Source organism: Pyrus communis, chromosome 16 (genome assembly GCF_041283825.1).
Source record: "Pyrus communis isolate YQ-2024b chromosome 16, ASM4128382v1, whole genome shotgun sequence".
Taxonomy (NCBI): Eukaryota; Viridiplantae; Streptophyta; class Magnoliopsida; order Rosales; family Rosaceae; genus Pyrus; species Pyrus communis.
The window spans coordinates 23,982,124-24,054,212 of record NC_142580.1 but is presented as its reverse complement, the minus strand read 5'-3'; the positions used below and the strand labels follow the sequence as shown (position 1 = coordinate 24,054,212).

The 72,089-nt window shown below is 39.7% G+C and overlaps 2 protein-coding genes across 2 annotated transcripts; both read right to left on the bottom strand.

The window, feature by feature from the left end:
• Window positions 1–14,841: 14,841 nt before the first annotated feature.
• LOC137730628 (AP2-like ethylene-responsive transcription factor AIL5) lies at window positions 14,842–55,997 on the bottom strand. Its single transcript, XM_068469607.2, has 10 exons — window positions 55,624–55,997; window positions 55,093–55,501; window positions 54,859–54,941; window positions 54,461–54,469; window positions 53,713–53,801; window positions 53,517–53,590; window positions 53,317–53,367; window positions 52,982–53,058; window positions 52,620–52,875; window positions 14,842–15,697 (listed from the first exon to the last, which is right to left on the bottom strand). The coding sequence occupies exons 1-10, from the start codon at window positions 55,805–55,807 to the stop codon at window positions 15,202–15,204; spliced, it is 1,728 nt and encodes a 575-aa protein (XP_068325708.2). The 5' UTR covers window positions 55,808–55,997; the 3' UTR covers window positions 14,842–15,201.
• Window positions 50,698–52,313, bottom strand: LOC148690169 (uncharacterized). Its single transcript, XM_088687065.1, has 2 exons — window positions 51,188–52,313; window positions 50,698–50,862 (listed from the first exon to the last, which is right to left on the bottom strand). Exons 1-2 carry the CDS (start codon window positions 52,311–52,313, stop codon window positions 50,834–50,836), a joined length of 1,155 nt encoding a protein of 384 aa, XP_088543191.1. The 3' UTR covers window positions 50,698–50,833.
• Window positions 55,998–72,089: the final 16,092 nt, after the last annotated feature.

Sequence of the window (72,089 nt, the reverse complement as noted above, 5' to 3'; positions counted from 1 at the left end):
AGAGGCGTTCCTCGCAATCTTTATAGGAAGGAGCCTTGACCGAGTGATTGAAGAAGTCTTTGGGGAAGAAATCGCACATCATGATGGCAACGAACGATCTTTGTGTCATAATTTCATCATCCTCAACATTTTCATGTAGCTTTGAAGGTTGACGGTAGCTGCTTTGCCCCCTTTCCGATTGGTGAACTTGTGGACAAGACATATGTTTCTTGTGCATTTTCTTTGGAGTGACATAAGTCCATCCTTCAACTTCACTTGACTTGACTGACATGGTTTTGGAGCATGCCCCCAGCGGTTGAGGTGAAGATTTCGAGTTCAAAGAGCCAGAAGTGACGGTGGTATAGTTTGACTTCACCACATCATTAAGATCTAGCTCGATGATCCCTTTCTGAGCCAACTTCATGATGAGATCTTTTAGCAAGAAGCACTTTTCCGTCGGATGACCAATGAAGCGGTGGAATTTACAGTACCTTGGACTGTCAGTACGGTTCATATCTTCCGGCCGTTTGCACTCAGGTAGGTCGATCACCTTTTTGTCAAGCAAGTTTTTCAACATGGCAACCACGTCAGAGTCGGGGAATGGATAAGTCTTCTCCTCAAGCTCCTTCAAAGTGCGTCTACGTATCTCTTGATCACGAAAAGCTTCGGTTTGAATCGCCTTGCCTTGTGTATGGATTTTGACTGGAGTTGTGTTGACCGTCATTGCTTCCTTGGTGGGTTTCCACGCAGCCTTATCCACCTTTGGCCCCAAAACTTTGTCATTCTTGTAGTCGGCGATCTGTTCTTTCTTCCCATGACGGGTGATGCTTAACTCCATATCATGGGCGCGGGTGGCTAGCTCCTCAAATGTTCGTGGTTTGATGCCTTGAAGGATGTAGTGTAGTCCCCACTGCATACCTTGAACGCACATCTCAATGGCGGAGGTTTCAGAAAGCCGATCTTTGCAATCCAGGCTTAATGAACGCCATCTATTGATGTAGTCGATGACAGGTTCATCATTCCACTGTTTCGTACTAGTCAGCTCCAGCATGCTCACAGTGCGTCGAGTGCTGTAGAAACGGTTGAGAAATTCCCTTTCTAGCTGATCCCAACTGTTCATAGACTCGGGTTCGAGGTCGGTGTACCAGTCAAATGCGTTACCTTTCAGAGAGCGCACGAACTGTTTGACGAGGTAGTCTCCCTCCGTCCCAGCATTGTTGCAAGTTTCAATGAAATGGGCGACATGTTGCTTTGGGTTGCCTTTTCCATCGAACTGCATGAATTTTGGGGGCTGATAACCCATTGGCATCTTCAAAGCATCAATCTTCTTGGAGTAAGGCTTTGAGTACAGTACTGAGTCATGTGAGCTTCCTTCGTATTGTGTCTTGATGGTGCTTGCGATCATCTCTTGTAGCTGCTGGATAGAGAGAGATTCCATGAACGCCGTTGCTTGGTCTAGCTTCAGCTTCTCTTCGACTTTCTCCACTGCAGGCTCCTCTTCTTCGTCGACTTCTTTCTTTAATGGACCAACATTTGGGTCGACTTTCATGTCGAGCCGCGCATCTAGTTGGTTGATGAGTGCGGCGATCTGCAAATCCTTCTCTTCCACAGTCCGTGTAAGCTTTGTAATTGCTTCGCTCATTTAAGCCAGTTGTTCTTCAACAGAGGTGACGCCGATGGTCATGACTTGTGCAACCAATAGACATGACTTTCCTTCAGACATCCATAGTGCTGATGAAGAACCCCATTGGCCATTTTGGGATGTCATCTTGTGTGCCTCAATAGCATGCTTTGGTGCCCCTAGCAAGGTCAGGTGGATGACCGACTCGCGCCTTTGATGCTGCTCTTGCTTGCTTAGCAGTACCAACTTTGCAGCGGCATGTTGAGGAGTGGTTGTGGCACCAATGGATGCTCCATTTGTGGCGAAAGTGCTTATGCTTCTTCCCTTGGTGGTTGCAAGAACGGCTTGTCCTTTGCTTGATGCCATTGATTTTGGAGGTGTGCTTTGGTTGTTGTCAACTCCGTAACCATGCTCCTTCAACTTCTTTTGAGTTTTGGTGAGGTCACGATCTTTGTCATTGACGGTGTTTGAAACCTTCTTTCCAAGATTTGAAGAGGAAGCAAAGTCATGCCTAGCCTTTGACATGAGTTCGTAGGCATTTGGGTTAAAGCCTTCTTCGGTCTTCTTAGTTGGAAGAGAGCTTGGTTTCACTTTGACGCCATGCTGTGCCTCCAGACGGTTGATGAGTCCGGCGGTTTGCAAGTTTTTCTCCTCTGCAGTCTTTATCAGCCTTGCAATTGTTTCCTTCATCTGAACCAGCTGTTTTTCAATGGAGGTAGTGCCGATAGTCATGACTTGTTCTTTGTTTGAAGCCATGGACTGTGCTTGAATATCTTGAACGGAGACAGAGATGAGAGGTAGAGATTGTCCCATTGGGCGTGCCAAATTTGTAAACACGAAAAAAGATTCCTGAAACAAGAAACAAGAATACGCGTACAAAATATATTTGGTGTTTAATGATTTTGGGGTTACAATCTCTTTGTAATTTGATCCTCTGATTCTATCTTCGTAGGGTGTAGGTTTGTGGATGAGTTGTTGATCCAAAGGGCCGTCGGGGCTTGATCTAAGGATGAACAGTTGATGAACGGATCTTCGAGGGCTTTTGGGCTTGATCTTGAAGACTGGGTGTATGGATTTCTTCAAGGGGCTTTTGGGCTTGATCTTGAAGGTTGATGGATGAGCGGATCTTCAAGGGCTTTTGGGCTTAATCTTGAAGAACGATTGGATGTGTGGATTTGTTGAGGTTGTTGATCCAAAGGGCCGTTGGGGCTTGATCTTAGGATGAACGGATGATGAATGATGAACACTTCTCTTCAAGGGCCGTCGGGGCTTGATCTTGCAGAATGAACAGATGATGAACGATGAACACTTCTCTTCAAGGGTCGTCGGGGCTTGATTTTGAAGGAAGATTTGACGAAGAACGAAGATAGCTTTCTTCGGGATTTGCTTGAGAGCTTTAGAGTTTCAAGGCTTCAAGGTTTTGGTGTGATGTAAACTCCCTTCTTTCTTTTTTCCTTTCTCTCCTCCCCCCAAAATGAATGCCTTGGCTTCCTATTTATAGAATTCCAAAACTTGATTTTTGGATTTAAATAATCAGATGAAATAAATCATTTCTGCCAGGTATTGACACGTGTCCTATTTGATGACTTTTCCAATTTATTTCGATTTTTCGTTGAGTCACACGCTACATGTAAAATTTATGTGACACGTGAGCGTTGAAATTTTAATTATTGGTCAACATTCATTTCACCGAAATTTTGATGTCTACACCTGTATCCTTAGGATCCGTATTATCTGAGTGGCTACCAGAGTAGATATCAGCAGTACCCTGAAAAGTATATTCCATATCCTCCTTATCCAGTCGATGGATCGCAGTGGCATTCGAGAGTACAGCCTCAGCAGAGAGATGGTGCTTCTAACAACGCAGGGTCGTCGAGATAGATTGGTCAGACTGGATAGGGCCGTAGCTTACCTGGACTTAGTTGTCAGTCGAGTAGAGGTCGAGGTGGTCGGCAGCAGCCTCAGGGCCATATCTATAACCTCACCGTTCAGGATGCCCAGAACAACCCAGATTTAATCATGGGTACGTTAAATATCCTTGGTTACTTTGTGAGAGTGTTGATTGATTGTGGTGCTACTCATTCAGTTATTTCTCATACATTTGCTCAATTAACTCAACTTAATCCCACATCTCTCGGGTTTGAGTTAGAGTTTTTGATGCCTAGAGGAGAGACGTGTCAAGTGGACTGGATGTACCCAGGGTGCCCGGTGTTAGTGGAGGATGAGGTTATGCCAGCTAACCTCATTCCGTTGGATATTGTTGAGTTTGATGTCATTTTGGGCACTGATTGGCTACACTTTAATCGAGCCAATATTGATTGTTATGAGAAGAAAGTTACGTTTCATCGCCCGAGGCTACCTATGGTTACGTTTGTTGGCGAGCGTAGCGGCGTGAGAGACGCCATTATTTCGGCAGTGAGAGCCAAGAAGTTGCTACAAAAGAGTTATCAAGGATATCTGGCACATGTTGTACTGAACGATAACGTTTCTAGCTGTGTGGAGGACATTAGAACGGTTAGGCATTTTCCCGACGTGTTTCCAGATGATCTACCAGGATTGTCGACGGATCGTGATGTAGAGTTCGCTATCTACTTATTGCCAGGTGCAGACCCTATATCCATGACTCCCTATCGGATGGCTTCTGCTGAGTTGAGAGAGCTGAAAATTCAGTTGCAGGAGTTCCAGTCTTGTTCGTGCGAAAGAAAGATGGTACCTTAAGGCTGTGTATAGATTACCGGCAGCTAAACCGGGTGACGATTAAGAACTGTTATTTGTTGCCACGAATTGACAATTTGTTCAATCAGCTATGAGGAGCTTGCATGTTTTCAAAGTTCGATTTAAGGTCAGGCTACTATCAGCTGAAGATTAAGAGTGAGGATGTCCCTAAGATGGCGTTTAGAGCCCGTTATGGTCACTATGAGTTTTTAGTGATGCCATTCGGGTTAACTAACACACCTGCTGCTTTTATAGATTTGATGAACCGGGTGTTTAAGCAGTACTTGGATAGGTTTGTTATTGTTTTTATCGATGACATTTTGATTTATTCCAAATCCAAAGCAGATCATGTGAGACATCTTACTTTAGTGTTGAAGAAACTGAGAGAGCATCGGTTATACGCTAAATTCAGTAAATGTCAGTTTTGGTTAGATCAAGTAGCGTTCTTGGGACATGTTATCTCAGCTCAGGGTATTCAGGTGGATTCCCAGAAAATTGCAGCGGTGGAAAATTGGGAGCAGCCACGAACAGTTTTTGAGGTACGGAGTTTCCTTGGTTTAGCAGGCTATTATAAACGGTTTGTTCAGGATTTTTGCGTTATTGCGTTACCACTTACGAGGTTAACCAGAAAGAATGTCAGATTCAAGTGGGATGATAGTTTTAGCAGAGTTTTCAACACTTGAAGTACTGTCTCGCTCATGCACCGGTGTTAGCACTTCCAGATGATAGTGGTAACTTTGAGATCTACAGCGATGCGTCGTTGAATGGTTTGGGCTGCGTACTAATGCAACACGGCAGGGTTATCACTTATGCTTCGAGACAATTGAAGCCTCATAAGGTAAAATATCCTACTCACGATCTTGAGTTGGCGGCGATCATGTTTGCACTAAAGATTTGGAGACACTATCTTTATGGTGAGAGATGTAAGATCTTCATAGATCACAAGAGTCTCCAATACCTGTTTACTCAGCGAGATTTGAACCTTCGCCAATGGAGGTGGATAGAGCTGCTAAGTGATTACGACTGCACGATCGAGTATCACCCAGGACGTGCAAATGTGGTGGCTGATGCACTTAGTCGGAAATCTCAAGGCAGAATTGACGTTTTTCGCGCAAGCCGTGTTCCTCTACTTGTTGATTTAAGGTCGACCGTATACTCGAGGCACAAATGGATGATGATGAAACTCAAAAGCTGAGTCGGCTAAGAAATAAGGGGAAAAAGAGAGATCTTCGGATTTGAGAATTAGACGACATGCTTATGCTAGAAGGTAGAATGTTTGTATCGAACAACGCGGAGTTAAAGAGGGATATTTTGGATGAAGCACACGTATCGGCATATGTTATGCACCCGGGGAGCACTAAAATGTATCATACCATACAACCATTTTACTATTGGCCGAGTATGAAAAGAGAGATTGTTGAGTATGTTAGCAGATGTATTGTATGCCAGCAGGTTAAAGCCGAGAAAAAGAAGTCGTTTGGACGAATGCAGCCACTTCCCGTTCCACAGTGGAAATGGGAAAATATTACCATGGATTTCGTGTATAAGCTTCCTCGTACACGAAATGGTTATGATGGTGTTTGGGTAGTGGTTGATCGATTTACCAAGTCCGCACATTTTATTCCAGTTCAAGAGAAGTTTTCCCTGAAACGATTAGCTGAGCTTTTTGTGTCGAAGATCGTTAAATACCATGGTGTACTAGTCGACATCATCTCTGATCGAGATCTGAGATTTACTTCTAAATTCTGGATAGCATTTCAAGAAGCTCTTGGTTCGAGATTACTGTATAGTACGACATATCATCGTCAAACAGATGGGTAATCTGAGACGACCATTCAAACACTGGAGGATATGCTGAGATCCTTTGTTTTGCAGTTTGGCGATGCATGGCATAAACGTCTAGATCTGATGGAGTTTGCCTACAACAACAGCTACCATTCGAGTCTTGATATGTCACATTTCGAGGCATTGTATGGTAAATCCTGTAGTACGCCGTTGTTTTGGTCAAAGGTAGGCGAAAAAGTTTTGGAGGGCTCAGAGATAGTGGATGAGACTACCCAAAATACTCAAGTAATCAAGTCTAACCTGAAAGCGGACCAGGACTGTCAGAAGAGCTTAGCGGATAGACATGCCATTGATCGGACCTATAAAGTAGGTGATTGGGTATTCTTGAAGCTGTCCCCGTGGAAGGGTGTTGTACGATTTGGGAAAAAGGGGAAATTGAGTCCCAGGTATATCGGACCGTACGTGATCACTGAGCGGATCGGCGAAGTAGCTTATAGACTTGAGTTACCTTCAGCGTTGTCTCGGGTGCACGATGTATTTAACATTTCGATGCTTCGTCACCATGTCTCAAATCCATCCCATGTGCTACCTCCACAGCCGTTGGAAATTAATCATGATTTGACTTACGACGAGGAGCCGATGACTATTCTAGACTGGAAAGATAAGGTTTCGAGGAACAAGACAGTGCGTTTGGTGAAGATTTTATGGAGGACTTACTCAATGGAGGAGGCTACTTGGGAGACGGAGGATCGAATGAGAGATTTGTATCCCCGCTTGTTTTTTTTATTACTAGTGGTTTGTTTTGTTGTGTAATTTTGGGGACGAAATATTCTTAAGGTGGGTAGGTTATGACAGCCCGTCCCGAATTATTTGTAACGTTAATGTGAAAAGATGATTTTGCCCCTGGACGTTAATTGGTGTTGTAAAGTGTTGTTTGTTTTGTTTTGCTTGGGGGCTGCCATCTGGACCACACACTCACACACACCCATCATTTTCCCTCGTGACTCTCTCTCCTTTCTCTCTCGGACTTTCTTCCATTTCCTTTGCAAGTGTATGGACAACTTTGAAGCCAACATTCCATGCACGGATCAAAAGTTTGAAGGTTGGTTTTGGACTCCTTGCAAGCCCAGGAACTCATCCATACCATTTTTATAACGTGAAACCTTCGAAAACTCGTGAACTCGAGAACCCAGTTTTGGTGCACTGTTCATGCACTCGTGATCGCGGAGGTTTCATCGCGTTTTGAGGTTGTAGGAAGCTTTAGGACATCTTCACGAAGCTTGGGGAATAATTTTGAAGTGTTTTCGACGTCGGGAAGCTCGAGTTCATCGAGTTGCAGGTTTGGTCGAATTATCGAGGTTCCTCCGGCGAGATTCCGTTGGATGTAAGTTCCAAAAGTGGTAAGGTTTTGTTCTACTCTATAAGCTTCATTTTGGTACAAATTTCATGGAATTTGGTTGAGAAATGAAGAAGATATTAAGGTTTGAAGTTTTTCCAGAAACCGGCGAAATTTCGAGTTGCAGACGGCGGCGACCGGCGAGGCTCACCAGAGAAAGAAGCGAATATTCCATCAAAGTTAACAGAATATTCTGTTAGGGTTTTAACGGAATATTCCCTAACAGCTTTAGGGTTTCCACACGCGTGCCAGGCACGTGCCCGTGCGTGGCCAGCGCGTGGCGGCATGTGAGAGGTCGGAAAATTATTTTAAAAATATGGGGATGTTCGTAAGGTTGAGTAGAGCCTGTTGGTATATTCAAACACCCCATTTGAGCAATTTATGAGAAGTTATTACCTAAGGTTGGTTATGTGCATTAATTTGACGTTTATATAGTTGTTTTGCATATAAGTGAGGACTATCCGGAGCACGAGCGCAGCCACGTGAGGCTCGGGGCTTACGATCCTTCTACGTATCAGTGAGTGGGCTTTTGTTTTCAGTATATATATATATATATATATATATATTGATTGGTATCTTTCCAGAAATTACGTTCTAATGGTTTATAATTGAAATGCCATGTCGAATATCGTCGTTATTATTATTGTGATTGTGTTGGTTATGCTTTGGTGCCACGGACGCTCACGTAAGTCAGGTGAGTATGTTGTTAGTGATAGATGTGGTGTTGATGAGATTGAGTTATAGCTTATATTCCTGCACCTCAGTGTTTGTGCTTCTCCAGAGTAGGGCCTAGCCTTCACGTGATCGTTCACCTCCTGCATCGTACGCTCACCTTGGATCCAAGGCAAATGCCAGCCTATCGTACAGACCATTTTTGGTGGTTTCGACTCATTGGTGACTTGCGATACATCACACAACCTTCACGTGATCGTAGCATTAAGCGTAATTAGATACACCAGCCTATCGTACAGACCACTTTAGGTGGCTTCGACTCATGTGCAGGATAGTGGTTAAGGAGCTATAGTTTCAGCCATACAGGTCATTTTAGGTGACTCCGGCTGACATACTGATATTACTAGCATATTATGATTTGTTTTATCTCACCTGCTTGATGCTTATACTATTTGTTTGGGTATTCTGACACGGCATATTCTGGCATGGCATATTTGAGCTTTATCGTTTTAGCATGATTTGATATACGAGTACGTATAATATTTTCTGGAAAGTATACAGGTTTTACAGAGAGGAGCTATTACTTGATATTGAAATGGTTTGAAAAACAAACTTTGTTTTTGCCCACTCACGTTTTCTGTTTTGCGCTCTTCCAGGTTTTAGGTAGCGAGGACGTGGGTGACGAAAGAGGCATCGAAGCCTTTCTGATAGAGCACCCTCCATGTAGGACTTTCTAGTTAACACTTGTGTAGTATTGTTTATTTTGGACTGCACCTAGGATACTTGAACTTCTACTTTGCATTTTGCCTTCTATGTTTGTCACTAGTACTCACTGATCTTTTTATTGTAAATTATATTGTCAACTTTATTTTTCTCGTATTTTCACTCTTTTACTCCCGCATTACGCACTTGGCTACGTCAACCTCACGTGACGGCCAGCACGCCCCAAACTTTGGATTTGGGGTGTGTCACTATCTATATTGAAGGTTGGGTTGTGTAAATTGATTTTCCTGACTACGAAAATCCTCAATGGAAATGGTATGTGAAATTTGCCAAAACACTTGCCCAACGGATTTTCGGCACTTTGCTCAACGAATATTCACCCTAAACCTCAAACCCTAAAGACTTTAACCTACGGAATGTTCTATGATTCTATCAAGAAAGACGCCTTTACTCGATGAATCTTTTGGATTCCATCAGGCAAAACTTCAATTAGTTTTTTTAAACAATAAGATAAATGGGCATTTGGACTTAGATAAAATTAATAGATAATTATATTTAGCACATTATAATATTACATCAGTGAACGCTCAGTCATTGTCGAGATACTCATTTAATTCCTTATTATTCTCTGTAATATCATTTTCATTGCTTTACTCATGGCTTCTATCTTTAAACAAGGAATTCCGCATAACTGGTGGTAGGCGCCCAAGGTCAATAGATAATGCACCTATATCAATTTTGGGACACCTAACAACGCGAATGGTGAGTGAACGATGTGGTTGTTCCGTACTTCGGGAAGGTTTCGGGTGGTTGCAGATGAATTCTCTTGGTGAACATTTTAGTCCTCATCAATATCCTCATTATCGTCCTACTGTGGGTCCAGGAAGTCCCAAATATTTCTGTGTAATATGAATTCTACTACTTCCCAACCACCCCTCGCCTATGGATCTTCTAGGTAGAATACTTGTTTTGCCGTATTGGGAAGACGTAGGGATTATCCTCAAATCACCGGGTGTTTGTGTTTACCGATAACAAGTACATATCTTAAATGAGACTAGTTGCTTTGTCTAGGTTCATACCATACCAATGACACTTGAACAACATTACCTCCTTGTAGTTTGTGTATAACAATTGAACCGCACTTAAAAGTCTACTAAAAAATGGGTATTCTCATTTACACTCGAGAAAAAACTCCACCTATTTTGATCAGTGCACAATTTATTGTCTCGGTCAGCTGTTAAGAATTTAACTTCGTTCATGTGACAACCAGCATACGTTTTGACTCTAACAGGATCGCATATAGCAAAATCTAACTACCACTAAATATGTAAGTTTTTGCAAAAGACAATCAATTTTACTTAAAAATAAAAAAAACTTACATGCTCAGCAAACATACGCAGAAACAATTGTCTATAGATTTCAACCCAGGTTGAAGGATATTGGGTCTTCATCAATGCCTCATGTTGTTCGAGGAATGGTGAGACTTCATCACAATTGTTTAATATGAACAAGTAAGCCACCTCCAAGTGAACTTCTTTGAACAGTTCAAACAAAGGTCATTTGCCGAATGAGCTTGATGGTTCATATAAGAAATATTAACAAATGTACTGACAAGGTCACCTCTCATACTATAGATGTATCATTACGTGAACCATACTTGTGAAAAAAATACCAGTGGATATATTTGCTCTACCGGGCATAGATGTACCTAATATCTTCGATCATTTCATTTACATCCGGCTTTCGTAACGTTTAAGCATATAGTTTATGAAAGAACCAAGACAAATATACAACCACCTCAACAATATTGGGGTTCAACTAGGGTCGAATACCAATCGGAATGAGCCGCTGCAGTATGATGACAATCATGACTCTTAAAATCCGACATCGTACTAGTGTCCATTTTAACGTATCTTGATATATTGTTAGCATACCCATCTGTAAATTTCACACCTTCTAGCCACTTCAAGAACTTCTTGTTGTCATTTAGATTAAATGTATAATTTGCGTTCTTTTTCTTGTATTTACTATTCACTAATCTAGACCACAAGTTGGACCTTATGCCTATTGCTTGGATAAAAATACGAGTCTTCATGGTGTCCTTCGATTTTCCCTCATTAAGCAGAGTTGTTCCCACCATGTTATTGCAAACAATTTTCTCAATATGAATAGAATTAGCAATGTTTCGGATTTTCAATTTTGGCCTGTATTCCAAGTAAAAAAATATACTCTTTTGTGTCTAATTTAGTTGTTCCATTGGTCTTGATCCTTCCCTAAATTGGAGCATATTCAACTTAGACAATATCTCATCTCCGGGTAGTTCTCTTGGTTTAGGCCGATACATTGTTGTCCCATCAAATGTTTCAGGCTTGTTACGCCACTCATGATCCCAAGGGAGCCACCTTTGATGACTCAAGCAGCATACATTTCCAGCATGCCAAAAAGACAATGTCCTCATCGTATGTTGGGCAATGCCATATAACCTTTGGTGCTCCATCCTGACAACATACCATAAGTTGGGAAATCATTAATTATCCACATAAATGTGACTCGCTAAATTAACATTTCCTTAGTGGGCCTGTCATACATTCATACCTCATTTTTCCATAAATCTATCCTCATCAATCAACGGCAGAAAATAAACATCAATGGAATCATTGGGTGATCTGGGCCCTAGGTATTAAAAGACTCGTGATCGTAATTTCTTTCTTAATGCACCTTTTGGGGGTGTGTTATAAGGAAGAACCGCTGAGAGATGTCCTTATTCGAAAAATTTCAAAACAGATCGAAGCTATTAGAAGCAAGTCCTAACCTGACATTCTTGGCTCTAGGGCAAAATCGAGATAGATTTTACCAAATTTTGTCCACGCTTCATCAGCCAGATGACGCAAAACATCATTGTCACCCTCCTTATGCTACCCTATATCAAATGCAGTGTGGGTCACAGTACATTCTCTGTATTCTTGGCTTAAGTGGAAAATAACGCAACACCTTGTTTGGAATCTTGTTCTTTCGACATTTTGCTTCGTTGTACTTGGGACAACTATCTAATTTCTTGAATTCACCATAAAGCAATATACAATTATTCTTACGTGCATGGATCTTGTATATTCCAACCCAAGATCTTTCAAGATCCTCTTCAATTGTTCATATTACACTCTACTTTCATGTGCACCAACTCTACAACGACTATTAGGACGGAAAAAATCTTCACAACAAGGGTACAATTCTCATTGAGCTTCCTTTTAACATTTTATCGTACTTCTTGGGGTCTATGGACGGCTTTTAGTCCATATTGAGAAGCATTAGGGAAAGCATCATTCAATATGTCCATCACTTGATCGTCGTCAACATTGCCAGATGAAGAAGGTTCATGCCTCACTGTCCCATTGCCGAAAGACGTTGACGCTATAATGGCCGATTCTTTATAATAATAAGTCCAATTGGAATAAGTGTGCATCATGCCATTAATATACAAGTGATATCGAACGTCGTCTAGTGTCATCTAAACACATTGTTACATTTCACACAAGGACACGTCATCCGATTCTGAGCACTGACATGGTTGCTTACAAATTGAATAAAGTTGTTGAGCCCATCTAATATTGGTCACAATTTCTATCTTGCAACTTGATTAACTCTTTGTCCGTTGTGTATGTTTTGAGAGAATTTAGTCATTATAATGATTCGATATTTGCTTCAACGCCCCCCTTATGCCTCAGCTAATGATCCTATCCCATTCAAAAGTGCACTTTATGTGTTGTGATTTGCAACTCACATGACTATTTCTGATCGCAAAAAATTCGGCAGCATCTCTCAGGGGTTCCCCAAGTGGACGACGTAGATATTTTGAACAAATATCTAGTATGCACTCAAAGAACATTAGGGGATACAACTGAATTTTCCACGAACTTAGCCACGTTCACCGCAAACCCTAAACACATACTAGTCCATTCAAAATTGTTCAAACTGGACAATGCAATAATCAGTTAGATTGTGGAGCTGCATACTGCATCTACACGCGCATCCAAAAGATTGTCAAACAAGTCTAAGGTTTTTTCAAATTTATTGTACGAAGTTAATTATGTTGATTAACTTCGTATAAGCAGTTATGAAATTTAAAAAAAAATCACACCATAACTTTCACAAATCAAATTTACCTAAGCTACATAGATATCACAATTAAACAAAATCAAAATTTCACATAACACACAATTTCAACATATATAAATATTACAACTAAACAAATACAAACTTGCTATTTTGTAATTAAGAGGCAAATACATACTGTTTGGGAAATTTTCTTCCAATCCAATCACAAACCTACAACAACCAAAATTAATAAATCACACATTCAGGTAAACAAATATTCAATAAATAAAAAGAAAACAACCTTAAATTAATTGGGAAAGGGAAAGATGGAGGAGAAGGGTGTGTGAGTGTACAAACCTATTTGATGAATACAGGTTTGCCCGACAAATCTTTCTGTCGGGCAACCACTAAGAAAACGTCGAGTAAAGTTTTTTTAGATGGATTTTTTAGACGTCATTGTGGGGCCTTTGGCCAACGACATAAAAACTTGGGCCAACGAACCAAATTGTCGGGCAAAGATAACCTAGCTGTCGAACCTCCATTTCGTTGGGCAAAACCTTCTGATATTACATGCCATTTTTCCCCTTTTCGCGCCAAAACATTGCTCGACGAATTCCATCTTGCCCTACGATTCCTCTCCTTGCATAAAGGTTTTCAGTAAACCTTGAATGTTGACCAGCTTTGCCCTACCAATTGAAAGATTTATTGGATAAAATTACTTTACTCGACGAAATATGGTTCGTTAGGAAAAATCTTGTAGGGCAAACCCTGATTTCTGTTAGTGAAACCTCCCAAAACTTTTAATAACATTAATAAAATTTACTATGAGTTTGTGCTATTTATGAGGCTAGTTTTCTATTTTATATATGGAAACAATATCTTATATTCTAAACCCTAGGCTAGCTTTCTAAAGTTTTCTAACTCCTACATACTTTACCATGGACGACCTAATTAAAGATCAATAACAAGTAGAGGAGAATGTCATTTTTGTGAAAGAATTGTGCGACAACATAAGACTATATATGTTGTGAGACTGTATAACGTAAACATTGACAAATTTCATTCATTTTTCAACAGGATGTTTATTTTAGTATCAATATAAGTATAGCAGGATAACACCATCAACCGACCAACAAGCATTTATGTATACTCTACAATTTACTTCACTATTTTAGTTTAGAGAAGCCGGAGTCCTAGTCCTAGGCTTGGGCTACATGCTCTTGACTGAGAATATGATTGCATTAGGAAAGAAAATACATACGCCAAAAAATATATTGAATACAACGTTTTTCTTTCTCATTTCCATACTGATGTTCTACTGCAAAAGAGTTAAACGTTTTGTATGTTAAACCCACGTTTCTAAAATCTTTAACCTTTTGAAGTTAATACAGCCCGGCATAAAAGACAGATGTGTTGCGTAAAAAGTTTTTGAATTGTATTTGTTATTGTATTTGAATTGTTTTTGTATGTACGGTTAATTGTATATACATTATATTATTGTCTTGCATATTCATGTTTCTATGTTTTCGTATTATCTCTCTTATTATTGCTCATTTTATTTAGGAAACAAATTTCAAAATCTATATAGTTGATAGCCATAAATTTGAAAATTTAAAATAATCTACTGATACAAAATACATTGGTGATCATTACCATCACTTGAAGATAGTGAGCAAAAATCCACCCATTTTATTTAACTTAGTGTAACCAAAGCATGACAGGTACTTGATTATGATCGATAAAGATGCAAAACACTATTTTTCGTCATAAGCATATTACGATGCAGACCGTTTGAAAAATATATGTTCATTCTTCACATGGATAATTGATATATACTAATGAGGACAATATCAACAGATTACAAAAGGATTTCTTTTTCATTATACCCATATAAAATCACGTCACTAGAAAGAAAAAGAAAAAGCTAAAAGAGCCAAAAAGAAATAAAGGGTAAATAAGAAAAGGAAAGCACCATCTTGTCAAAAGAAGTTCAGTTAGTGCACAGTGTCAGCCTGTGTGCATTATGATCTATGACTGTCTGTCCACCTCATCTCTATTCAATTAAAGTTGTTCACTCCCATGTGCATGCAAACCCCAAAATTTGTCCTCCTTCAGTTCAATTTCATAGTGACCGAAAAAAATGGTGGCGTACTCGTGTATAGAAGTATAGAAGTCTTTCTCCCTCGCATTCTCTTGTCTGAGATATATATCAGCCAAATTATTCCATACCAAAAATTGGTGTCTGAAAGAGGTTAGTCTTTGCATGAGTGTGAAATGTGTGAAGACTTGGCCCAGTCCAAGTTCCATAACCAGAAGAAGTTTCATAACCATTGTTACTATTTAAGGCAATGGTTGTAGCAAATGGGATTAAATCAGTACCAGTACCAGTACTAGTACTTTGTTCTTGTTGTTGGTGTTGCAATTGTTGTTGGTGTTGCTGGCCATCTACATTGAAGTTACCATAGTACGCATTGTTGGTTTCGGAGACAGAAGTACGAGAAGTTGAAGAGAAGTCCATGTTGAATGGTAGTGGTGACGAGTTGTTTCCATAAGACCCATTGGCACAAGATTGGAACAAGGATGATATTGGTGCATCTAAAACAGTGCTAGGATTTTTGACATTGCTTAGAGAAAGGTTGTTGCCGAAAATGTTGGACCAGTAATCTGATGCTGAGTCTTGTTTTAGGGGGATTGCAAAGTTTAGTGTTGAGGACCTAGTATTGAATTTTGAATGTCTATATTTGTATATGTGTGTAACTTACAAGGAAAGCTCATATAAATGAGCGGAAGAAAGGAAAGCAAAACATAAAGAAAGAAAAAGCAAAGCATGAAACATAGAAGCAGAAAACATGGAAGGAAGCATGGAAAAGTAAAAAGCAAAGCATGAAACATGGAAGCAGAAAACATGGAAGGAAACATGGAAAAGTAAAGTTTCTTCCAATACTCCCCCTCAAGCTGGATCAAAGGGATTAATTGATCCAAGCTTGAACAAAAGATGTTGAAAATCAGCATAGGGTAATCCTTTTGTGAAAATATCCGCAAGTTGATCATGACTGCGCGTGTAGTGAGTGTCGATCACCTTGGACTGAACTTGATTTCTGACGTAGTGACAATCAACTTCAATATGTTTAGTTCGCTCATGGAATACAGGATTCGATGCAATGTGCATCGCGGCCTGATTATCACAGTGTAGGGACATGGGTTGTTGATGAGGAAAACCTAAAGTCAACAGAAGGCTTTTGAGCCAAATAAGTTCACAAGCAGTGGACGCCATAGCACGATACTCTGCCTCTGCACTAGAGCGTGCAACAACAGTTTGTTTCTTGCTTTTCCAGGTAACTAGGTTGCCTCCCACAAACGTACAAAACCCAGTGGTAGACTTGCGATCGAGAGAATTGCCTGCCCAGTCAGCATCGGTATAGCCTGAGATCTGAGTGTGACTATTGTTGCGCATAAGAATTCCTCTACCAATGGAACCCTTAAGATAACGTAGCACACGATGAACAATCTTCAAATGATCCATGCTTGGGGAGTGCATTAACTGGCTAACAATGCTGACAGCATATGATATATCAGGACGTGTGATAGTCAGATAAATGAGTTTGCCAACCATTCTTTGATAGTAACTTAAATTGGGAACTGGATCACCGTGAGTTTTTAGCTTCAAGTTGCTATCCAAGGGGGTACGAGCAGGCTTGCAATCTGTCATTTTTGCTTCGTGAAGAAGATCCATGACATACTTGCGTTGGTTGAGGAAGAAACCCTTGTGAGAGTGTGCCATCTCGATGCCCAGAAAGTATTTGAGAGTGCCAAGATCCTTGATAGCAAACTTGTTGTTGAGATACTGTTTAAGAGAATTAATCTCTGACATATTATCACCTGTCACAATTAGATCATCAACATAAATGAGCACAACTAGTTTACCCACTAAGCTGGAACGAACAAATGGGGAAGAATCCGCAATACTTCGACAAAAACCAACCCTTTCCAGAACATGACTGAGCTTGGCATACCATGCACGTGGACTTTGCTTGAGACCATAAATGGATTTATGGAGTTTGCACACCATTTCTGGATTGTTTGATTGAGGATGACCTGTGGGTAGCTTCATGTAAACCTCTTCTTCAAGTTCACCATGCAGGAAAGCATTTTTAACATCCATTTGAAAGAGAGGCCATGCATTGTTAATTGCAACCGACAACAATACTCTAACAGTGTTCATTTTTGCCACCGGAGCAAATGTCTCTTTATAATCGACGCCATAGGTTTGTGTAAAACCTCGAGCAACCAAGCGAGCCTTATTCCTTTCGATTGTGCCATCTGAATGAAACTTAGTTTTGTACACCCAACGACTCCCCACTGCCTTCTTTCCTTTTGGAAGTTTCACTATAGTCCATGTGTTATTTTCATGGAGGGCTTGAAGCTCCTCTGCCATAGCATTTCTCCACTCACTGTAAAGATTAGCTTCTTGAAAACTTTGAGGTTCTCGAGCTTCATTAATGGCACTTAGGAATGTAGCAAAAGAAGATGAAACTTTGCTATAATCAATAACATCAGTCACGGGATACCTGGCAATGTAGGTCACATAATCATGCAACTTGGATGGAAGTTTCCTCTCTCGTGCAGGATTGCGACGAACTGTAGGAGATTGAACTACAGGTATTTGAACAACATCATGGTTGGAAGGATCACTGAAGGGTGCAGTGTGAATCTCTGATGAGGAAGGGTTTTCATCTTCAAGATGTTCCACCGAGTGAAGGTTAACATCATCCGGCACATGATCACTAGGAGTGCATGTTGCATCTTCTCCGTTTGGATATGGAAAAGGAAATAAGTCCATCAAATGTTCCCCCTGTCTAGAGTAATCCAGTGATTGTGAGAAGTAAGGAACATGTTCTTCAAATTTAACATCCCTTGAAACAACCATTTTTCTAGTTGTTGAATTATAGCACTTGTAACCTTTTTGGGTAGATGAATAACCTAGAAAGACACATTTGGCAGCCCTTGGGTCTAGCTTGTCACGATTTTGAGTTTGAATGTGAACAAAGCATGTACACCCAAAGACTCTCAAATGGGAAAAGTTGATCTTTCTATTTTTCAAGACCTCATAAGGTGATTTAAAATTCAACACTTTACTAGGCAATCTATTGATGAGATATGATCAACCACATGATGTGTGGACTTGATCAAATGTTCCTAATCATAAACCTAAGTGTGATGTGCAACTTTGGTCCCTAATCAAGAACATGACACGCACAAGAAACTTTCATAAAACCAAAGGAAACACTCGGCAGGTTGTTTGCAAAGCATTCCCTTCATTCATTCACATCTCCACCAAGAGTATGCATGATGTGTGCTTTACTCTTGGCTAAACAACCTGTGGTTAAATCAAATGGTGATCAAACATTAAAATCAACACACAAAGTCACAATTAAATCAGAGAATGAAACAAGAAATAGATGGATCAACTAAGCATTCTGAAATAACTACATGGCAATCTTGCAAGGCTACATCGAATCCCTAGAAAGAAATTAGTTACACTTCATGTTTACAGAATGTTTGATATAAAAATATACAACATGAATGAACATAGAATTAAGGAGAAAGAACCCTTGAAGCAAAACTGATGTCGAAATCCCTTAAGAGTTGCCTTCGGTGTTGGTGCTCCAAGTGTGTTATAAATGAAGGTGGAGCGGCTAAGGTTGAATGGTTTCTGCGAATGGGAGAGTGTATGGACAGTTTCTGCGAATGGGAGAGTGTATGGAATGGAATGAAGCCGAGAAGAGATTGTGTAGAAATGGAAGGGGATTTGCGACAAAGGGGAAGTGTTTGTGTTGTGTGTTGTGTTGTGAATGGAATTTCTGTGATGAATGGAATCCATTGTGGCTGCAATGCATGCTTATTTATAGGTAAATGAGAGGGAACATGACAGCTAGGAATAGGTGGAAATGTGGCTGCAAGTTTGGTGAATGATTATGAGTGAATGCATGTGAATGTGGCTAGGTTGGAAAGCTGGAATTGCATGTGAAAGCTGGAATTGCGTAAGGGGTACACGGCATGGGATGTTTGGTGCTGGAATTGAATGTGAAAGCATCTGCAATGAATATGTGGCTGCATGTGGGTGAATGTGTGGCTGATTTGTGGTTCAATGATGAAATAGATGGGAGTGCATGTGGGTGAATTAAAGGATGGAATGCATGTGCAATGAGTGGTGTTGTTGGTGTGTGAAAGTGATTGCTGAAAATGAATATGTATGAAATGATAGTGTTTTGCACGGCTAGGTGTTGTGGTTTTGGGAAAAAGGTGGATGAATGTGCATGTGAATTAGGTTGTGAAAGCATGTGGATTAGGTGGAAATGTGTAGATGATTATGAGTATGATAAGTGATAAGTGTATGGTTATGATAAGTGATAAATGAATGTATGATATGATAAGTGGTGAATGATATGTGGTGAATGATAAGTGGTGAATGATAAGTGGTAGTGTTTAAGTGTTTAAAATAGGGAACAAAGCCCTTCCTTGCATGGCAAGGAAGGGAGACACAAGGAAACACACGACATTGTCCTAAGGTTGCAAGGAATGTTGTTTTTGTGTTCTAAAATGCGTAGGAGTCTTCAATGATGCTCAAACATGAGGTCTTTTAGTATTTAACTTTCCTACTTCAACTCTTCAATTTCGTCCATCCTCTTGGCTCCAAGCATATGATATCCATTTCAATCTCTAATTTGCTCCAAAAGGCATCCTTTTGCATACTTTGCCCTTAGAACCTGAAAACACACAAAAGAAGCATAAAGGACTAAAATAACTAAAGAAACATAACGTAAATGAACTAGAACAAGCCATTTAAGTCGCATGAATATGCTCCTATCAAATATTTTGATTGATGTTTTCCTTCTTCGTGCTAGAATATGTTTAGTATAATGGCACAAGTAAGGGTGTCGAATCAACAGGGACTAATTGGACCTATACAACTACTTGTTTTGCAAGAACTCTATAAGAGAAATAAAACTAATCAACTTAGGCAGATTTGTTGTTGTAACTTGAAAGCACAAGAAAATGAAGTAGACACAAATAAATGAATCAACAACTAATAAAATGAGATAGCACAAATGGAGATGAAGCTAGGGATTCGGTTTCACCATTGCTAAGCCAAGTCCGTGCTTGTTAAATCAGATTATACTCATCCATCTACCTATTTCTTGGGTTTGTTTCACTTAGATATGATCAACCATATGATGTGTGGACTTGATCAAATGTTCCTAATCATGAACCTAAGTGTGATGTGCAACTTTGGTCCCTAATCAAGAACATGACACGCACAAGAAACTTTCATAAAACCAAAGGAAACACTCGGCAGGTTGTTTGCAAAGCATTCCCTTCATTCATTCACATCTCCACCAAGAGTATGCATGATGTGTGCTTTACTCTTGGCTAAACAACCTGTGGTTAAATCAAATGGTGATCAAACATTAAAATCAACACACAAAGTCACAATTAAATCAGAGAATGAAACAAGAAATAGATGGATCAACTGAACATTCTGAAATAACTACATGGCAATCTTGCAAGGCTACATCGAATCCCTAGAAAGAAATTAGTTACACTTCATGTTTACAGAATGTTTGATATAAAAATATACAACATGAATGAACATAGAATTAAGGAGAAAGAACCCTTGAAGCAAAACTGATGTCGAACTCCCTTAAGAGTTGCCTTCGGTGTTGGTGCTCCAAGTGTGTTGTAAATGAAGGTGGAGCGGCTAAGGTTGAATGGTTTCTGCGAATGGGAGAGTGTATGGACAGTTTCTGCGAATGGGAGAGTGTATGGAATGGAATGAAGCCGAGAAGAGATTGTGTAGAAATGGAAGGGGATTTGCGGCAAAGGGGAAGTGTTTGTGTTGTGTGTTGTGTTGTGAATGGAATTTCTGTGATGAATGGAATCCATTGTGGCTGCAATGCATGCTTATTTATAGGTAAATGAGAGGGAACATGACAGCTAGGAATAGGTGGAAATGTGGCTGCAAGTTTGGTGAATGATTATGAGTGAATGCATGTGAATGTGGCTAGGTTGGAAAGCTGGAATTGCGTAAGGGGTACACGGCATGGGATGTTTGGTGCTGGAATTGAATGTGAAAGCATCTGCAATGAATATGTGGCTGCATGTGGGTGAATGTGTGGCTGATTTGTGGTTCAATGATGAAATAGATGGGAGTGCATGTGGGTGAATTAAAGGATGGAATGCATGTGCAATGAGTGGTGTTGTTGGTGTGTGAAAGTGATTGCTGAAAATGAATATGTATGAAATGATAGTGTTTTGCACGGCTAGGTGTTGTGGTTTTGGGAAAAAGGTGGATGAATGTGCATGTGAATTAGGTTGTGAAAGCATGTGGATTAGGTGGAAATGTGTAGATGATTATGAGTATGATAAGTGATAAGTGTATGGTTATGATAAGTGATAAATGAATGTATGATATGATAAGTGGTGAATGATATGTGGTGAATGATAAGTGGTGAATGATAAGTGGTGAATGATAAGTGGTGAATGATAAGTGGTAGTGTTTAAGTGTTTAAAATAGGGAACAAAGCCCTTCCTTGCATGGCAAGGAAGGGAGACACAAGGAAACACACGACATTGTCCTAAGGTTGCAAGGAATGTTGTTTTTGTGTTCTAAAATGCGTAGGAGTCTTCAATGATGCTCAAACATGAGGTCTTTTAGTATTTAACTTTCCTACTTCAACTCTTCAATTTCGTCCATCCTCTTGGCTCCAAGCATATGATATCCATTTCAATCTCTAATTTGCTCCAAAAGGCATCCTTTTGCATACATTGCCCTTAGAACCTGAAAACACACAAAAGAAGCATAAAGGACTAAAATAACTAAAGAAACATAACGTAAATGAACTAGAACAAGCCATTTAAGTCGCATGAATATGCTCCTATCAAATATTTTGATTGATGTTTTCCTTCTTCGTGCTAGAATATGTTTAGTATAATGGCACAAGTAAGGGTGTCGAATCAACAGGGACTAATTGGACCTATACAACTACTTGTTTTGCAAGAACTCTATAAGAGAAATAAAACTAATCAACTTAGGCAGATTTGTTGTTGTAACTTGAAAGCACAAGAAAATGAAGTAGACACAAATAAATGAATCAACAACTAATAAAATGAGATAGCACAAATGGAGATGAAGCTAGGGATTCGGTTTCACCATTGCTAAGCCAAGTCCATGCTTGTTAAATCAGATTATACTCATCCATCTACCTATTTCTTGGGTTTGTTTCACTTAGATATGATCAACCATATGATGTGTGGACTTGATCAAATGTTCCTAATCATGAACCTAAGTGTGATGTGCAACTTTGGTCCCTAATCAAGAACATGACACGCACAAGAAACTTTCATAAAACCAAAGGAAACACTCGGCAGGTTGTTTGCAAAGCATTCCCTTCATTCATTCACATCTCCACCAAGAGTATGCATGATGTGTGCTTTACTCTTGGCTAAACAACCTGTGGTTAAATCAAATGGTGATCAAACATTAAAATCAACACACAAAGTCACAATTAAATCAGAGAATGAAACAAGAAATAGATGGATCAACTGAACATTCTGAAATAACTACATGGCAATCTTGCAAGGCTACATCGAATCCCTAGAAAGAAATTAGTTACACTTCATGTTTACAGAATGTTTGATATAAAAATATACAACATGAATGAACATAGAATTAAGGAGAAAGAACCCTTGAAGCAAAACTGATGTCGAAATCCCTTAAGAGTTGCCTTCGGTGTTGGTGCTCCAAGTGTGTTGTAAATGAAGGTGGAGCGGCTAAGGTTGAATGGTTTCTGCGAATGGGAGAGTGTATGGACAGTTTCTGCGAATGGGAGAGTGTATGGAATGGAATGAAGCCGAGAAGAGATTGTGTAGAAATGGAAGGGGATTTGCGGCAAAGGGGAAGTGTTTGTGTTGTGTGTTGTGTTGTGAATGGAATTTCTGTGATGAATGGAATCCATTGTGGCTGCAATGCATGCTTATTTATAGGTAAATGAGAGGGAACATGATAGCTAGGAATAGGTGGAAATGTGGCTGCAAGTTTGGTGAATGATTATGAGTGAATGCATGTGAATGTGGCTAGGTTGGAAAGCTGGAATTGCATGTGAAAACTGGAATTGCATAAGGGGTACACGGCATGGGATGTTTGGTGCTGGAATTGAATGTGAAAGCATGTGCAATGAATATGTGGCTGCATGTGGGTGAATCTGTGGCTGATTTGTGGTTCAATGATGAAATAGATGGGAGTGCATGTGGGTGAATTAAAGGATGGAATGCATGTGCAATGAGTGGTGTTGTTGGTGTGTGAAAGTGATTGTTGAAAATGAATATGTATGAAATGATAGTGTTTTGCATGGCTAGGTGTTGTGGTTTTGGGAAAAAGGTGGATGAATGTGCATGTGAATTAGGTTGTGAAAGCATGTGGATTAGGTGGAAATGTGTAGATGATTATGAGTATGATAAGTGATAAGTGTATGGTTATGATAAGTGATAAATGAATGTATGATATGATAAGTGGTGAATGATAAGTGGTAGTGTTTAAGTGTTTAAAATAGGGAACAAAGCCCTTCCTTGCCATGCAAGGAAGGGAGACACAAGGAAACACACGACATTGTCCTAAGGTTGCAAGGAATGTTGTTTTTGTGTTCTAAAATGCGTAGGAGTCTTCAATGATGCTCAAACATGAGGTCTTTTAGTATTTAACTTTCCTACTTCAACTCTTCAATTTCGTCCATCCTCTTGGCTCCAAGCATATGATATCCATTTCAATCTCTAATTTGCTCCAAAAGGCTCCAAAAAGGCATCCTTTTGCATACTTTGCCCTTAGAACCTGAAAACACACAAAAGAAGCATAAAGGACTAAAATAACTAAAGAAACATAACGTAAATGAATGAGAACAAGCCATTTAAGTCGCATGAATATGCTCCTATCAAATACCCCCACACTTAGCTTTTGCTAGTCCTCGAGCAAAACAGAAAAACAAAACAAAACGAAACGAAACAAAACAAACCAAAGACAATCTTAAACCTTCCAACAATCGTTTCAAGGATTTCCAATGCACATGACAAGTTAAAAATCATTATTCCCACAGATTTTAGCCATCTTTACACTTAAGTACATTCTTACTCATAGTCACCACATACTAGTTCACAATTAACCATTTAAAACCATGTTTTGAATGTAGTAACATGCCTTAGAGAATTCTCTCAATTCCTTACTAGATGTACTCTCGTTTTTCACACAGATTTTCTGACTACACACCCTACACTAGGCATATGTGAGAAGATTGATGTAAACATGTAGACGAACACTCACCTATGTTATAACAAGGAAAGCATTTTCTGGATTTATGATAATGACATGAATATGATCTCATGAATGAAATGCTACTACTTAGAATGAGAACCAGTGATTCCATAACGAATTTTTCGTTTATGATTGCATGTGAAGTCATACATTATAACTGATGCGAGATTTATACGCACACAAATTAAACCCTCTTTTTGACAATTGTAGTAATGATATAAGTAGGGATCGTTCTGGACCGGGGATTAGGAGGGATTGTTAATCACTTGGATTTGACTCAAAAACGTAAAAACACAATATAAAACACTATACTAGACTCAAAGAATTCAAAAATACTTTAAAACATAAACTAAATTGATTTCTAATTAAATTTAACAATAAAGTAAAGGGGGGATTGTGTTTGGACGAGATTAAATTAAATGGACAAATTGTAATTAAAGGCAAAATGTAAATATGAATGTGACGAAAATATGGATGATGGAATAGCCAAGGGGTTCTTCTCCACACATGTTACACTTGCATACAAGATTGATTCTCAGTTGGTCTTTCGATAAATTATGAAACTCAATGCTCCAAGTTAATTAGGTCCGCTTAAATTAACCGTCAAGTTTTCCTTAAGTTAATGAATTGGATGGGTTAGCGCAACGCAATTCACCACATTCTTCAAAAGTCCTTTACGTGAACAGCACAATAAAGATACAATCAAAGATCATTAAGCATTATGAAAACTATAAGTGTTGACGAGGCCTTCGTTACTATGGAATACGCATGAAACTTATGCCAAGAATTCGTTTAACGCGATTGTTTATAAGCAACCTCCACTACTTGTGAATATAAGTTCGTAACTATTAGGTGAAACTCACTTATATTCTAGCGTCATATTCATTCAAATGGTTAAACAAATTGAATCCACAATTTATGAAATTCCAACCAAAAGTAATCAATTCATATTGCAAGCATAAACATGTATTTTGAATCACCCCCTAGCTAAAGGGGGTTTAGTTCCTCATAACTTTGAAATCAAAGAAACATCTAAACATTCCAACAACTCAAACTTGAATTGTATGAACGTTTAGGCACTCTTCTCTTCCATTACAAAACAAAGAAAATTGAATTTAAACATTGAAATCAAAGAAACACCTAAACATTCCAACAACTCAAACTTGAATTGTATGAACGTTTAGGCACTCTTCTCTTCTTCGTTGTTGTAGCACAAGGTCTAAGGTGAGTTTTTTTTGGGGGATGAGGAGTGGTTGGAATGAAGAGAAAATATGCAGAAAATGAAGGGATATGCACGGCAAGAATGGAGGTATTTGTGGTGTGTTGTGTATGAAAATGAGATGTGACATGAATGAATGAATGCAAGGGTATTTATAGGAGTAGTGGAGGGAACATATGGCTATGTCATTTGTAGGTGAAGTAGGTGGATGTTGTAGGTGAAGTAGGTGAATGTTGTAGGTGAAGTACATGTGTTTAAATGGTTGAAATGTGTAGATGATTATGAGTGATAAGTGATAAGTGTATGATATGTTAAGTGATAAGTGAATGATTATGATAAGTGATAAATGAATGTATGATATGATAAGTGGTGAATGATATGTGGTGAATGATAAGTGGTAGTGTTTAAGTATTTAAAATAGGGAACAAAGCCCTTCCTTGCATGGCAAGGAAGGGAGACACAAGGAAACACACGACAATGTCCTAAGGTTGCTAGGAATGTTGTTTTTGTGTTCTAAAATGCGTAGGAGTTTTCAATGATGCTCAAACATGAGGTCTTTTTAGGATTTAACTTTCCTACTTCAAGTCTTCAATTTCGTCCATCCTTTTGGCTCCAAGCATATGATATCCATTCCAATCTCTAATTTGCTCCAAAAGGCTCCAAAAGGCATCCTTTTGCATACTTTGCCCTTAGAACCTGAAAACACACAAAAGAAGCATAAAGAACTAAAATAACTAAAGAAACATAACGTAAATGTACGAGAACAAGCCATTTAAGTCGTATAAATATGCTCCTATCAAATACCCCCACACTTAGCTTTTGCTAGTCCTCGAGCAAAACAGAAAAACAAAACAAAAAGAACAAAACACAACCTACACTTTCCAACAATCGTATTAGGGACTTCCAATGCACATGACAAATTAAAAATCATTATTCTCACATATTTGAGCCATCTTTACACTTAAGTACATTCTTACTCATAGTCACCACATACTAGTTCACAATTAAGCATTTAAAATCATGTTTTGAATGTAGTAACATGCCTTAGAGAATTCCCTCAATTTCTTACTAGATGTACTCTCGTTTTTCACACAGATTTTCTGACTACACACCCTACACTAGGTATATGTGAGAAGATTGATGTAATCATAAAAACGAACACTCACATATATGTATTTCAAAGGAAGCAATTTCTGGAGTTAATAAGCATGTTTAGATATGATCTCATGAATGGAATGCTACTACTTAGACGCGAGAACCAGTGATACCATAAGCTCATACCAAGTTCAAACTCCACAAATTGAAATACACAACACTCAAGATAGAAGTCAAGGGTTGTAACGGGGCTAGGGTATTGGCTAACAATGAAAGGTGAAGGATAAACAAACATTCTTAAAGCAATAGTGAGCAAAGTATTGAATTAGGCACTTAGAATTCCCTTAAGAACGCAGAAGTCAACTTTGAACACCCAAGGGAAAGTCACACAAAACTTAGGGCCATATTCAACTTTTTTGGACCCTTTCTTCAACCATCAACGCTCGTGAGTTCATTCTTACTTATTTTCACTCTTTTTTTTTTTTTTTTTTTTTTTTTTTTTTTTATGAATCTCAAAACATACATATAAACGTAAGAACAAACTTTTACTCCCCCACACTCATTTTCTTGCATAATGTAACTCAAAAGGAATTCATTTAAGTCATGCTCACTATACTTTAAGAACAAGGGTATAGGAAAGTCCTACTCTAGGCTAGGTAAGGGGTGATGTGGGTTAACAAAGAATAAAGGCTAAACGAGGCTCAACGGGGTTAAAACTTACAATAAATACGAAATATGGGAAGTAAGGCTATTTGGTTATGGTGGCAACTACACAACTTCATCTTGATATATGTTATGCAATTCAATGTCATGCTTTGAATGAAACGGATATAAGTTCTAGCATTTAGTTCTATCATGATACAATTGCATTCTAAGTAGTAACCAAGCAAGGAATAATGAGATCATGCAACAACTTTAGAAAACAAGAAATCACAGATTATACTCTCCAAAGAACGTTATAGGCTCAAGTCTCTCAGGGTTGTAGCGTTTGTTTGAGTTCCTTCCTTCAAGCATGTTACAAAAACGATTTTTTTTTTTTCTTTTATGATTGCATGTGAAGTCATACATTATAACCATAACCAAGCATATACCAAGAGTAAATCAAACTTTTCTCTATGTTTATAACTCTTTCTAACCGTCATGCAATTATAAACCAAATCCTTAACATTGTGTTGGAAGGTACCCTAAGACACAAACTCACAAAAACGACTCAAAACACTCTTTTTAGGCTTTTCAAAACAATTTTTCAAATTTTTATGTGCTTTTCGGAGTTATAAAACAACACACACTAAAACACTTTTAAAACAGTGAGAAACAACATGTGAAGTGATAGGTGATAAAATCCAACGAATTTGCATCAAATATACTTAGTTACCCCCCCACACTTAAATCAAACATTGTCCTCAATGTTTTAAGCATAGATTCACACAAAGCATAAGTAAATACACAAAAAGCACTTAAACATACTAAACATGGCATAATGTAATTAACAAAGAGAAGAGTTTAGGGACGCAAATCTGGTTATGGAGTGTAAATTCCCTCTTCTCCTTGGTGATTGCATTGAGGCTTTGATCTTTGTGATTCCACAGGCTTACTCTTGAACTGGTTTCTGCCCATCGTTGATTTTCCTTTGTGCTACTTCTTGAACTGGGCAGCAGGATGGTTCTTTTGGTCTCCCCCGAAGGTCTGAGCTTACCCCTTTGGTCTGTTTCTTTGTTCAATCTTTCCAATTCGTATTGAAAAGGGTTGGAGGATAACTCAGCCTATGTTTGTCTCCACATGCTTCAATGTATCATTTTCACTTGCCTTACTCGCTCCCCTTTGCAGAAGTGGTCCCTTCTCCGGAAGTGTATCAACCGTTGAAGATGACTACTCGAGAGCAACGCTAGGTAAGCAATCAGGAATAGATTCCAGGCAGTTGGCTCCAGATCGGAAGACTGACTCCAAGTGCCGGCTGATTGCTTCTTTTACTTTGCCATGCGAGTAAGAACAAGGACAAAGAAAAAGACAGGGAAAGAGCATGATATGAGATACTTTTGCTTTTGACCTTGATGATATGAGATACCTTTGCTTTTGAAGAAGCGGTGAATGAATCAACACATGTATTTGTTGTGCTGCTTCCTCCTGGGTCATCTGTACTCCAGGCATCTGGTATCATCTTTGGGGAAGAAGAAAGAATTGAGTATTTCGAAAGGCTTTGCTGGGAGTGCGCCCTCAGAGGTGAGGGAGAGTTGGGCATTTTTTTTTTCAGGTTTGCCCTGCCATAAAAGACGAAGGTCGACATATATAGAGATAATATCAAGTGGTGGTACTTTTTACCTTTGTCGACAAACGTTTTGATCCCGCAAATCCGGCTTTTTGAAATAATGGCGCCTCTTCGATCTCTGAACACGCCTCTTCGATTTCTGAGCAGGCGCCCCTTCGATTTCTGAACGACGCCCCTTCGCTTTCTGAACGACACGTGGTAGTGCAGATGCGGCTCCTTTTGACAAAGCTGCACGCGTCTTCTGAAAAGCTGAGAAAGCGTCGCCGAACTTTGCGCTTGTCGGCTAAAGATGTGTAGTTATGATGATGGCCTCCACGTGTTGTCAGATAAGAAGAAATCTTTTGACAAAGTTGAACGCGCCTTCTGAAAAGCCGAGAAAGCGTAGCCTAAATTACGCCGGAAATTCCGGCTTTTTGAATTGGTGGACGCGTCGCCTTGGCTTTTTTATTGAGCTATCGATCACCACAACAAACACACTCTGAAGATTTCCCATTCTTGAAAATCGACTCCGGCCCTTTGAAATTTAACTCCATCCCTTCTCTTTGAACACTTTTGAAAAATGGCAAACGCATCGAACCTTAGCTTGGAATTGAGCCTTAGCAGTGATACGGGCGCGCCGCGTCAAGGTAACGTATGGCGCCCTTCTTTCTTTTCTTTTAACGGTCCTCTCACAGGTGAAGACTCCGTGATGCAGGACGCCACAACAGCTACAATAGTAGCTAGGAACCTCCTCACTCCAAAAGATAGTAGGCTGCTGTCAGGACGGTCCGATGAGTTGGCCGTTCAAGAGTCCCTCGCACTTAGTGTTCAGTGTGCGAGTTCTGTGTCCAACATGGGCCAACGCCTGCTTGCCCGCTCCCGTCAGGTGGAATCATTGATGGCAGAGGTGGAGAGTCTTAAGCAAGAGATCCAGCAGCTTAAGTACGAGAATAGAAGTTTGCATGTGCTTGCAAATAACTATTCGTCGGGCATGAAGAGAAAGCTTGATGATCTGCAAGAATCTGAGGGTCGAATTCACAGTGACCGTCAAAGGCTTGCGGCTTGTCTCCAGAGGCACCTTTTTCCTAGGTCGTCCAGCGCTTGGCCAAGTATTGAGGCCTGGAATGCTCTAGCTCCGATGGCTTCCGCTCCGATGCCTCCCGCTTTTGCGCCTTCCGCTCCTATGCCTTCCGCTTCTATTCCTTCTGCTTCGACGCCTCGTAGCGGGGCTTCACGTAAACATCCTCTGTGAAGGCTCCATCTTTCTCCATGTTTAGTATCTTTTTTTTTTTTTTTTTTTTTTTTTGTTTTTTTTTTTTACATAAATAAAATCAAACGCCATGGAATTTATCTTTGAATGGGCGGTGAAACTTGAAATGATCCGGTAATAGTTTAAATTCCAGATTGGGTGCCTGAATCATTAACCACATGTTAGTATAAAAGAAAATTGAAATTCGGGGAGGCGGCTTACCTGTGTGCTCCAAAATGAACTCCAGAATAAACACCCCTTCGAAAGTTATGACTTGTCCCGTGTCATAAAATCCAACTTCCTTGGGAATTGTGGTTTCAAATATGTCCTCTTTGATGCCTTCTACATCTTCTCCAGCCACTACCTTCTTCTTGGTGTACAAAGTCCTTTGAAGAATTCAACACCATCTAAAACTTGCTGTGTTGCACCAAGAATTTGAATAGCATTTTGCACCTTTGGGAAGGCTTGCACGATGTCCTTTTTACTCTCTTCTTGGTTGGGAATCAAAAACCTGCTAGGAAAAGGGACATTGGGTGGAGTAACATCAGAATAACATGGAATTGGGACGTCCTTACTGGTGGTGGGTGGTTTAGAGGGCTTAGGGGGCTGCGGCAAGGGTTGTTCTACCCTTGCCGTGTGCATGTCTTCTTCCTCCTCCTCAATTAGCAGCTCTTCATCCACTTCTAGGCTATGTTTGGACATTTTTAGGTCAGCTCCAACCTCCATAACACTTCCCAAAGTGATAGCATTATGGATTTCAAAATCTTCCTTCGAGTTTTCAATAGTTGAGTTGGAGAGTTCACTTTGCTCTTGAATTTGTTTCATGAACTCCATAATCTGCCCAAATTGCTCGTCCAATTTGCCCAACTTCTTGTCTTGATTTTGTTCGTCCTGCGTTAAAGAGGTTAGTAATTGAAAATTTTTATCATTATCCATGGACATACTTGAACTTGATTGGAATTGTTGTGGGGGAGGTTGTGGTGGCTGCATAGGTGTTGTATTGAACTCCTCATATGGTTGCCAATATGCTTCTTGTTGAGCCTCCTTGGCTTGATTTTGTGACCCCTGCGCCAAAGAATTTGATTATAATCTATTGGCGAACTTGAATTTAATTGAGCATATTGCATATGAAGTTGTGGTGGCTGCATAGGTCTTGAATAGAACTCCTCATATGGTTGCCAATATGCTTCACTTTGAACTTGTTGATCTTCCCACCATATAGAGTTTGAATGATCCCTCCAATCTCTTTGTGGACATTGATTGGCTTGAAATCCTTGCCTATATGAAGCACCAAATGTAGGGACACTCTGCATTGTGGTCCTTTCGGCATACTGCGACAATTTAGAAGTAAGATTTGCCAATTGAGCTTGAATGCTAGCAAAATCCATATCTTACTTCTCTAGTACCTAAAATCAAAGAAAGAGAACTAAATCAAATATCAAAAGTAACAACAAACAAAGAAAACAACACTAAGTTAGAAACTAAAACGAAAACAACTAAACCAAAAAAAAAAAAAAAAAAAAGAACCAAGGGATTAGCAAAGTTGCTAATCCCCGGCAACGGCGCCAAAATTTGATGCGAGATTTATACGCACACAAATTAAACCCTCTTTTTGACAATTGTAGTAATGATATAAGTAGGGATCGTTCTGGACCGGGGATTAGGAGGGATTGTTAATCACTTGGATTTGACTCAAAAACGTAAAAACACAATATAAAACACTATACTAGACTCAAAGAATTCAAAAATACTTTAAAACATAAACTAAATTGATTTCTAATTAAATTTAACAATAAAGTAAAGGGGGGATTGTGTTTGGACGAGATTAAATTAAATGGACAAATTGTAATTAAAGGCAAAATGTAAATATGAATGTGATGAAAATATGGATGATGGAATAGCCAAGGGGTTCTTCTCCACACATGTTACACTTGCATACAAGATTGATTCTCAGTTGGTCTTTCGATAAATTATGAAACTCAATGCTCCAAGTTAATTAGGTCCGCTTAAATTAACCGTCAAGTTTTCCTTAAGTTAATGAATTGGATGGGTTAGCGCAACGCAATTCACCACATTCTTCAAAAGTCCTTTACGTGAACAGCACAATAAAGATACAATCAAAGATCATTAAGCATTATGAAAACTATAAGTGTTGACGAGGCCTTCGTTACTATGGAATACGCATGAAACTTATGCCAAGAATTCGTTTAACGCGATTGTTTATAAGCAACCTCCACTACTTGTGAATATAAGTTCGTAACTATTAGGTGAAACTCACTTATATTCTAGCGTCATATTCATTCAAATGGTTAAACAAATTGAATCCACAATTTATGAAATTCCAACCAAAAGTAATCAATTCATATTGCAAGCATAAACATGTATTTTGAATCACCCCCTAGCTAAAGGGGGTTTAGTTCCTCATAACTTTGAAATCAAAGAAACATCTAAACATTCCAACAACTCAAACTTGAATTGTATGAACGTTTAGGCACTCTTCTCTTCTTCGTTGTTGTAGCACAAGGTCTAAGGTGAGTTTTTTTTGGGGGATGAGGAGTGGTTGGAGTGGTTGGAATGAAGAGAAAATATGCAGAAAATGAAGGGATATGCACGGCAAGAATGGAGGTATTTGTGGTGTGTTGTGTATGAAAATGAGATGTGACATGAATGAATGAATGCAAGGGTATTTATAGGAGTAGTGGAGGGAACATATGGCTATGTCATTTGTAGGTGAAGTAGGTGGATGTTGTAGGTGAAGTAGGTGGATGTTGTTGAAGTAGGTGGATGTTGTAGGTGAAGTAGGTGGATGTTGTAGGTGAAGTACATGTGTTTAAATGGTTGAAATGTGTAGATGATTATGAGTGATAAGTGATAAGTGTATGATATGTTAAGTGATAAGTGAATGATTATGATAAGTGATAAATGAATGTATGATATGATAAGTGGTGAATGATATGTGGTGAATGATAAGTGGTAGTGTTTAAGTGGTATGATATGATATGATATGTGGTGAATGATAAGTGGTAGTGTTTAAGTGGTGAATGATATTAGGAAGGGAGACACAAGGAAACACACGACAATGTCCTAAGGTTGCTAGGAATGTTGTTTTTGTGTTCTAAAATGCGTAGGAGTTTTCAATGATGCTCAAACATGAGGTCTTTTTAGGATTTAACTTTCCTACTTCAAGTCTTCAATTTCGTCCATCCTTTTGGCTCCAAGCATATGATATCCATTCCAATCTCTAATTTGCTCCAAAAGGCTCCAAAAGGCATCCTTTTGCATACTTTGCCCTTAGAACCTGAAAACACACAAAAGAAGCATAAAGAACTAAAATAACTAAAGAAACATAACGTAAATGTACGAGAACAAGCCATTTAAGTCGTATAAATATGCTCCTATCAATAACCATAACCAAGCATATACCAAGAGTAAATCAAACTTTTCTTTATGTTTATAACTCTTTTTAACCGTCATGCAATTACAAACCAAATCCTTATCATTGTGTTGGAAGGTACCCTAAGACACAAACACACAAAAACGACTCAAAACACTCTTTTTAGGCTTTTCAAAACATGTTTTTCAAATTTTTATGTGATTTTCGGAGTTATAAAAACAAAACATACTAAAACATTCTAAAACAACTTAAAAACACCTTAAAACAGCAAGGAACAACATTTGAAGTAATGGGTGATAAAATCCCACGAATTTGCATTAAAGTAATGGGTTACCCCCCCCACACTTAAATCAAACATTGTCCTCAATGTTTTAAGCATAGATTCACACAAAACATAAGTAAACACACAAAAAGCACTTAAACATACTAAACATGGCAGAATGTAACTAACAAAGAGAAGAGTTTAGGGACGCAAATCTGGTTATGGAGTGTAAATTCCCTCTTCTCTTTGGTGATTGTATTGAGGCTTGATCTTGGTGATTCCACAGGCTTACTCTTGAACTGGTTTCCGCCCATCGTGGATTTTCCTTTGTGCTACTCTTGAACTGGGCAGCAGGATTCTTTTGGTCTTCCCCGAAGGTCTGAGCTTCCTCCTTTTATCTGTTTCTTTGTTCAATCTTCGCAGAAGTGGTCCCTTCTCTGAAAGTGTATCAACCGTTGAAGATGACTACTCGAGAGCAACGCTAGGTAAGCAATCAGGAATAGATTCCAGGCAGTTGGCTCCAGAACAGAAGACTGACTCCAAGTGCCAGCTGATTGCTTCTTTCACTTTGCCATGCGAGTAAGAACAAGGACAAAGAAAAAGACAGGGAAAGAGCATGATATAAGATACTTTTGCTTTTGACCTTGATGATATGAGATACCTTTGCTTTTGAAGAAGCGGTGAATGAATCAGCACATGCTTCAATCCGCCGTTTCCTCCTGGGTCATCTGTACTCCAGGCATCTGGTATCATTTTTGGGGAAGAAGAAAAAATTGAGTAGTTCGAAAGGCTTTGCTGGGAGTGCGCCCTCAGAGGTGAGGAAGAGTTGGGCATTTTCTTCAGGTCTGCCTTGCCATAAAAGATGAAGGTCGACATATATAGAGATAATATCAAGTGGTGGTACTGTTCTTTTACCCTTGTCGACAAACGTTTTGATCCCGCAAATCCGGCTTTTTGAAATAGTGAGCGCCTTTTCGATTTCTGAGCAGGCGCGCCTTCGCTTTCTGAACGACGCCCCTTCGCTTTCTGAAGGACACGCAGTAGTGCGGATGCGGCTCCTTTTGACAAAGCTGCACGCGTTTTCTGAAAAGCAGAGAAAGCGTCGCCGAACTTTGCGCTTGTCGGCTAAAGATGTGTAGTTGCGATGATGGCCTCCACGTGTTTTCTGAAAAGAAGAAATCTTTTGACAAAGTTGAACGCGTCTTCAGAAAAGCCGAGAAAGCGTCGCCTAACTTACGCCGGAAATTCCGGCTTTTTGAATCGATGGACGCGTCGCCTTGGCTTTTTATAGAGGTATCAATCACCCCAACATACACACTCTGAAGATTTTCCATTCTTGAAAATCGACTCCGGCCCTTTGAGATTTAACTCCATCCACCCCTTCTCATTGAACACCTTTGAAAAATGACTAACTCATCGAACCTTAGCTTAGATTTGAGTCTCAGCAGCGATCCGGTTGCGCCCCGTCAAGGTAATGTATGGCGCCCTTCTTTTTTATCTTCTAATGGTCCTCTTTCAGGTGAAGACTCCATGATGACAGATGCAACAACCGCTACGATAGTAGATAGGAACCTCCTTACTCCTAAGGACAGTAGGCTGCTTTCAGGACGGTCCGATGAGTTGGCCGTTCAAGAGTCCCTCGCTCTCAGCGTTCAATGTGCAGGCTCTGTGTCCAACATGGGCCAACGCCTGCTTGCTCGGTCCCGCCAAGTGGAATCGTTGATGGCAGAGGTGGAAAGTCTTAAGCAGGAGATCAAACAACTTAAGTACGAGAATAGAAGTTTGCATGTGCTTGCAAATAACTATTCGTCGGGCATGAAGAGGAAGCTTGATGAGCTGCAAGAATCTGAGGGTCGAATTCACAGTGACCATCAAAGGCTTGCGGCTTATCTCCAGAGGCACCTTTTTCCTGGGTCATCCAGCGTTTGGCCAAGTATTGAGGCCTGGAATGCTCTAGCTCCGATGCCTTCCGCTTCGATGCCTCCCGCTTCGATGCCTCCCGCTTCGATGCCTTCCGCTCCGACGCCTTCTGCTCCGACGCCTCGTAGTGGGGCTTCACGTAGACATCCTTTGTGAAGGCTCCATCTTTCTGCCATGTTTATTTTTATTCTTTTTTTTTTTTTTTTTTTTTTTTAATCAAATCAAACGGCATGGAATTGATCTTTGAATGGAGGGTGATACTTGAAATGATCCGGTAATGGTTTAAATTCTAGAGTGGATGCCTGAATCATTAACAACATATTAGTATAAAAGAAAATTGAAATTCGGGGAGGCGGCTTACCTTTGTGCTCCGACATGAACTTAAAAATAAACACCCCTTCGAAAGTTATGACATGTCCCGTGTCATAAAACCCTTTTTCATAGCAACCCAATAGTTTGTCTACAAACATAGCCCTCATATACATTCGTATTAGTAAGCAAAAACACACTTAACCAAAACTAACACAACTAACACAAAAAAAAAAAAAAAAACACAAACCTTCCATCCCACACCCAAACCTAACCAAAGCATTGTCCTCGATGCTTAAAATTGTATGTAATGCAAGTAGGCAAAGAATATGGAATGGTGACAACATAAACACAAAATGAGGAAAGAACACAAACCACACTAGGTTGCCTCCTAGTAAGCGCTTTATTTAATGTCTAGGCAAGACATGGTAGCTTGTTCACGGTGTTGTAAACTCAAGAAAATCTACAACTTGATAAACTTGCTCTTCCTCCACTTTCTCCAAATATGGTTTCAATCGCTGCCCATTGACTTTAAAAGAGGTGCCATTCTTCATGTTTGCTATCTCCACAGCTCCGTGGGGAAATGTTTGCAGCACCTTAAATGGTCCCACCCACCTAGACTTCAATTTACCTGGAAAAAGTCTCAAACGTGAGTCATACAACAGTACTTTCATACCTTGGTGAAACTCCTTCCGTAGGATGGCCTTGTCATGATAGAGCTTAGTCCGTTCCTTGTAGATTTTGGCATTCTCATATGCTTCATTTCTGAGTTCTTCCAACTCATTAAGTTGGAGCTTCCTTGCTATTCCAGCATCCTTGTAATCAAAGTTGAACTTCTTGATGGCCCAATATGCACGGTGTTCAAGCTCCATTGGCAAATGACAAGCTTTCCCAAACACAAGGCGATAAGGACTCATGCCAATGGGGGTCTTATATGCTGTTCTATATGCCCATAGTGCATCATTCAACCTCAGTGACCAATCCTTCCTTGTAGGGCTTACGGTCTTCATCAAAATGTTCTTGATCTCCCTATTGCTAATCTCCACTTGTCCTGAGGTTTGAGGATGGTACGGGGTTGCCACTTTGTGGTTGATGTTGTACTTCTTCATCAAGGATTCAAAGGGTTTGTTGCAGAAATGGCTGCCACCATCACTAATAATAGCTCTTGGGGTTCCAAACCTACAAAAAATCACATCTTTAAGAAAATTCAAAACAACCTTATGATCATTAGTTATTGTAGCAATGGCTTCAACCCATTTGGATACATAATCTACTGCCACTAATATGTATAAGTAACCAAAAGAGGATGGAAATGGTCCCATGAAATCGATTCCCCAAACATCAAAGAGCTCCACCACCAAAATGTTGTTCAATGGCATCTCATTTCTTCGGCTAATGTTCCCCATTTTCTGGCACCTATCACACTTAGAACAAAAATCAAAAGCATCTTTGAATAAAGTAGGCCAAAAGAAACCAGATTGTAAAACCTTTAGAGATGTCTTTTTGGCACCAAAATGTCCTCCACATGCCAATGTATGGCTGAACGTTAGAATGCTTTGTTGCTCACTCTCTGGGACACACCTCCTAATGATTTGGTCAGGGCAATATTTAAACAAATATGGTTCGTCCCAAACGTAGTGCTTTACCATGGCAAGGAACTTCTTTCTTTCCTGAAAAGAAAGGTCATTTCTAATTATACCACAAACAAGATAATTAACAAAATCAGCATACCATGGTTCTTTTTCTTGAATAACAAGGAGTTGTTCATCTGGAAATGATTCATTTAGAGGCAAAGGTTGTCCAACTCCATGGTTTTCATTGAGCCGTGACAAATGGTCAGCCACAACATTATCACTTCCCTTCTTATCTCGAATTTCCAAGTCAAACTCTTGTAGTAAGAGTATCCATCTAATTAAGCGTGGCTTAGCATCCTTTTTTGTCATCAAGTACCTAAGGGCTGCATGATCAGAAAACACAATAACTTTAGATCCAACAAGATATGACCGAAACTTCTCTAAGGCAAAAACAATAGCAAGCAACTCCTTTTCAGTTGTGGAATAGTTAAGTTGAGCATCATTTAGAGTCCGGCTTGCATAGTAGATCACGTGTGGGAGCTTGTTCACCCTTTGCCCTAAAACTGCACCAATAGCATAGTCAGAGGCATCACACATTAATTCAAAAGGTAAAGACCAATCTGGTGCCATAATAATAGGGGCCGAGGTTAATTCATGTTTCAAAGTATTGAATGCATCCATACAAGCTTTATCAAAATGAAATACAACATCTTTAGCTAACAGATTGCATAATGGACGAGTGATCATTGAAAAGTTCTTAATGAAACGACGATAAAAACCCGCATGTCCCAAGTTGGAGAGATCATCCCAATCTTTCGTGGAAGAACAACAATCAATTCCAAAACTTCCAACCAAAACCTACACTTGAAGATATGGTTAAATTGTTAGCCCAAAATCACTTTCACACACCAACAACACCACTCATTGCACATGCATTCCATCCTTTAATTCACCCACATGCACTCCCATCTATTTCATCATTGAACCACAAATCAGCCACACATTCACCCACATGCAGCCACGTATTCATTGCACATGCTTTCACATTCAATTCCAGCACCAAACATCCCATGCCGTGTACCCCTTATGCAATTCCAGCTTTCACATGCAATTCCAGCTTTCCAACCTAGCCACATTCACATGTATTCACTCATAATCATTCACCAAACTTGCAGCCACATTTCCACCTATTCCTAGCTGTCATGTTCCCTCTCATTTACCTATAAATAAGCATGCATTGCAGCCACAATGGATTCCATTCATCACAGAAATTCCATTCACAACACAACACACAACACAAACACTTCCCCTTTGCCGCAAATCCCCTTCCATTTCTACACAATCTCTTCTCGGCTTCATTCCATTCCATACACTCTCCCATTCGCAGAAACTGTCAATACACTCTCCCATTCGCAGAAACCATTCAACCTTAGCCGCTCCACCTTCATTTACAACACACTTGGAGCACCAACACCGAAGGCAACTCTTAAGGGATTTCGACATCAGTTTTGCTTCAAGGGTTCTTTCTACTTAATTCTATGTCCAACTCCATGGTTTTCATTGAGCCGTGACAAATGGTCAGCCACAACATTATCACTTCCCTTCTTATCTCAAATTTCCAAGTCAAACTCTTGTAGTAAGAGTATCCATCTAATTAAGCGTGGCTTAGCATCCTTTTTTGTCATCAAGTACCTAAGGGCTGCATGATTAGAAAACACAATAACTTTAGATCCAACAAGATATGACCGAAACTTCTCTAAGGCAAAAACAATAGCAAGCAACTCCTTTTCAGTTGTGGAATAGTTAAGTTGAGCATCATTTAGAGTCCGGCTTGCATAGTAGATCACGTGTGGGAGCTTGTTCACCCTTTGCCCTAAAACTGCACCAATAGCATAGTCAGAGGCATCACACATTAATTCAAAAGGTAAAGACCAATCTGGTGCCATAATAATAGGGGCCGAGGTTAATTCATGTTTCAAAGTATTGAATGCATCCATACAAGCTTTATCAAAATGAAATACAACATCTTTAGCTAACAGATTGCATAATGGACGAGTGATCATTGAAAAGTTCTTAATGAAACGACGATAAAAACCCGCATGTCCCAAAAAACTTCTTACTCCCTTAACGGTTGTGGGAGCTGCCATATTGGTGATGATGTCAATTTTGGCTTTGTCCACCTCCATTCCTTGGCTAGAGATTACATGCCCCAACACAATTCCTTGTTTCACCATAAATTGGCACTTTTCCCAATTGAGAACCAAATTTGTTTCCTGACATCTTTGAAGTACTAAAGAGAGATGGTTAAGACATTCATCAAAAGAGGAACCAAACACTGAAAAGTCATCCATAAATACCTCAATGAATCTTTCTACCATGTCAGAAAAGATTGCCAACATGCATCTTTGGAATGTTGCTGGAGCATTGCAAAGTCCAAAAGGCATTCTCCTATATGCAAATGTGTCAAACGGGCAAGTAAAGGTAGTTTTCTCTTGATCCTCCGGAGCAATTGCAATTTGATTGTAACCTGAGTAACCATCAAGAAAACAATAGTGTGAGTAACCTGCCAATCTCTCAAGCATTTGATCTATGAAAGGCATAGGAAAGTAATCTTTTCTAGTGCTAGAATTCAACTTCCTGTAATCGGTGCACACACGCCAACTAGCCGTGGGTTTTGTGGGCACAAGCTCTTTGTTTTCATTCTTCACCACCGTGATTCCCACCTTCTTAGGTACCACCTGAATAGCACTCACCCATTTGCTATCAGAAATGGGATATACGATCCCCACATCTAACAACTTCAACACTTCATTCCTCACAACTTCCTTCATGTGTGGATTGAGCCTCCTTTGTGGTTCACGGGTTGACTTTGCTCCTTCTTCCAAAAGAATCCTATGCATGCACATGGTAGGGCTTATTCCCTTGATATCTGCAATAGACCAACCAATAACTGATTTGAACTCTTTTAACACCCTAATTAGTTTATCTTCTTCATTTGGGGTGAGGTCAGAAGTTATGATAACTGGAAGAGTTTCAAATTCAGCTAGATATGCATACTTTAGATGTGGTGGAAGTGGTTTAAGTTCAAGTTTTGGTGCCTTAACAGTGGAAGGGGTTAAATGTGACCTCGATGGTTCTAAAGGCTCTAAAAGAGGTAAAATATTCAAAGGATACGGTGCCAATGCTTCCAAGGCAGCTACCTCTTCCATGAGTGCATCTTCTTCATCAAACTCATCTTGAGATTGACTCAAAACAGTTTGTAATGGTTCATTAGATTGTGCCTGCAAGAACTTAGAGAAAACAAGCGAATCAAGCACATCAATGGCATAACAATTAAGAGATGAAGAAGGATGTGAAAGAGACTCAAACACTTTGAATTGAACGGTCTCTCCTAGCACTGTCATAGTGAGGAGTCCATTTTGCACATCAATGATGGTCTTGGCCGTGGCCATAAACGGTCTCCCAAGCAAAATAGGCAACTCTCGGTCATGTATAGGAGCTTCTTCCATGTCCAACACTACAAAATCCGCAGGCAAGATTAGTTTATCAATTTGAACTAGAATATCCTCTACTATACCTCTTGGATATTTCACGGATCTGTCCACAAGTTGTAATGAGATGGTGGTGGCTTTCAATTCCCCCAAACCTAGTTGAAGGTACACGGAATAAGGCATTAAGTTGATGCTAGCACCCAAGTCAAGCATTGCCTTCTCTACCTTCTTGTCCCCTATGGTGATGTTGATAGAAAAACTTCCTGGATCCTTGAGCTTTGGTGGAAGTTTTCTTTGCACATCACACTTAGGTTCATGATTAGGAACATTTGATCAAGTCCACACATCATATGTTTGATCATATCTAAGTGAAACAAACCCAAGAAATAGGTAGATGGATGAGTATAATCTGATTTAACAAGCATGGACTTGGCTTAGCAATGGTGAAACCGAATCCCTAGCTTCATCTCCATTTGTGCTATCTCATTTTATTAGTTGTTGATTCATTTATTTGTGTCTACTTCATTTTCTTGTGCTTTCAAGTTACAACAACAAATCTGCCTAAGTTGATTAGTTTTATTTCTCTTATAGAGTTCTTGCAAAACAAGTAGTTGTATAGGTCCAATTAGTCCCTGTGGATTCGACACCCTTACTTGTGCCATTATACTAAACATATTCTAGCACGAAGAAGGAAAACATCAATCAAAATGCTTGTTAAATCAGATTATACTCATCCATCTACCTATTTCTTGGGTTTGTTTCACTTAGATATGATCAACCATATGATGTGTGGACTTGATCAAATGTTCCTAATCATGAACCTAAGTGTGATGTGCAACTTTGGTCCCTAATCAAGAACATGACACGCACAAGAAACTTTCATAAAACCAAAGGAAACACTCGGCAGGTTGTTTGCAAAGCATTCCCTTCATTCATTCACATCTCCACCAAGAGTATGCATGATGTGTGCTTTACTCTTGGCTAAACAACCTGTGGTTAAATCAAATGGTGATCAAACATTAAAATCAACACACAAAGTCACAATTAAATCAGAGAATGAAACAAGAAATAGATGGATCAACTGAGCATTCTGAAATAACTACATGGCAATCTTGCAAGGCTACATCGAATCCCTAGAAAGAAATTAGTTACACTTCATGTTTACAGAATGTTTGATATAAAAATATACAACATGAATGAACATAGAATTAAGGAGAAAGAACCCTTGAAGCAAAACTGATGTCGAAATCCCTTAAGAGTTGCCTTCGGTGTTGGTGCTCCAAGTGTGTTGTAAATGAAGGTGGAGCGGCTAAGGTTGAATGGTTTCTGCGAATGGGAGAGTGTATTGACAGTTTCTGCGAATGGGAGAGTGTATGGAATGGAATGAAGCCGAGAAGAGATTGTGTAGAAATGGAAGGGGATTTGCGGCAAAGGGGAAGTGTTTGTGTTGTGTGTTGTGTTGTGAATGGAATTTCTGTGATGAATGGAATCCATTGTGGCTGCAATGCATGCTTATTTATAGGTAAATGAGAGGGAACATGACAGCTAGGAATAGGTGGAAATGTGGCTGCAAGTTTGGTGAATGATTATGAGTGAATACATGTGAATGTGGCTAGGTTGGAAAGCTGGAATTGCATGTGAAAGCTGGAATTGCATAAGGGGTACACGGCATGGGATGTTTGGTGCTGGAATTGAATGTGAAAGCATGTGCAATGAATACGTGGCTGCATGTGGGTGAATGTGTGGCTGATTTGTGGTTCAATGATGAAATAGATGGGAGTGCATGTGGGTGAATTAAAGGATGGAATGCATGTGCAATGAGTGGTGTTGTTGGTGTGTGAAAGTGATTTTGGGCTAACAATTTAACCATATCTTCAAGTGTAGGTTTTGGTTGGAAGTTTTGGAATTGATTGTTGTTCTTCCACGAAAGATTGGGATGATCTCTCCAACTTGGGACATGCGGGTTTTTATCGTCGTTTCATTAAGAACTTTTCAATGATCACTCGTCCATTATGCAATCTGTTAGCTAAAGATGTTGTATTTCATTTTGATAAAGCTTGTATGGATGCATTCAATACTTTGAAACATGAATTAACCTCGGCCCCTATTATTATGGCACCAGATTGGTCTTTACCTTTTGAATTAATGTGTGATGCCTCTGACTATGCTATTGGTGCAGTTTTAGGGCAAAGGGTGAACAAGCTCCCACACGTGATCTACTATGCAAGCCGGACTCTAAATGATGCTCAACTTAACTATTCCACAACTGAAAAGGAGTTGCTTGCTATTGTTTTTGCCTTAGAGAAGTTTCGGTCATATCTTGTTGGATCTAAAGTTATTGTGTTTTCTGATCATGCAGCCCTTAGGTACTTGATGACAAAAAAGGATGCTAAGCCACGCTTAATTAGATGGATACTCTTACTACAAGAGTTTGACTTGGAAATTCGAGATAAGAAGGGAAGTGATAATGTTGTGGCTGACCATTTGTCACGGCTCAATGAAAACCATGGAGTTGGACAACCTTTGCCTCTAAATGAATCATTTCCAGATGAACAACTCCTTGTTATTCAAGAAAAAGAACCATGGTATGCTGATTTTGTTAATTATCTTGTTTGTGGTATAATTAGAAATGACCTTTCTTTTCAGGAAAGAAAGAAGTTCCTTGCCATGGTAAAGCACTACGTTTGGGACGAACCATATTTGTTTAAATATTGCCCTGACCAAATCATTAGGAGGTGTGTCCCAGAGAGTGAGCAACAAAGCATTCTAACGTTCAGCCATACATTGGCATGTGGAGGACATTTTGGTGCCAAAAAGACATCTCTAAAGGTTTTACAATCTGGTTTCTTTTGGCCTACTTTATTCAAAGATGCTTTTGATTTTTGTTCTAAGTGTGATAGGTGCCAGAAAATGGGGAACATTAGCCGAAGAAATGAGATGCCATTGAACAACATTTTGGTGGTGGAGCTCTTTGATGTTTGGGGAATCGATTTCATGGGACCATTTCCATCCTCTTTTGGTTACTTATACATATTAGTGGCAGTAGATTATGTATCCAAATGGGTTGAAGCCATTGCTACAATAACTAATGATCATAAGGTTGTTTTGAATTTTCTTAAAGATGTGATTTTTTGTAGGTTTGGAACCCCAAGAGCTATTATTAGTGATGGTGGCAGCCATTTCTGCAACAAACCCTTTGAATCCTTGATGAAGAAGTACAACATCAACCACAAAGTGGCAACCCCGTACCATCCTCAAACCTCAGGACAAGTGGAGATTAGCAATAGGGAGATCAAGAACATTTTGATGAAGACCGTAAGCCCTACAAGGAAGGATTGGTCACTGAGGTTGAATGATGCACTATGGGCATATAGAACAGCATATAAGACCCCCATTGGCATGAGTCCTTATCGCCTTGTGTTTGGGAAAGCTTGTCATTTGCCAATGGAGCTTGAACACCGTGCATATTGGGCCATCAAGAAGTTCAACTTTGATTACAAGGATGCTGGAATAGCAAGGAAGCTCCAACTTAATGAGTTGGAAGAACTCAGAAATGAAGCATATGAGAATGCCAAAATCTACAAGGAACGGACTAAGCTCTATCATGACAAGGCCATCCTACGGAAGGAGTTTCACCAAGGTATGAAAGTACTGTTGTATGACTCACGTTTGAGACTTTTTCCAGGTAAATTGAAGTCTAGGTGGGTGGGACCATTTAAGGTGCTGCAAACATTTCCCCACGGAGCTGTGGAGATAGCAAACATGAAGAATGGCACCTCTTTTAAAGTCAATGGGCAGCGATTGAAACCATATTTGGAGAAAGTGGAGGAAGAGCAAGTTTATCAAGTTGTAGATTTTCTTGAGTTTACAACACCGTGAACAAGCTACCATGTCTTGCCTAGACATTAAATAAAGCGCTTACTAGGAGGCAACCTAGTGTGGTTTGTGTTCTTTCCTCATTTTGTGTTTATGTTGTCACCATTTCATATTCTTTGCCTACTTGCATTACATACAATTTTAAGCATCGAGGACAATGCTTTGGTTAGGTTTGGGTGTGGGATGGAAGGTTTGTGTTTTTTTTTTTTTTTTTTGTGTTAGTTGTGTTAGTTTTGGTTAAGTGTGTTTTTGCTTACTAATACGAATGTATATGAGGGCTATGTTTGTAGACAAACTATTGGGTTGCTATGAAAAAGGGTTTTATGACACGGGACATGTCATAACTTTCGAAGGGGTGTTTATTTTTAAGTTCATGTCGGAGCACAAAGGTAAGCCGCCTCCCCGAATTTCAATTTTCTTTTATACTAATATGTTGTTAATGATTCAGGCATCCACTCTAGAATTTAAACCATTACCGGATCATTTCAAGTATCACCCTCCATTCAAAGATCAATTCCATGCCGTTTGATTTGATTAAAAAAAAAAAAAAAATAGAATAAAAATAAACATGGCAGAAAGATGGAGCCTTCACAAAGGATGTCTACGTGAAGCCCCACTACGAGGCGTCGGAGCAGAAGGCGTCGGAGCGGAAGGCATCGAAGCAGGAGGCATCGAAGCGGGAGGCATCGAAGCGGAAGACATTGGAGCTAGAGCATTCCAGGCCTCAATACTTGGCCAAACGCTGGATGACCCAGGAAAAAGGTGCCTCTGGAGATAAGCCGCAAGCCTTTGACGGTCACTGTGAATTCGACCCTCAGATTCTTGCAGCTCATCAAGCTTCCTCTTCATGCCCGACGAATAGTTATTTGCAAGCACATGCAAACTTCTATTCTCGTACTTAAGCTGTTTGATCTCCTGCTTAAGACTTTCCACCTCTGCCATCAACGATTCCACTTGGCGGGACCGAGCAAGCAGGCGTTGGCCCATGTTGGACACAGAGCCTGCACATTGAACGCTGAGAGCGAGGGACTCTTGAACGGCCAACTCATCGGACCGTCCTGAAAGCAGCCTACTGTCCTTAGGAGTAAGGAGGTTCCTAGCTACTATCGTAGCTGTTGTTGCATCTGTCATCATGGAGTCTTCACCTGAAAGAGGACCATTAGAAGATAAAAAAGAAGGGCGCCATACATTACCTTGACGGGGCGCAACCGGATCGCTGCTGAGACTCAAATCTAAGCTAAGGTTCGATGAGTTAGTCATTTTTCAAAGGTGTTCAATGAGAAGGGGTGGATGGAGTTAAATCTCAAAGGGCCGGAATCGATTTTCAAGAATGGAAAATCTTCAGAGTGTGTATGTTGGGGTGATTGATACCTCTATAAAAAGCCAAGGCGACGCGTCCATCGATTCAAAAAGCAGGAATTTCCGGCGTAAGTTAGGCGACGCTTTCTCGGCTTTTCTGAAGACGCGTTCAACTTTGTCAAAAGATTTCTTCTTTTCAGAAAACACGTGGAGGCCATCATCGCAACTACACATCTTTAGCCGACAAGCGCAAAGTTCGGCGACGCTTTCTCTGCTTTTCAGAAAACGCGTGCAGCTTTGTCAAAAGGAGCCGCATCCGCACTACTGCGTGTCGTTCAGAAAGCGAAGGGGCGTCGTTCAGAAAGCGAAGGGGCGCCTGCTCAGAAATCGAAGAGGCGCTCACTATTTCAAAAAGCCGGATTTGCGGGATCAAAACGTTTGTCGACAAGGGTAAAAGAACAGTACCACCACTTGATATTATCTCTATATATGTCGACCTTCATCTTTTATGGCAAGGCAGACCTGAAGAAAATGCCCAACTCTTCCTCACCTCTGAGGGCGCACTCCCAGCAAAGCCTTTCGAACTACTCAATTTTTTCTTCTTCCCCAAAAATGATACCAGATGCCTGGAGTACAGATGACCCAGGAGGAAACGGCGGATTGAAGCATGTGCTGATTCATTCACCGCTTCTTCAAAAGCAAAGGTATCTCATATCATCAAGGTTAAAAGCAAAAGTATCTCATATCATGCTCTTTCCCTGTCTTTTTCTTTGTCCTTGTTCTTACTCGCATGGCAAAGTGAAAGAAGCAATCAGCCGGCACTTGGAGTCAGTCTTCTGTTCTGGAGCCAACTGCCTGGAATCTATTCCTGATTGCTTACCTAGCGTTGCTCTCGAGTAGTCATCTTCAACGGTTGATACACTTCCAGAGAAGGGACCACTTCTGCGAAGATTGAACAAAGAAACAGATAAAAGGAGGAAGCTCCGACCTTCGGGGAAGACCAAAAGAATCCTGCTGCCCAGTTCAAGAGTAGCACAAAGGAAAATCAACGATGGGCGGAAACCAGTTCAAGAGTAAGCCTGTGGAATCACCAAGATCAAGCCTCAATACAATCACCAAAGAGAAGAGGGAATTTACACTCCATAACCAGATTTGCGTCCCTAAACTCTTCTCTTTGTTAGTTACATTCTGCCATGTTTAGTATGTTTAAGTGCTTTTTGTGTGTTTACTTATGTTTTGTGTGAATCTATGCTTAAAACATTGAGGACAATGTTTGATTTAAGTGTGGGGGGGTAACCCATTACTTTAATGCAAATTCGTGGGATTTTATCACCCATTACTTCAAATGTTGTTCCTTGCTGTTTTAAGGTGTTTTTAAGTTGTTTTAGAATGTTTTAGTATGTTTTGTTTTTATAACTCCGAAAATCACATAAAAATTTGAAAAAACATGTTTTGAAAAGCCTAAAAAGAGTGTTTTGAGTCGTTTTTGTGTGTTTGTGTCTTAGGGTACCTTCCAACACAATGATAAGGATTTGGTTTGTAATTGCATGACGGTTAAAAAGAGTTATAAACATAAAGAAAAGTTTGATTTACTCTTGGTATATGCTTGGTTATGGTTATAATGTATGACTTCACATGCAATCATAAAAGAAAAATTCGTTTTTGTAACATGCTTGAAGGAAGGAACTCAAACAAACGCTACAACCTTGTGAGACTTGAGCCTAAACGTTCTTTGGAGAGTTATTATCTGTGATTCTTTGTTTTCTAAAGTTGTTGCATGATCTCATTATTCCTTGCTTGGTTGCTACTTAGAATGCAATTGTATTATGATAGAACTAAATGCTAGAACTTATATTCGTTTCATTCAAAGCATGACATTGAATTGCATAACATATATCAAGATGAAGTTGTGTAGTTGCCACCATAGCCAAATAGCCTTACTTCCCATATTTCGTATTTGTTGTAAGTTTTAACCCCGTTGAGCCTTGTTTAGCCTTTATTCTTTGTTTACCCACATTATCCTCACTTAGCCTAGTGTAGGACAGTCCACACCCTTGTTCTTAAATGATAGTGAGCATGACTTAAATGAATTCCTTTTGAGTACATTATGAAAGAAAATGAGTGTGGGGGAGAGAATGTTTTGTTCTTAAGTGTTTATGTATGTTTTGAGAGGCAAAAGAAAAGAAAAAAATTGTGAAAAACATATAAAAAAAAAAAAAAAGAAAAAAGAAAAACAGAAAAGAAAAGAAAGAAAGAAAGAAAGAAAAAAAGAGCTTGATCTCCCTTTTTGTTCAAAAGTTGAGTTTTCATTCAAAAGGGAATTCTAAGTGCCTAATTCAATACTTTGCTCACTATTGCTTTAAGAATGTTTGTTTATCCTTCACCTTTCATTGTTAGCCAATACCCTAGCCCCGTTACACCCCTTTGACTTCTATCTTGATCGTTATGTGTTCAATAATGTGGAGTTTGGAATTGATATGAGCTTATGGAATCACTGGTTCTCATTCTAAGTAGTAGCATTTCATTCATGAGATCATATTCATGTCATTATCATAAATCCAGAAAATGCTTTCCTTGTTATAACATATGTGAGTGTTCGTCTCCATGTTTACATCAATCTTCTCACATATGCCTAGTGTAGGGTGTGTAGTCAGAAAATCTGTGTGAAAAACGAGAGTACATCTAGTAAGGAATTGAGAGAATTCTCTAAGGCATGTTACTACATTCAAAACATGGTTTTAAATGCTTAATTGTGAACTAGTATGTGGTGACTATGAGTAAGAATGTACTTAAGTGTAAAGATGGCTAAAATCTGTGGGAATAATGATTTTTAACTTGTCATGTGCATTGGAAATCCCTGAAACGATTGTTGGAAGGTTTAAGATTTCCTTTGGTTTGTTTTGTTTCGTTTCGTTTTGTTTTGTATTTCTGTTTTGCTCGAGGACTAGCAAAAGCTAAGTGTGGGGGTATTTGATAGGAGCATATTCATGCGACTTAAATGGCTTGTTCTCGTTCATTTACGTTATGTTTCTTTAGTTATTTTAGTCCTTTATGCTTCTTTTGTGTGTTTTCAGGTTCTAAGGGCAAAGTATGGAAAAGGATGCCTTTTGGAGCAAATTAGAGATTGAAATGGATTTCATATGCTTGGAGCCAAGAGGATGGACGAAATTGAAGACTTGAAGTAGGAAAGTTAAATACTAAAAGACCTCATGTTTGAGCATCATTGAAGACTCCTACGCATTTTAGAACACAAAAACAACATTCCTTGCAACCTTAGGACAATGTCGTGTGTTTCCTTGTGTCTCCCTTCCTTGCCATGCAAGGAAGGGCTTTGTTCCCTATTTTAAACACTTAAACATTACCACTTATCATTCACCACTTATCATTCACCACATATCATTCACCACTTATCATATCATACATTCATTTATCACTTATCATAACCATACACTTATCACTTATCATACTCATAATCATCTACACATTTCCACCTAATCCACATGCTTTCACAACCTAATTCACATGCACATTCATCCACCTTTTTCCCAAAACCACAACACCTAGCCGTGCAAAACACTATCATTTCATACATATTCATTTTCAGCAATCACTTTCACACACCAACACCACTCATTGCACATGCATTCCATCCTTTAATTCACCCACATGCACTCCCATCTATTTCATCATTGAACCACAAATCAGCCACACATTCACCCACATGCAGCCACATATTCATTGCACATGCTTTCACATTCAATTCCAGCACCAAACATCCCATGCCGTGTACCCCTTATGCAATTCCAGCTTTCACATGCAATTCCAGCTTTCCAACCTAGCCACATTCACATGCATTCACTCATAATCATTCACCAAACTTGCAGCCACATTTCCACCTATTCCTAGCTGTCATGTTCCCTCTCATTTACCTATAAATAAGCATGCATTGCAGCCACAATGGATTCCATTCATCACAGAAATTCCATTCACAACACAACACACAACACAAACACTTCCCCTTTGCCGCAAATCCCCTTCCATTTCTACACAATCTCTTCTCGGCTTCATTCCATTCCATACACTCTCCCATTCGCAGAAACTGTCCATACACTCTCCCATTCGCAGAAACCATTCAACCTTAGCCGCTCCACCTTCATTTACAACACACTTGGAGCACCAACACCGAAGGCAACTCTTAAGGGATTTCGACATCAGTTTTGCTTCAAGGGTTCTTTCTCCTTAATTCTATGTTCATTCATGTTGTATATTTTTATATCAAACATTCTGTAAACATGAAGTGTAACTAATTTCTTTCTAGGGATTCGATGTAGCCTTAGTAAATGGTAATCTAGTAAACTTAGAAAAATGACAAACATCACAAGGACTTGTAACTTTGCACATATTTGGGAACAAGGTGGATAAAACTTTTTCAGAAGGATGTGCTAGACGTTGGTGCCAAAGTTGTTGTTCTTGAGCTAAGCTTGAAGTGACTTGAAAATCCTTGGGAACTTGAATATGCTTGGAAAGATAGTAGAGACCATTTAAGAAAAATCCTTCACCAATCGTCTTCTTGGTGACTACATCCTGAAAGATCACATTTTTGGGAGAGAAAATGGCAAGACAATTTAATGAGTTTGTGATCTTGCTAACAGATAAAAGTTGAAAAAGGAATGAGGGAACATAAAGAGCCTCAGACTCGACATCACTTGAGATCAAATGTATTTTTCCTTTTCCCACAACCATAGCATTTTTTCCATTGGCAACTGACACTTGGGATGGAATAGAAAATTTTTCAAATTTATGCAAGTTTGTAGACTTGTTAGTCATATGATCAGTGGCTCCAGAATCTAAATCCAATAATCATGCACATTACCAATGCTGAGAGCAGTTGAGAAGGAGTGTAAGATACCTGGGATGTCCCTTTGTACCACGCCTTCATTTCCAGCCAGGAAGCCAGCAAACTGTCCTAGTAGTGCAGTTTGATTGTTGTCACACTGATTTAGTGGTCCTTCACTATCTCCAAGACCTTGTTTCTTGTGAAGAAACATAGCAAACTCGTTGATCAGTGCAGCTGGATTAGTGGTGAACTTTAGTGCTCCATCAGAAGAAGTTGTGGCAACATGATTTGCCTTGTAAGAAGGGTTGTACGAGCCTTTCGAGACACCTTTGTTATCCCTAGGAAACTTTGGTTTTAACTCTGGATGAAGAATCCAGCATCGGTCTCTTGAGTGCCCACCAGCATCACAATGGCTACATTTTAAGCCAGTTTTCTTTCCTTTGTAGCCTCTCTCCTCACCAAGTTTTTGGTTAGAGAAGTAAGCCCTAGCTTCTGGTATATTTGCCTTCATGTCCAAGGTCATGACTTTCCTTCGAACCTCTTCTCTTTGAATTGTGGCACACACACTTGAAAAAGAAGGCAGGTCGGGATTCATGAGGATATGGCTTCGAAGATCTTCGAATTCAGGGCTCAGGCTTGCTAGGAGTTGGAATATTTTGTCTTCCTCGGCTCTTTTAGTTAGCACAGCAACGTCGATGGTGTGTGGTCGATACACATTCAGCTCGTTCCACATAGTGGTCAGCTTTCCAAGATGTTGCACAAATGGCTTCCCTTCCTGTTGCAAACCAGCAATGTCCTTCTTTAACTGAAACACTCTAGCCGCATTGTTCTGATTTTCATACATTTCCTTGAGATTTTTCCAAAGAGTCATGGAGGATTCAGCATAGCTAAAAATTTCTGCAATCTTACGATCCATGGAATTCAGTAGCCACGACATGACCAACTGGTCTTTGCATAGCCAAGCATCATACTCCGGTGAGGTAGTCTCAGGCATTGGAATAGCACCATTAACATAACCAAGCTTTGATCGTCCTCCCAGAGCAAGAGAAACTGCTCTCTCCCATGGAAGATAGTTAAACTCATTTAGCAAGACAGAACTAAGACGTTGATTTGGGTTGATATCAATATCTGAGTGTGGTGATGGTGGAGTAGCATGAAAGCTGTCTCCTTCCAAATTTACTAAGCTTTCTTCAGCCATGATTGAAGGACAAGAAGCTCACAAATCTCTCAAGAGAACACCACAGAGACAGGCCGGTTAGGGTCACTGCTCTGATACCATATTGAATTTTGAATGTCTATATTTGTATATGTGTGTAACTTACAAGGAAAGCTCATATAAATGAGCGGAAGAAAGGAAAGCAAAACATAAAGAAAGAAAAAGCAAAGCATGAAACATGGAAGCAGAAAACATGGAAGGAAACATGGAAAAGTAAAAAGCAAAGCATGAAACATGGAAGCAGAAAACATGGAAGGAAACATGGAAAAGTAAAGTTTCTTCCAATACCTAGGTTGTTGAGATGCAAAGATCACTGAGGATGCGAAGGTGAGATCTCGATCATCAGCTGAACGGTTACCTTCGATGCTCTTGCTATCAGAATCGAATGAGTTTTTGGATTTTCCGGGCATTCCACCTATGGGAAGGTTGCTGTTGGCAATGCTCTTCACGTCGTAGTGGCTCATATCAAAGTTGGTCACGGCGTTTAGGCCTCGGAACTTAATGGCCGCAATGTCATAGGCCTCAGCTGCTTCTTCTTGAGTGGCTGTTCGACACAAATTAATTAAAAGTCCTTATCAATTAGCAACACAATCAAATATGGTTTTAAACCCTTGAACAATTTGTTCGAGGAAAAATGTTAAGGGAATTACTGAAAGTGCCAAGGTAGAGATCTTTGTTGCCTGCAACCCTTCCTATTCTTGCCTGCCATCTTACATGTTGATGATGCCTGAAATAAATTCGGTATTAATTAAAAGTAAAGCAAATAAAAATTAAAAAAAATTAGAAGAAAAGAAAATATTATTTAGTTCTAGTTTAAAATCAAGCACTACAGACAATAAACAAGTTGGAAACGACAAACCTATTGGGTTTTAATTAAAATAAAAGTAAATTCAAATTCAAAAAAAATTAGAAGAAAAGAAATATTATTTAGTTCTAATTTAAAATCAAAGCACTAAATACAATAAACAAGTTGGGAAACACAAACCTTGTGACCCCTCTGTAAATAGAAGCTCCTCTAGAAAATCCACTACTTTTCCTACAACGTAGAAAAAAAAAATACATAAACAACCAAATCTTCAAAATAATAACACCAAGAAAATTCCTAAAAAAATAAAAAGTAAACGAAACCATATAGAGTATATCTCCTTAAAAAAACTATAAAAAAAGGGTTAAAAATAATAGTACCTTCGAAGAGAAGCAACAAATTCCTGCCTAGTCATATTCTTCATCTCCCACAATTCCTTCTCATAGTTAGTAACCTTCAAAATTGATAACGAAGTTAGATCAAATATTTTCAGCGAACATAAATAAATGAAATATAAATAGATATGTAATAATGAAACAATGTAAATGAATATTTATTGCATGCAGCTGATCTTACTGGAAAGTTTGTGGTGGTGGTCGGACCCCAGTACTTCAGAGCTGCCAGATCGTAGGCTCTTGCTGCTTTTTCTTCTTTCTCATAACCACCTACAAATATTCACAAAATTCAAGCAATGTAAATACATATTTATTTATTTAATTACTTTTTCAACAATGAGAATCTAAATAGAAAAGAATCTGACCCATGATGTGGTGCATTCATGCAAAGAATAATTGTTGTGCTACAGTAACCAAAATCTGTTGTGAATCTTAAAATTTGATGATCAGGAGCCGGATCCCCTCCGGATCATTTGGAATTGAGTCCACTCATCAAATGATCCGAACTATTAAAATTTTATTGAACGGTTACAATTATTATAATTTTTAGAAGGGTTTCTGTTTGTAGTCATTGAATCAAATTTCAATAGATTGGATCATTTGATGAGTAGGCTCAGTTCCAAATAATCCAGAGGGGATCCGATTCCTGATGATCATATCCTTTCATGTACTTGATAATAATGATCTTATTGATAATGGCCATAAATTGGTCGAAGAGGATTCTCTTCCTTTATTCTGTTCTTTTTAAATTTTCTTTCATTTTCTCCTCCTACTTGATCAATTACGATTAAACTACGTCTAACATCTTATATAAAAAAATTTATAGAAAAAAAAGTCAAAAAGCAAAATGTGAGAAAAAGAGAGAGGAATGCGATGGAAATAATAGAATAGAGAATCTTACTCAGTAAAACGTGAAATTAGTTACTCACCCAAATAAACTGCAGAGGTGAAGTTGATGATGATGATGATTAGAGCATATCCATAAGAGCAATCATTTGCGTCATGTACATGGCGGACAAAACAAACAACCCACATCACAATCTTTACCAGTCATGAAACTACAAACACAATGCGCACAATAGCAGTGGTATCCACTTCAAACCTAACATGCGCCTAAGGTGTCAAAAGCAAGATGATCCAATCTCAAACTGTGCTCTTTCTTGGGATTGTTCTGATCCTTCTGGATGATCAGAACCGTTCGCTGAAATAGATCCAGAGGACCCATTTTATCTTGTGTCATATATTGTACACCTTAAGCGCACGTTAGAATCACAAAGAACCTTCACTCCCTAGAAGAGATTATTACATAGTAGAAAATGAAAATTACCTTGCCTGCCCTTCCTACTTTGTCCTTCTCTTCTGCAACTGGTATCCCACAGATGCGCTTCATATCTTCCTGTCCACCTATGCCTAAACATTCAAACCCGCGCCACCAACCCCCAAACAAACAAAGATTAGTAACAAGAAGAAAATATTCTCAAAAATTACAATAGTAAAATCATTATAAAAAGTATGAACTTGTGATTAAGTTGTACGTAGCTCTAGTAGTTAGGAGCATTACCGTGTGACGCCTCGGTAAATGGATGTGCGCTGCCCGAAGGTGTCAGAGGGTTTTTTGGGGATGGGATCGGAAGAGGCGAGAGGGTGGTGGTTTTTCGGTTTGGTTGCTTGTAGAGTATCGGTTGTGGTGGTGGTAGCGATTGTGGAGAAACCTCGGAGGAAGCTAGCAGCTATGGTTTTGAGCTCGGGATCGTAAATCCGGTTTTCAGACAAAGCGAGCGGAGCTGTTTGATGATGATGATCAGCAGTAGAAAACTGAGGGAGTGAGGTCGGTGTGACGGTGGTGGTGAAGGTGGTGCAACCTCCGAGAAAGTCCTCAAGCTTTGAGCCGTTCACTCCGGAACTGAAGATGGAGAGGTCAGTTGCTGAAGTTGGACTTGCACCTTGACGATGGTGATCGGCGACAGTACCTACTACCTGTAAGACCAAAAAAAAGATTGATATAATACATGTGTTAGAAATAAAATAGAATTAGGGGGGGGGGGGGAGAGAGAGAGAGAGAGAGAGAGAGAGAGAGAGTGATTTTGGGGACCTGCTGAGTGGGTTGGGGAATTGGAGGTGAAGGCCTCGGAGAAGGAGAGATCGTGAGAAGGCTGGTGATGATGAGAGTGGTTGGAAAGAGAGAAGCCGAGGAGCCAGTTCTGAGGAGAAGAATCCATGGTTTTTGTGTTTTTCAATATTAATTTTGATGATAGATAGATAGACATGCGTGACATATGAGAAGTTTGTGGGATTTCTTTGTCTTTGGAAGAAGAGCTAACAAAATACCCAAGTGAATGTGAAAGTGTGTCAATTAAAGTTAAGTTAAAATGAACACAGATATTGAGGAGGTGATAGCAGAAAACTAGCAGTAGCGGTCGAACTAGAGTATTCTTTAGTATTAGTAGAAGAAGAAAGACGTGAAGAGGTGAGATGAATGAATCGAAAGAGAAAGAGAGTCCTATTAAGGGTTGCACGAGGATCGAGATTCTTTTTAGTGAGAGAGAGAGCAAGGAAAGCAAAGTGGAAGCTTTTGATGGGATGACTAAGCGGTGTGTATTTCTCTCTCTACTTCTTTAGGGAATTTTTTTTTAGTTTGTCTAAAAAATTAGAGCTAATATGGAATATGTATTCTTCTATATTTCACAAAAGGAATTTGCACATGTTATATACAATTTTGAATTGTGCCAAATTAAGAAAATACAAGACATTTAATAAAAGAATATTCAGATACAATCTTCCAGTAAATGAGAAGATACTCAACGGTGATCATGTGTAACTGCCTGATTTGAATTGTTGATATCTGGTGTAGAGGTTATTTCCATGATTTTAGGAGATTCCCTTTTATGCCCCCGCAAGATGGTGGTCCCATTAGAGACACCGATCTTGGACGAGGAAGGGCTTTTGTGAGGACATCTGCAAGTTGATCCTAAGTAGAAACATGTGACATCCGAAGAAGGCCACGATTGACACGATCACGAACAAACTAAAAATCAAGTTCAATGTGCTTCATGCAAGAATGAAGGACGGGATTGACACAGTAGAAAGTAGCCCCAATATTGTCGCAAAAAATGGTTGGTTTATCCATTAAAGAGACACCAAGCTCACGGAGGAGGGATTGAACCCAAGCTAGTTCAGCAGTAGGGGAGGCTATGGCGTGGTACTCTACTTCTGTAGACGAACGAGCGACAGAATGTTGTTTACAAGAACTCCAAGAGATTAAATTACCACCAAAATAAATAACATAACTAGTAGTGGACTTACGGTCAACACGATCACCAACCCAGTTAGCATCTGAAAAAGCATAGAGACGGGATGAGACACTATGATGGAGGAGAAGACCATGAAAGATAGTGTCTTTCAGATAGCGAAGGAGACATTTCAGGGCCTGCCAATGAGACTCAGTTGGTCGATGCATGAACTGTGAGAGTTTGTTGACAGTAAATGAGATGTCAGGGCGGGTGAGACTCAGATATTGCCTTTCTCTTTGTTAATAGCACATCACCATCCCGACGAAAAATAAAGAGAAAGGCATCTGAGATAGCATTAACAAATCCCTGATTAAGCACAAAAGAGCTCAACTCCTTATACCATGATCAGGGTGCCTGCTTGAGGCTATATAAAGCTTTGCGGAGTTTGCAAACATAACTTGGAAAATTAAAATCACCGAATCCGGGAGGTTATGACATATAAACATCCTCAGAGAGTGAGCCATGCAGAAAAGCATTGTTCACGTCTAATTGACGAAGAGGCTAACCATGAGTGAGAGCCAAATGAAGAACAAGACAAATTGTGGTGGTTTGACAACCAGGCTGAATGTGTCCGAGAAATCCACTCCAGGACACTGGTGAAAGCCTTTAGCAACAAGGCGTGCTTTGTACCTATCAATACTGCCATCAGAATGCCTTTTTATGTGGAATACCCATTCGCACCCAATAAGATTCCATGTGGGTTGAGGGGGAACAAGCTCCCAAGTACCATTGCAGATTAAAGCATTGAACTCGTCGGACATGGCTGCACGCCAAAGAGGATCTTTGATAGCCTGAGAAAACACATGTTGGTTCAATGGGATAGGGAAATGGATGTTCGGTGGCGGTGCAAAGTTGTTTGGGTTTAAAAATATTATTTTTGGCTTGAGTGGTCATGGGATGATTGTTTAAATTATTTGGTGGTAGTGGGGGTGGGGGTAAGGGATTGATAAGTAGAGTGAATGGGGACGGTGAGGAAGTAGGGCTGGCAGGTGTAGTGATGTTGGTTAGGAGGTAGTATTAGACAATGATAGTGTAGTCAAAGAGGGTTGGGTTAATGATGGGGTGGGTCCGTGGGGTTGTAGGGTAATGAAATTGGCAGGTCGTGTTGGTAGGGAGATGAGGTTAATGTGATGTGTTGTTGAGGAGGTGGGGCATGGGGAATTTAGTGGATGAGCAGCAGCATGTGGTGATGGTGTGGGGGAGAAACACAACGCCAAGACGTCTGATGACATATGAGTAGCAGCATGCTGAGAGGTGGAAGTGGGTGATGGTACATTGGCAACCTAAATAGGAATACTTGTGACAGCGAGAATGACAGTAGACCATGCTAATGAGTTGGGGGGACAAACTTGAGGAACTACAGAGTCACAAGAAGAGAAGGGAAATGTGTTTTCGTCAAATTGAACGTGACGGGAAACAAACACACGGCGGGAAGAGATATCAAGACATAAATAAGCACTTTGAGTAGAGGAGTAACCAAGAAAGAGACATGGACGAGACCGAGGAAGAAGCTTGTTAGAATTATAGGGTCTTAACTAGGGGAAACATAAGCAACCAAAACCCCGAAGCTTAGTCTAGTTAGGAAGATCACCAAAAAGAGCTTTGTAGGGAGAAATATTATTGAGAACATGAGTAGGCATCCTATTAATAAGATACACAGCAGTTTTGAAAGCATATGACCAATAAGTGATAGGTAAAGATGCTTGATGGAGAAGTGTTAACCCTATTTCGACAACATGTCGGTGACGGCGTTCAGCAACACCATTCTATTCAGGAGCGTGAGGAAGAGTGGTGAGATGAGTGATGCCATTGGTGACTAAAAAACTTTTGAGTCTAACATATTCTCCACCACCATCAGAGTATAAGGTGATTATTTTGGTGTGGAAGTAATTTTCAACGAGAACCTTAAAGGTTGTGAAAATTGATGAAACATCAAATTTGTGTTTCATGGGATAAAACCAAATATATTTTGTGAAATGATCTACAAAGATAACATAGTATGAAAAGCCATCGGTAGATAAATAAGGGGCAAAGCCCTAAACATCACTATAAATTAGTTCAAGGGGACGCTTACTAACAAGTGAAGAATGCCCAAACAGGAGCTTGTGGCTCTTATTACAATGACAAGAAGTGCAAATAGATGGATTTGAAGACATAGTAATGGATGAGGTACGTAAAATTTGGAGAAAAGTTCGATGATTGGGGTGACTGAGTCGACAATGCCACAAATTGGAGGAGTCCACCACACCCACCATAGCTTGTATTTGAGATCGGGATATGGGCATCAAGCATGGCCACTTATATGTATCGTCCTTATTCGGGCCTTAAACAAGTGTCGCCCTCGTGTTCAGATCCTTGACAAGAAAGAAATCATGGCAAAGTTCAATAGAGGTTGCATTTTTTTTTATTAAACTTAGCAATGGAAATTATATCACGCGAAATGGAAGGAACACACAGGACATCATATAATCGAAAAAGTGTGGTGGAGGGAGAGGGGATGATGTGGAACCAACATGGGTAAAACTCAAACCTTTTCCATTACCAATAATAATCTCATCTGGGCCATCATAGGAGGTGGAATCCGGGATGTTCCTGGAATCAAAAGTGACGTAGTGAAAAGCACCCGAATCTAGTATCCAAGGAAAAGATGTGGAGGAGCGGGCAGTGGTGTGGTTGACCATAGGTGGAGCAAAGGAGCTTGAAGAAAGATGAGGGTAGAGTTTGGCACTATGCCCTTGAGTGCCACACTATTGGCAAAAACCACGATATCCCGTGCCAGAACGCTGATTATTAGTGGTGTTGTTGTTGTAGTGGTTAGCACGATGAGAATTGTTGGCGGTATTATTTGGACGTTGGTTGGAGGCTTGTGTGGATCACGAGCCACGGTGGGTGAAGCAGGAATTTTGAGCAACAAGGGTAGTCATAGGTGCTACAACATCTGTTGTAGTATCCCGTTTGATGAAAGCTTCATGTTTAATGGGTTTGTCATACAAATTCTCAAAGGAGATGAAGGTATCACTAGCCTGAACAACGACAGCGATTTCTTTAAAGTCGGGTCAAACACCATTGAGAACATGTAGAACAATATCATCGTCAAAGAGTGGGACATCAATAATGGCAAGCTCATCAATGATGGCTTTGACAACTTGTAGAAAAACAAACACAGGCTGTGTATCACGACGCATGAGCGTAAGACGCTCTTTTAGAGTTAGAACCCGATAGTGTGTTTTGTTAGCGTAAAGCTTGATCAGCTTGTCCCAAGCATCCTTAGAGGTTTTGGAGGAGGCAATGAAAGATATGACATGATAAGAGACAAAGGCTAAAAAGCGTGTAGGAGCAGCTAATCTTGACAAATCCAAAATTTATAGGACGTAGCAGAAGAGGTAGCAAGACATGGTTTGATCCATCAATATAACCCATCAAGTCATACCTAAGAAGTAGGGCATTGAATTGAGCTCGCCATGAAGGAAAGTTGGTGGGTGTGAGTTTGAGAGGCAATTGAGCTAATATGGAATGTGTATTTTTGTATATTTCACAAAAGGAATTTACATGTGTTATTACAATTTTGAATTGTGCCAAATTAAGAAAATACAAGACATTTAACAAAAGAATATTCAGTTACAATCTTCTAGTAAATGAGAAGATACTCAATGTGATCATGTGCAACTGCCTGATATGAATTGTTGCTATATGGTGGAGAGGTTTTTTCCATGATTTTAGGAGATTCCCTTTTAATACAGTTCGATACATTAAGTGTCAAATATTAATAGTTGAATATTTTAAAAAAAAGTATTACTTTAGAGCAAGTCCAGTAGGGCCTTTAGCTTGATGGACCGTGGATTGCATAAGAGCAAATTGTTGGGGCAATCAAGTCCAGGCCATGCGGGCTTCAGCGCCGAAGGGGGCCTGAGCGACAAGCCTGGCACGAATCGCTGGCTCGAGAGCTCGAGGTGAAGATGATGCAACACTGACGTCAGGGCTCACTTCCTACTCCTCCCCTCCTCGCTGCTCGCTTCCTTTCCCTGGTTTCTATTGCTGTCATTTCTCTCTCATCGCCCCTTACTCAAAACGTGAAGAGGCTTCATATTCGAACCTCAATCGGAGAACCATGATCCCCGTCGTTCGATTCACCAATCAAACTAAGCTCATTGATGTCCCCTTCCATTTGAACTTTGTCTTCCTCGACCTCAATTTTCGACGGCACGAGCTTTATTTTAATGTTGGAATTGCATTTCTTGAATGCCCAATTGTGAATGTTGAAGTTTAAATTGGTTTCAAATAGTATGGGAAGTGAGAAAATGGCCAAGAGATTGTCTTTGGGTGGCATAATGAGGACAAAGCTATCCGACATCACCAATTTGCAGGCTACAAAAACGATGAGCAATGAGGACGGATTTGCTTAGTGGGTAAAATCTAATATTTTATTGCCTATAGCCAGGGCTATTCAATTTTAGGGGTGGAGATTCAAAGGGCAGTTACTATTCACTGGATGGATTCAATAGTGAATAGCCCTAGGGGGCCTTTGCAACGCTGGAGTTGCTCTTATTCTAGTTTTAGAAAGAGTGAAGGGTGATATTCGTGTGTATGATCGTAGGGAAGCAAGAGGGAGAGTGAGCGGATACCATGACCCATAAGTAGGATGATGCGTATGACTTTTCTTTAGGACTTAAAATCCCTTCCATTCCATCTTTCATTGTTGCGTGTTATTTCCTTTTGTCTCCTAGTAGAAAATATTCTTCCATGAAACGGAGTTACCACAGGCAATAATTGAGTTGTGAGTCTTGTGACACCTTATAATAACTCGTCACTAACTTGTTATTAGAGGATCATAGATATCTATGTGCCCCGTAGTAGCTTCATTCTACAAGAGAAACCCTTTCTCCTAAATTGTTACGTAATCACTATACCTTCAATTTAATTTAGGTCATCTTGAGTTGGTTTCATGTCAACCATGTTGCTATAGTTTGTAGCATTTTAGTTAAGGATAATGCTAGAATGATCATATTTTGTAAATGAATGATACTTGGTTACTTAAAGGATGAGTAGGAACTCTTACTCAAAACTCTTCATTTCTAATTCATATACCTTCGTGTATATGATCAAAACCGCTCATATTATAAGTCACTCTATAAAGGTCATGTCTGCAAAAAAAATCAATTAAAACTAAGGTTATTTAGTCATCAAATTGTATAAAAACAAGATGGACAGAAATGGTAAAAGAAGTTGGGGTTTCACCATAAAACTAATTGGCAGTACAGGGAGGAACCCAACCTTTTATAAGCCCTTGCAAGGTTTCTCCTCTCACTAATGTGGGTCTCTTTTACCTTCACATTCTCACAAGGCTCCTCACATGCTAGCGAATTATCAAGCCAAACACGTAGACAACATGAATTGGGTGACGTGGAGCACATATGGCCGTTGGACTTATCACTGGGGCCAACCTGGCTCTAATACTATGAAGAAGTTAAGGCTCCACCATAAAACCAATTGGCAATCTGGGAGTAGCCCAACATCTTATAACCCCTTGCAAGGTTTCTCTTTTCACCAATGTGAGACCATTTTACCTTTATATTCTCACAAAAAGCATTACAAACCGTCTATCTATTTTCTACCATTTTGCCTTTATAATATGAACGGTTCTAATTATAAGCACAAAATTTTGTAAATAAAGCATGAAGAATTTTGAGTAGAAACTCCTACTTATGTTTAAGTAGCCAAGCATTACTCTGTCAAACTTCTGTTGTTGTCAATAACAGTTCAACGTTCCCATCTCTGGTCCTCGTCCTTCTTTCCTATGCGCTTCCCTGGTCTCCTACGGAGACACCAATCTAGTATTGCATTTTATAATCAATTGCTCCACATTTTAGTGTCTTTGTGTTGTACGGTTGTTTTGGTTGTGTTCTTTCGGCCAATTGGCTTTCAAACAAATATATTTAACTCAAAATAAAGAAATTAGAGAAAGTTTCTACTGGATTTCAATGAGAATTGGCTAAAATTTTTAAATCCGTCGAGAAATTTGATGAAAGCAAATATGCTACCATTACTTCCTTCTCAAGCATAAATCATTCAATCAGAATATGAAAACCACCAAGAAGAAAATAAAAACCCAGAAATACCCATAAAAGATCAACAAATTATACAAATAACCTATAGTGAACTGAAAAATCAAGGATGGTGGAGGCCACCACACATGGCAAGCAATCTAGATGATGTTATTTCGAAATCAAATAAGCAAGGTTCTAAAAGACGCTATGCGCTAGTCGGGTGGCTGGTTGATGTCTAGCTTCTAGATGACTAGACAAAACCTAGGCGGGGGCCTAGGCGGATTTAAGTAATTTAGTATAAATTGTGTAAATAAGTGCCTATTCATACTTGAAAAAAAAAAAAAAAACATAACTGTATTGTGCTACATCAATTGCAAAATAAAATGACATATCATTATAAAGTATTAGAGCATATTGAAAATATAGGGAACAAGCATATAATGAGTGTTCATTCAAGTATTTAACAAGTCTCTTACATTTTACTAACAAAATAAAATGCCAAATGAAAGTTATCAATTTTCTATCTAAGTGAGAGTTGCGACCTAGGCAGGTTTAGTTGGGCTAGGCGGGCGCCTAAGCAGGCTAGGCGGACGCTTAAGCTGGTCTAGGTGCACTTTCTTAATTTTCAAATGCCTAGTGACTAATCAGGGCAGTGGCCAATCACCTAGTGCCCAGGCAGGATTTAGGCGGCGTTAGGTGGGGCCTAGATGGTGCTAGGTAGGGATTTTTAGAACAGTGCAGTTATCAGCAATTTTTTGGATCCCCTTTTCTCCCTTTTCAAACATAAAGAAGAAGAAGAGATTGACGAAGTTTTTCTTTTCTAGTTTTCGGGTCCCAATATTATAAAATTTTAAGAATGTAATTTAATTGAAACAAGAAGAGCCATGTGTTTATTTTTAATTCCTTGGAACACTGTACACAGAACTCTGAAATTTTTTTCTTGGGAGCACTTTTGTTCATGTAAACTATGGTGTATGCTTGTCATACATCTAATCATTTACCACATGTCATTTCACTTAACCTTGGTCGATTTTTTTTAAAATTGAAAAACTAACATTTAGCGTGAAAGTTAACTAAAGTTAGGTGAAAGAATACGTGACAAATGATTAGGTGTATAGTGAGCATACACTATATTATGGTGGTGAGCAAAAATGCTCCTCTTTTGTTCTTCTGCAAAGAAATGTTTTAGATGTGGTTTACAAAATATAATCTCCCTATCATTTTTAGTTAAACGCTTAAAGCACACATATTGCAAACCTCTCATATCCTTCCTTTATTCTTTTTACTAGTCGAAATCATAATGTCGGTTCTATATGATTAACTGAAGTCTTTTGTTCGAAACTCGTGGATGGCTTGTTCAATAACATTTATTCTCCCACCCGTTATAGTAATTATAGTGTTGGATTAAAGAAATGCAAATATTTTTTTTTTATTTTGGACAAAGGGTATATTCATTACCAAAGCCACATAATTACATAGGAAAAGGCACAATTTTGATCCCAGAGCAAAAGAGGAACCGAAACAAACCCTATAACTTGCTACCTCCGCCATTGCTGGAACGCTACCTACAACAATCCCGAACTATCGCCCCCAACAAACACTTGAGCTTAGGACAAACAAAGTCCCCTAGTTGGATGAAGAGAAGAATCCAACATCTTCCAAAGCTCTACGCAATTGAAATCCAACATCTTCCGAAATCGCCACCATAAATCAATAGAAGCCAGCGGGAAGAACCAGCCAGCAAGTAATAATAACAAGTGCCAACGAAGGCAAAGAGAGGGAAAGAGGTGGTGTGAACACCTGAGCCAAAGCTCTATGCACATTTCATGAGAAACACAAAAAAATCCCGTTGAAGATTTGTGGGAGAATATCCGATGGGATTGATGAAGGATTGAGTCCATGGGAAGGGTATGGAGCGGATTGTTAGAAAGCATGGAGGTGGAGGGGAATTGGGGCCAAATAACTGAGAAATCAAATGCAAACAGGGGTGATGGATGAGATCGATCTAGCCAAAAAGCAGAGGAAAAAACAAGTTGAAAGAGAAAGAAAGAAAAGGAAAAAGAAGACAAGAGGAACAAAGGATCGCCACTGACCCTAACCAGAGCAAGGATTGGCAGCGGCAAAGGGTAGGCTTGACGAAAGGACACTTAGCAGCGTTGAGAAACAGGAAAAGAGAGATATTCTCACCAAACGGGAGAGAAAAAAAAATTTAAATGCATATATTTTTATAGAAATTGTTATTAGCACTCCAAAATTCTCATTTTACACTAATAATCAAGACGAGATTGATAGTGTGCCTTTGTATATTCGATCAATTGTTCTTACTATGGATCATATATCATTACTCTCAATCTCCGGCATATATTTCGACAAGGAAATATGGTTGCTGATGGCTTAGCTTTCTTTAGACATTTATATTTGGTTTAGTAATTTTTTGTGGTAGCCCGTCCCGGATTTTTCGTACCATAGGGGTAAAATGACGATTTTGCCCCTAGTGTTTTTGTTTCATTGTGTGGTCGTTTTTGGAATTTGGTTGGTTGCTTTTGGACCACACACACACATCCACACTCATTCTCATCCTTTCCCTGTCCCGTATCCCTGTCTCTCTCTCCCTTTCCTTTCTTCCTTGTACAGACAAGGTCAAACCACTCGAAAACGTGCTAGATCGAGGAAAAAAATTATACATTTGTGCTTGTGAGGTTCTTAGGAGTTCAACCATACCCATTTCAGGTAAGGGAACATTTGTTTTCACGTCGAACCTGAGAGGTTCATTTCGGGGTATTCTTCATGCACACGTAAATTCATGTGTTTTTGGGAATTTCAGGCTTGTAGGAAGCTTGGTGAGGTCCTTAGGAAGCTCGGGGTGGTTCGTTTGAAGGTTTTGGACGTCGGGATCGTGAGTCGCAGGTTTGGCCGGATTTGGTGGAGTTTTTCCAGCGAGATTCCGTTGGTTTTAATGCTTGAAAGTGGTAAGGTTTTGTTCCTCTAGTTGTAAGCTTCATTTTGGTACCAATTTCGTGAAATTTGGGTGAAAAACGAGTGAGAAATGAAGTTTGGAAAATTTCCCAGTTTTTCGACGACGGCGCCGGAGATTGGCTGGAAAAGACAACAGAATATTCCATCAGTTTGGACGGAATATTCCTAACGGCATTAGGTTAACTTTAACGGAATCTGTCAGACATAACGAAATATTCCTGACGGCGTTAATTGGCGCCGTTAGTGTGCCAGGCATGTGTGGCCGTGCCTTGGCCGGCGCGTGGGAGCGCGTGCAACGTCAGAAAATTATTTTAAAAATATGGGGATGTTCGTGAGGTTGAGTAGATCACGTTGGTGTATTCATACACCCCATTTGAGCATTGTATGAGAAGTTTTTACCTAGTTTGGGTTATGTGCTTTAAATTAACATTTTTATAGTTGTTTCGTATATAGGTGTGACCTATCCCAAGGACGAGCGCAGTCACTCGAGGCAAGGGGGTTACGACCCTTCTACATACCAGTGAGTGGGCTTTTGATTTTCTGTATATACCTATATACTTGTGATTTTCCCAGAAAATGAAATGAAACGTTATATGTTTTAAATGCCATGCTTTGCGTTTGCCTTGTTAATTATGCATTAGTAGTTGCATATATATATATATATATATATATATATGTTTGGTACTGCGGACGCACAGGTAAGTGACAGGTAAGTTATGGTTTATGTTTGTGTTTAGTAGTGAATTGAGAGGCATAGAAAGCTCATAACCTGCACCCCCGGTGTTAGTGCTGTCGCCCAGAGTAGGGCACAGTCCTTCACGTGATGTTCACCTCCCGCACCACATGCTCATCTTGGATCCAAGTTAGGTGCACAGTCCTGTCATACAGACCACTATAGGTGGTTCCGACACGTAGGTGACCCGCGATTATTCGCCTAGTCTTTATGTGATCGTAGCACTTGAGCGTATTTATTTACACCCAGTCCTGTCGTACAGACCACTTTAGGTGGTTCCGACTCGTGTGCAGGTATAGTTAGTGAGTTGGGGATTTGAGCTCTAGATTCCGCCGTACAGGTCACGTTAGGTGACTCCGGCTGGCAGATTATATGGCATTGATTAACATTACCTGAGTACTTGCATTTTATTTAGAGGGATTCGACATGGCATATTTTTGAGCATGTTTTATATATATGTGTATATTCTATTTTCTGGGAAACTATACAGGTTTTACAGCGAGGGGTTAGAACTTTTGTTATTGAAATGATTTTGAAAAGCTATGTTTTTGCCCACTCACGCTTTCTGTTTTTCACCCCTCCAGGTTCTAGTTTGGATAGCCCTTTTGGTGGCTCTCAATGGATTCACGGCATATCTGACAGATTATCACCAGTGTAGGACCACCTCTGGGTGTGTTTATTTAGTGTTTGTTTCCCCCGGACTGCACTAGGCCTTCCGTGCTCTTAATATTATTTTTTTTCACATTTACGCTTGCACATGTATGTTATCTACTTAGTGTATAGCTCAGTTTTTATTTATTCGTAATTTTATTAATATTCTTAGCTTCCGCACTGTGCACATGGTTACATCACCTTCGCGTGACGCCCAGCATGCCCTGATCTCGGTCAGGGTGTGTCATTTTCGATCTTTAATATTTTATAGGTTAAAGTTTTACCTATTTGGAATTACGAACCCTCGAGGATCTACGTCGTAATTTATTTTCAGTCTTCCAATAAAAAAAATTATAAAAAAAGCTAGGATTTCATTTTGGGATGACACATCCTGGCCCGGGGTAGATCATTTCCTGGGCCCGCTTCACCCCTGTAACACGATATTGTCCACTTTGGGCCCCGACTATGCCCTTACAGTTTTGTTTCTAGGAACTCACACGAGAACTTCCCAGTGGATCACCTATCATGGGAGTGCTCTCGTGCTCTACTCGCTTAACGTCGGAGTTCCAACGGAACCCGAAGCCAGTGAACTCCCAAAAGGCCTCATGCTAGGTAGGGATGGGAATATATACATATAAGGATCACTCCCCTAGGCGATGTGGGATGTCACAATCCACCCCCTTTAGGGGCCTGACATCTCGTCGGCACACCACGGCCAGGGTTAGGCCCGCGGCGAATCATTTCCCAAGCCCGCTCCACCATCGTTGCACGATATTGTCCACTTTGGGCTTACCATTCCTTCACGGTTTTGTTTTTGGGAACTCACGAGCAACATCCCAGTGGGTCACCCATCATGGGATTGCTCTAGCCCCCTTCTCGTTTAACTTTGGAGTTCCTACGGAACCCAAAGCCAGTGAGCTCCCAAAAGGCCTCGTGCTAGGTAGGGATGGGAATATACATATAAGGATCGCTCCCCTGGGTGATGTGGGATGTCACAATCCACCCCCCTTAGGGGCCCGACGTCCTCGTCGGCACACACGCGACCAAGGTTGGGCTCTGATACCAAATTGTCACATCCCGACCCGGGCAGGACCACTTCCCGAGTCCGACTCCACCGTAGCACGATATTGTCCACTTTGGGCCCCCAGCACACCCTCACGGTTTTGTTTTTGGGAACTCACACGAGAACTTCCCAGTGGGTCACCCATCATGGGAGTGCTCTCGTGCGCTACTTGCTTAACTTCGGAGTTCCAACGGAACCCGAAGCCAGTGAGCTCCCAAAAAGCCTCGTGCTAGGTAGGGATGAGAATATACATATAAGGATCACTCCCCTGGACGATGTGGGATGTCACAGGGAGCTCTCACAAAATAAAAAATATAAATCACTCAAAACGTTAGAACCTTGGTAATTTCATATCTAATAAGTTGATAACCTCAGTTAAATAATATTTTTGGCCAGTCCCTACTTGAGGATAACGTGCTAAATTAATAATTTGCTAAATTTATAAGATAATATATTATAAAAATTTATATACATCTTACATAATATATAAGTTAATAATTTCCAGATACATAGTGCTTATGATTTGACTATAAAGCATTCCTAAAATATAACAAGATTATTGTATTGTTTCTTCTTCAAATTTTTGTCGCTTAACATCACCTATTTCAAAAACATCTGAGACACACTCTGAAGATAGCTTGATCGTATTTGACATTTTCCATTGACTCACTTGCAAGTTAAAAATTTTTAACACTCGCTGTTGTAATTGTTTTTAGTGCTACCTGAATTATCTTTGTTGTACTTGCATAACCCTAAACTCTTCGATAATTAAATTAATTAGTTATTAATTAACTGATAAATTAATAAATTATCAATTTATCAATTCACTACCAAAAATTACCATTGAAAGAAATTATTCGAGAAACTAAGTTCATTAAGCAAAAATAAAACATGCATTTAACAATTAAATGATAGAAGCATGCTTTTATGAACTTTTTAAACCATGAAATTCAAAGCCTAGTAGTGGTGGTGAACCAAGACTTGGCTCTAATCACAAAAGAGTTGAGAAACTTTATACCTTTTAAGTTCCTCTTTGTATGCGAAAAGGCTAGTCACCCATGATAGGGCCTTCATTCCTCTCCTTGAGTTGAACTCCATGGCTATCATCTTAATGTGGTTGCCTCCTTGGATTCTTGGATTTGAATGATTGAGAGGTTCTCCAAGAGTCTCCAAAATAGGAGACCTCTAAGTTTCGACACCAAGGGTGATGAAGGAAGAAGATGAGTGACATAGGTAGAAAAGAATTGCTAGCTAAGTTGCTCCTATGTGACCAGACTCCTAAAGAGAAAGAGAGAGCTTGTATTCTCTCAACCTTCCTCAAAGACCCTAATGAAGGATGGAGCTATAAAGTTGCCTTCATACCTCATTTTAGTGAGTGGCAAACTTATAATAAGTGAGCCATCACTCCCTTCTCTATTAGGATGGTCTTCTGTGTATTTTTGGGTTAGTTCCCATTTTGTTTTAGTTGTTATACAATTTAAACTTAAAAGGCCTTGTGGACCAAAACATATTGGGCCCTAAAACCCAAAACTTACATAAAGCCCAATATGAACTGTTCGTATGATTAATTAACATATTACTTAATTATTGCCTTGAACAATTAACTATTTAATTGCTATTTCCTTCAGTCATTAACTTACACAGTGTGCGATTCATTAGGTTCCCTTTAGTAAGGCAGTGGGCGATTCGAACTCTTCTAATCAATTATGAATTGAAACTTACTTTCAATTCTCCTTTTAGTGATTATACATCTTCAGGGCTTCCCCAACCCATAAGTGACATTTAGTAGTATGCCATGGTTACCCAATCTAATCAGAAGAGGTTGGAGAACCTATTAAGTTTGGGATTACAAATGCAATACGATCTTTCTCTAATAAAATACTCTTGATCACATTGATTGGTAAGATAGTCTATTCATGTCTATTATCCAATGTGATTCTCTTTCTATATGATTACCTTGAATGTGATTTGGAATGACTTCCTAAATCTCATTCATACTTTGGTCAGAAATTCTTAACCATATCATAGCATATTCTCCCTTAACGGTTTGAAGGTTAGAGATCCCTTGTTGCGCATTTAACTGTCTTCATGGTTAAGTAGCTTAACCCCAACTATGTCGTGGACACCCTTTGATGGTGTGCCTTTGACATAGTCAAAGATCAATGACCTAACCACAAGATAACTACGATGCCTTAGATCAAAGGACTATTTTGCATTATCCCAGCCATGAGTTCTCATCTTGCCCGACAGCTTAATTAGGTGTTAGGCTTAATTGGGGTTTACGCGACCAACCTTTCCCGACGAACTTGTAAAAATTCCATCGCGTAAAGGCTTAATTAGGTTTAAGGGTTTAGGGTGACCATCCTTCCCCGACCACCGTTTCCCAACCAACCTTTCCTAACAAACTTTTAGTGATCGAGGTTTACAAAGTAATAATGGTGGTAAAAATCAGAAGAGTAAGTACGGGAAAGAATCGAAGCCAATTGTGAGGTTTCGCAGTAGCTATAAGATTTGTATTGGCAATATTAGAACTTGTAGTTGGAAGGGATGAAAGGATCGTCATGTGGAGTACTTAAGTATGTGTCGAAGAAGGTGATGATGAAATGTTACTCGAATGTCTTGCATTTGGGAGAACAGAGGATACCATCATCATGATAAAAAAATATCCCAACAAATACACATATTTTTAAATTCATTCGATGATTTTTGCGTTCTACGATATGTTTTATTGCAACGAAAGGTATTTGTAGCTTTATTCTTCACTAAATATATATATATATATATATATGGAAACTAAATAGAGATATAATATTTAAATGCAAAGACCCACTCACAGTCATGTCATCGGGTCGAACCTGCCTCGCTGGCATCAAAGATCCTTGCGATGCGTTTCACTTAGAAACAAAACCATTTACGTAAATATTTAAAGTACTAACGTAATTTCGAGTATTCGTACAAAGTAAGGCTAATAAAGGAACTACTTTAAAATGATAGAATTTCGGAAAGCAGATGGTGGATTTAGATTTGGCACATCAAGAAACCTAAGGAGGGACCTTGAGTTCCTCCATGCACCACCACAAGGTGGCTACCTAGGCAGCCACGCGCCACACACATGCACCACCACAAGGTGGCTACCTAGGCAGCCACGCGCCACACACACCACCTACTGTAGCTCCCCACACGCGCCCATGTGCTTGCAAGTACTAGCGTACTCACCTTCCTTGCGAAGACTTTCGTTTTTGTAGGTTGTAAAGCCATATTACTGAGCTTATTCCTAGCTCATTTCTCAACTAAAAATAGTGATTCAAAAGCCAATTAGAACTAGGAATGTGAGGAAGAGGTTTATACCAGTTTGAGGTCCAATCGTGGCTGGAGTTGGTGATAGAATGACCTGAAAGTGGCCTAATGGTCACGATCTAATTTTCTAGAAATATGGGAAAATTTTTCCATGAGTTTATTTCGTGCTAAGCCTCACCAAAACGAGTATTCAAGGTCACAATCTAATCTAACCAATGTAAAAAAGAAGTGATTTGCAAGACCTCAAGGCCTACCTTGATCGTGAATGACGAAAAATCATCGGAGATGAAGGTAAACAGTGGCGGCGGCTACTGGCAGTGAATAGTTCATAGTTGCGTTGAGTTGGCAGTCTGAGATCCTACTTTCTCGGTTGGCAAGCTCGCAAATCTGGTCGAGGTAACAAGGTTAGCAACATTGATGGTGTTGTTGAACCATCCACAAGGTGCCTACAGAGAAAAATGGGGAGTGAGAGATGAGAGAGTGAGATTGAAGGGCCTGAGTTTT

Excerpts from the sequence above, each read along its gene's own strand:
- LOC148690169 (XM_088687065.1), bottom strand. The coding sequence starts at position 52,313 with ATGGCTGAAGAAAGCTTAGTAAATTTGGAAGGAGACAGCTTTCATGCT. Across the intron at positions 50,863-51,187 it reads GGTACAAAGGGACATCCCAG|GATGTAGTCACCAAGAAGAC; the intron begins GTATCTTACACT and ends GTGATCTTTCAG.
- LOC137730628 (XM_068469607.2), bottom strand. The coding sequence starts at position 55,807 with ATGTCACGCATGTCTATCTATCTATCATCAAAATTAATATTGAAAAAC. Across the intron at positions 53,368-53,516 it reads TTTGTTGCTTCTCTTCGAAG|GAAAAGTAGTGGATTTTCTA; the intron begins GTACTATTATTT and ends TCTACGTTGTAG. Across the intron at positions 52,876-52,981 it reads TCTCTACCTTGGCACTTTCA|CCACTCAAGAAGAAGCAGCT; the intron begins GTAATTCCCTTA and ends TGTGTCGAACAG.